Source organism: Lacerta agilis, chromosome 2 (assembly GCF_009819535.1).
Source record: "Lacerta agilis isolate rLacAgi1 chromosome 2, rLacAgi1.pri, whole genome shotgun sequence".
Taxonomy (NCBI): Eukaryota; Metazoa; Chordata; class Lepidosauria; order Squamata; family Lacertidae; genus Lacerta; species Lacerta agilis.
The window spans coordinates 108,313,531-108,384,204 of record NC_046313.1 but is presented as its reverse complement, the minus strand read 5'-3'; the positions used below and the strand labels follow the sequence as shown (position 1 = coordinate 108,384,204).

The 70,674-nt window shown below is 47.9% G+C and overlaps 2 protein-coding genes across 3 annotated transcripts in view; one reads left to right on the top strand and one right to left on the bottom strand.

The window, feature by feature from the left end:
* The window catches only part of LOC117042181 (trichohyalin-like), an 18,652-nt gene extending 246 nt beyond the window's left edge, over positions 1-18,406 (top strand). Inside the window, exons 1-10 of one of the 2 annotated variants that reach the window (XM_033141696.1) lie at positions 1-1,106; positions 2,462-2,587; positions 4,334-4,432; positions 6,395-6,508; positions 8,367-8,504; positions 10,017-10,196; positions 11,399-11,575; positions 13,733-13,912; positions 15,753-15,846; positions 18,037-18,406. The exon at positions 1-1,106 is cut by the window's left edge and continues 246 nt beyond it. In XM_033141696.1, the coding sequence (XP_032997587.1) occupies positions 189-1,106; positions 2,462-2,587; positions 4,334-4,432; positions 6,395-6,508; positions 8,367-8,504; positions 10,017-10,196; positions 11,399-11,575; positions 13,733-13,912; positions 15,753-15,846; positions 18,037-18,086 (2,076 nt within the window). In that variant the 5' untranslated portion in view covers positions 1-188 and the 3' untranslated portion in view covers positions 18,087-18,406. Of the gene's footprint in view, positions 1,107-2,461; positions 2,588-4,333; positions 4,433-6,394; positions 6,509-8,366; positions 8,505-10,016; positions 10,197-11,398; positions 11,576-13,732; positions 13,913-15,752; positions 15,847-18,030 lie in introns of both variants that reach the window. The other variant, XM_033141694.1, reaches the window with a different exon arrangement.
* A 3,449-nt stretch (positions 18,407-21,855) lies between these two features.
* On the bottom strand, positions 21,856-70,404 carry SLC44A4 (solute carrier family 44 member 4). The gene is made up of 21 exons (XM_033141693.1): positions 70,164-70,404; positions 54,427-54,475; positions 52,418-52,491; positions 51,229-51,307; positions 49,103-49,202; positions 48,506-48,634; positions 46,037-46,097; positions 43,429-43,534; positions 42,246-42,329; positions 39,599-39,711; positions 36,250-36,372; positions 36,014-36,113; positions 32,959-33,051; positions 31,576-31,678; positions 29,660-29,916; positions 26,832-26,926; positions 25,067-25,170; positions 23,619-23,692; positions 23,357-23,522; positions 22,573-22,657; positions 21,856-22,327 (listed from the first exon to the last, which is right to left on the bottom strand). Exons 1-21 carry the CDS (start codon positions 70,189-70,191, stop codon positions 22,221-22,223), a joined length of 2,130 nt encoding a protein of 709 aa, XP_032997584.1. The 5' UTR covers positions 70,192-70,404; the 3' UTR covers positions 21,856-22,220.
* Positions 70,405-70,674: the final 270 nt, after the last annotated feature.

The following is a 70,674-nucleotide window of genomic DNA, read 5'->3' as shown; positions in this document are numbered from 1 at the left end:
CAGGCCTCGAGGATCCAGAAAAACCAATCCAGAAACACCGCCCATCCTTCGGCTTAGTCTGAGCAGGTTGTTGAATACAGATAAGTTATAGAAGTTCCAGCTCTTGCAGCGATTTACAGCTGCCAAGAACTACATGGAGGCTCAGAAGGGCGCAGGATTTCCTTCCGCCGCCCCTCACCTCTGAACCCATGGAAAGCCTCAACAATTTCTGCCGCCTCTGCGGCGCGGTGCTTCGCGGCAACCACCGGCGATGGCTCTTTAGCCGCAGTGGGGGCAGCTCACGCCCGGACCTGCAAGTGGTGCTGTCCTACGTCCTCAGCCGGGAGCCCCCCCAGCGCGGCGACGGGCGGGGGGAGTTCTTGTGTGGGAAATGCGCCCAGGCCTTGGGCCGGGTGTACCGTTTTGACACGGTCATCGCCCGGGTGCAAGCCCTCTCCATCGACCGCCTCCAGCGCCTGCTCTCGGAGAAGGACCAGCTGGCTCGCACCCTCCGCCACATCCACGCGCAGCGGTTCCCGGATGATGCCGGCGCCACGTTCTCCTACGTGGGCCAAGAGATCTCCGCCAGCATCGCGGATCTGCCCCACGTGCGTTACCAGCGCCTCCTGCAGGACGACATGGCCCTCTCTCAGTACGAGTGCTGGGCCGGCGACGCCGACGGCAGCTGCCCGGGGACGCCGTGCCGGTCGCGGCAGTGCCGCAGCTGCCACGGGCTCCGGGTGGAGGATTCGGATTATGAGTGGGTGTGCCGGACCCCGAGGCGGCTGGGGGTACTGTCTCCCGGCTTCCCCCTCTGCCGGGACAAGTCGCAGAGCATGCCCACGGTCCACCGCGCTGGCTCCCGTGCCTCGCTCCGCTCACAGAGCTTGGGAGACGCTGAGTCTTGCTCGATGCTGTCGTTGGACACACTGCCAGAGCCGGACGTGGCCTGGGAGGCTCTGAGGGCACTGAGGGGCATCGAGAGGAAACGGCTGCGGGTGCCGGCGGGCAGCAAGATCCCGGTGCTGGCCAGGAACAGGCATGTGCCCACTCCTCGGAGGGAGAGCCCCTTGGGAGAGGAGGCCTTTGAAGAGATGGTGGATGAGTTCCTGCCGCTGGAGTTGAAGGTGAGAGGCAGTCAAGTGAGGTCTTCTCTGAGGATCTTTGCTTAAATCATTCCTGCTCAAGGATCCATGCAGCCAAACTACTTTAACGCTGTGGCATATTTGTGAGCTAAGCTGTCAGGGAGCCAGGCCGCAATAAATCAGACTTGAGTACGTGAAGTTAACTCTTTATTAGAAGAAACAAGGCCTGCTCAGGGGAGCCAGGCCTAATGAGCACAGCAATTCTTCTTGGTAGATCTTGGCCCTATGAGGCCAAGATTAAAGATTCCCGCCTTCCCACAGCTGCTGTAAGTTTCCTTCTCTCCTGGGTCCTTCCCAAGCAATCTGAGACTCTGCCATCTTGCCTGTCTGTGCTCCTCCCTCTTCATACCTCTTTGGGTCCTGGGAGACTGTAGGGAGAGGACCTTGTCACAGCAGGAGGGGGAGACCTCCTGGACTCTTCATCAGCCTGACTCATCTCTGCCTCTTGCCCTCCCTCCTCTCCTGATTCCGCTTCTGCTTCTGGACTGCTCTCTGCCACAGCTTCTTCCTGCTCACTAAACCCTGTTGCCTTTGCAGCTTCCAACCCTCCTCTTCCCTGTCTGTTCCCTCTTTTTGCTCTGACTACTCATCATCCATCCACCACCGCTCCCTGGGCTCTAAGCCTTCTTCCCTTGGGGGTTCCCCAACTGCTGCCTCCCACCATTCCTCTGCATCCAGCCGGACCACGGCATAAGCCATGGTTTGTTTAGCCCAAGGGTTGCCTGTGTAGATGTCAGATTTAACCATGGTTTGTTTGATGCCAGGAACCACAACATGCAGCTGCCGTTTGTTATTGGTGTATGAACCTCCTAAACACCCACCAAACTAAAGAGGTAGAACCAGCTTGGGCGGTGGGGGGACGACAACGACAAAACAAACCTTGAGGAAATAAACCATAGTTTGTTTGCTCATTTCTGAGATAACCCAGGAACTGTCGAAGCAAACCATGGTGCCGACTGGGTTCAAATTCCCACCCAGCCATGGCTGACCTTGGGCCAGATGCTTCCTCTCAGCCAAACCTACCTCGCAGGGTTCTTGTGTGGGTAAAATGGAGACGGGAGGAGCAATGCAAGCTGCCTTCAGCTCCTTGGAGGAGCCTAGAAGTTAAGAGGCGGTTTTTGGTGGGAAAATGCGGCAAGACTATCCAACACAAAAGCAGCCTGTCTGCTTGATTCTGGCCCCGAAACCTGTGGTTTAATTCCTCCCCTGCCCCCACGAGACCCTAAGTAGGAGGAGACACCCCTGGGTGAGGACTTGAGGCCTGGCAAGCCCTCTCACCCGCATAGATCTTGCCCCACGGGAATCCTCCCGGTCTAACCCTGTTTTCTTTCCCTAAGTTCCAAGCTCAGCAGATGGTGCATCAGGGTGTGCAAGGGGCGTATGAGAACCTGAAGCAGCGGCTTGAGGCTGCCGAAGAAGAACTCAGGAGCTTTCAGGAGAAGCCGGGAGAGGACATGAAGCCGGTAGAGCCATTTTGCTTTGGGGCCTTCCAGGCTGGGCAGGGGAGGGAAGACTGGCCAGGTTGCCCTTTGCTTCATTCCCGAATTGCAAGCTCTGCATAGGGAGCTCTGGAGCCTTCAGACCATGGCGTCATATAGTTCAGGATTGTCTGCACTGACCGGCAGCTGCTTTTTTTAGACAGCAACCTCTCCCAGCCTGCCTGGAGATGCCGGGGATTGAACCTGGGACCTTGTGCATGCAAAGCAGAATTTCCACCACTGAGCTATGGCACTTGCAACATTCTCTTACCGACTAAGTTGATGTCACCTGCACTGGGCACCTTTGGGTATTATTATTATTATTAATAATAATAATAATAATATTTATATCCCGCCCTCCCTGGCCAGGTTTGAGCTCAGGGCGGCTAACATCAATGTATATAATACATTAAAACATAGAGTCAAACAATCGATTAAGAAGGGAAGAAGGGTGGGATAGAACTGAATAATAATAATAATAATAATAATAATAATAATAATAATAATGAAAACTCTGGTTCAAAACCTCTGCAGCCTCACAGCTACACACATTTGTGAGAAATGCTTGGGCTGTTGGGGGGTGGGGACCTGAGGAAAAATCCATACCAGCTGCCCCACAGGCTACCTCTGGGAGAAGAAAAGGCTACAGAGTAAATCCAAACAAAATAAAATAAAAAAATCCTTCCAGTAGCACGTTAGAGACCAACTAAGTTTGTTCTTGGTATGAGCTTTCATGTGCATGGTATCTGAAGAAGTGTGCAGGCACACGAAAGCTCATACCAAGAACAAACGTAGCTGGTCTCTAAGGTGCTACTGGAAGGAATTTTTTTATTTTGTTTTGACTGTGGCAGACCAACACGGCTACCTACCTGTAACTAGAGTAAATCCAGAGTGCAACCCATAAGACGGTTGGGTGTTGCCTTGTACGCCTCCTTCCGGCAACTCCTGCTGCCAAGCTGGTGCCAAACGTCTTTCTCTGCTTTCCTTTGTACCACATCAGAGAAGTCGAGAGGAGGGTCTTGCCATCTGGGCAGCCAAGGACCTCCAGAGATGTGGCCCAGCCTTGCACCCTGGGGAGGTGACTTGGGTGCTGCAAAAACAACGCACAGTTACATATTACCAGTCTCTGCAGCAGGGACGCGGATGGCGCTGTGGTCTAAACCACTGAGCCTCTTGGGCTTGCCGATCGGAAGGTTGGCGGTTCGAATCCCGTGACAGGGTGAGCTCCCGTTTCTCTGTCCCAGCTCCTGCCGACCTAGCAGTTCGAAAGCACACCAGTGCGAGTAGATAAATAGGTACCGCTGCGGCGGGAAGGTAAGCGGCGTTTCTGTGTGCTCTGGTTTCCGTCACGGTGTACCGTTGCACCAGATGCGGTTTAGTCCTTCTTGCCCCATGACCCGGAGAGCTCTGTGTGGACAAACGCCGGCTTCCTTAGTCTGAAAGTGAGATGAGCGCTGCAACCCCATAGTCTCCTATGACTGAACTTAAAGCTGCTGCCTGAAAAACTGGGCAACTGCTCCCGGTCAGAGTTGACAGTACTGAGCTGAATAGACTCTGTGAAAAGCACTCAGCTCTGACTCAGTGAAAAGCAGGTTGCCACGTCTTGGTTTAGCACTGCCTCTTGATGTTAGGACCTGGTCACTGTTTCCTTTTTGCTCCCTTCCCTGCCCTCTTGGGCCTACCTCAGAATTTTGTCCAAAACTGTTGTTTTGTTTCATTCCCCAATATTAGGAGGCTGAGATTTCGCCGGAGGTGAAGGCCGCCAGTAGTCAAGAGCGGCTGATTCAGCGGCTGGCAAGGTGTCTGCAGAGCAAGGAAAGGGCCTTACAGGTGAGGAGAGAGAGGGGGGGGACAACACCTTGGCATCCCATGCTGTGATAGAGTGGCCCATCCTAATCTCTCAAGCGGGTGAAAATGACGAATCGGAGGTGCAGGCTTCCCATGGAGGCATCCGGTCAGCCACAGTGAGAACATGAAGCTGGCTGGGCCTGATCCTGCAGGACTCTTCTTATGTAGAATGGGGAACCTGACTGGGGCTGCTGTTTTTTGTCACAACCCCTAATACCTTTTCCTGCATGGGTCTCCTCAAGCCCTCTATTGGTGGTTCTCTGATAGCTTTCTCTGGGTGGCGCTGTGGTCTAAACCACTGAGCCTCTTGGGCTTGCCAATTGGAAGGTTGGCGGTTCGAATCCCCTCGACGGAGTGAGCTCCCGTTGCTCTGTCCCAGCTCCTGCCCAACCTTGCAGTTCGAAAGCACACCAGTGCAAGTAGATAAATAGGTACCGCTCTGGCGGGGAGGTAAACTGCGTTTCTGTTATGGTGTCCCGTTGCGCCAGAAGCGGTTTAGTCATGCTGGCCACATGAACCAGAAAGCTGTCCGTGGACAAACGCCGGCTCCCTCAACCTTGAAAGCAAGATGAGCGCCACACCCCATAGTCACCTTTGACTGGACTTAATCATCCAGGGGTCCTTTACCTTTTTTACTGATACCTTTCTTTGGGTGCCGCAGTCCAGAGACATTCAAAGGACAGCAGTGCAAGGACAGGGCTTTAGAGGGGATTAGTCCTGTATTTGTGGAACATTCCATTTTTATGGCACAAGGCCTTTCGGCACTGATGTTGTGCTGTTTCAGTGGCCTCCCCCCCCCCTTTTTAACCAAAGTTGTTGTTCTTGGGCTGTGGGAGAGAGGTGGGGTTTTTTGGCATGAACTTTTGAAGTAGCAGTGAGGAACTTCAGCGGCCCTCCATTCTTCTCTGAGTGGCCCTCAGGACTCTCCTCAAACCAGTGCTCCTCCCCAGCCCTCAATTGCATCTCCCTTGAGTGATTTTTCTTCTTCTTGCTGGAATGTCTCATTGACTTTTTATAAGGACTCTTGCATGCTTAAGTTGAGAATAGAGAGGGACTGAGTCTTGGAACAGCTTCAAAAGCTAGATTTCTGTCTGTTTTGAGGACCAAAGTTTCCCCGATTCAAATTCTCCCCCTGCTTGCTGAGCTTCCTTGAGCCAGTGGTGTGCTCCAGCATAATTTTGTATGCTGCTTTGAGCTCCCTGGAATAAGGAAACTTAAAGCTTACTGTGAAATGATCTATAATGAATTGAAAAACATGTTTAAAATAACATTTGTAAAAACAGCAACCTTCCTTTTGGGAATTATAGGGACAGAACTACCCAAACTGTACAGAAATTTATTCATGTATGTGACTACAGTGGCAATAATGTTACTTGCCCAAAAATGGAAAGGAGAAGAAGTCCCAGCAAAAGAAGAATGGATACGAAAACTTAAGGAATATGCAGAAATGGCGAACCGGAAGAATAAGAAATCAAGATAACAAACTTTTTATAAAAAGAATGGAAATGGTTTATTGAATATTTACAAACAAACTGTAAACAGATAAGCACTTGGGCAGGATTATTGTAATAACCTGCAGTTTTACAAGAGTATATATTTAATGTAGATGAACAAATGAGCAAATTAAGTTAATTTGGATAAGCAGAAAATATTTAAAATAAATTTAAGGAACCGCAGAAAGAGGGGGGAAGGAAGTTGAGCTTTGAAATAATTAAAATGATTGAAAAATCAGAGAAATGTATAAACCTGAAAAGCATAAATAAAATAAAAAAGCAGCATAGAAGTTAAAACGATTGCAAAATTATTGAAATGTATGAAATTGAAGATTATGAATAAAATAATTTTAAGAAGGGAAGGGGTAGGACGTAGGAGAGGATTTCAGCTCCTCAACATAAAGCTCTCTCCCTCTCTCCCTCTCTCTCTCATCCTCTTTCTCTCCCCCAGGACTGTCTTATCCTCTTTCAGTCTCTTGGCTCTCCAGAGGTCAAGCCCACCATGCTGGAAGCCCTGATAAAGCAAATGGCCCATCGCCTGAAGGAGAGAGACCAGGCCTTAGAGGTAACGGGAGGGTATGGAGCCAGAAATACCCTGATCACTGAGGCTCACGATCCACACATCCAATTTCCGCTTTAACAGCCATGGAGAATCCTGGGAACTTTAGTTTTAAGGGTGCTGGGGATTGGAGGTCGATGCGGTCAGCATCATTAACCAGCTACACCTCCCAGGATTCTTTGGGGGAAAGCAGTGGCTGTTAAAAGTGGCGTGAGAGTGTTTTAAATGCACATGCGACCCATGAAAGCTTGTGCCGTAATAAATTTGTTAGGCCGCATCCCCACCATCTATTCAAAGGGCATGTAACGCACTTGGCTAACCTCAAAGAATCTTGGGAACTGTAGTTCCCCCCTCACAGAGCTACAATTCCCAGCGCCCTAAACAAACTACAGTTCATCCCAGGATTCTTTGGGGAGAAGTCATGTGCATTAAATTTCTGTTTTAATCTGCTTTAAATGTATGGATCAGTCTGACACGGTTTTTGCTGCTTTGGAACTTGGGAATCAAAACTCCTCGCTGATCTACTGCCAGTCCTCCGGGGATCTACCAATATTGCTGCTGTTGTTGTTTATTGAGTTTATATACCGCCCTATACCAAGAGGTATATCTTAAAAAGCATCTTAAAAAGCAAAGACATCACCTTGCCGACAAAGGTCCGTATAATTAAAGCTATGGTTTTCCCAGTAGTAATGTATGGAAGTGAGAGCTGGACCATCAAGAAGGCTGATCGCCGAAGAATTGATGCTTTTGAATTATGGTGCTGGAGGAGACTCTTGAGAGTCCCATGGACTGCAAGAAGATCAAACCTATCCATTCTTAAAGAAATCAGCCCTCAGTGCTCACTGGAAGGGCAGATCCTGAAGTTGAGGCTCCAGTACTTTGGCCACCTCATGAGAAGAGAAGACTCCCTAGAAAAGACCCTGATGTTGGGAAAGATGGAGGGCACAAGGAGAAGGGGACGACAGAGGATGAGATGGTTGGACAGTGTTCTCGAAGCAACTAGCATGAGTTTGGCCAAACTGCGGGAGGCAGTGAAGGATAGGCGTGCCTGGCGTGCTCTGGTCCATGGGGTCACGAAGAGTCGGACACGACTGAACGACTGAACAACAACAACATACCAAGAGGTCACAGAAAAGATCACCACATATATAATCAGAATAAAAATAACAAACCAATAACACCCCCCGAAAAGAGCCACATTTTGAAAGGGTGTTGTTGTTCAGTCGTTCAGTCGTGTCCGACTCTTCGTGACCCCATGGACCAGAGCGCGCCAGGCACACCTATCCTTCACTGCCTCCCGCAGTTTGGCCAAACTCATGTTAGTAGCTTCGAGAACACTGTCCAACCATCTCATCCTCTGTCGTCCCCTTCTCCTTGTGCCCTCCATCTTTCCCAACATCAGGGTCTTTTCCAGGGAGTCTTCTCTTCTCATGAGGTGGCCAAAGTACTGGAGCCTCAACTTCAGGATCTGTCCTTCTAGTGAGCACTCAGGGCCGATTTCCTTGAGAATGGATAGGTTTGATATTCTTGCAGTCCATGGGACTCTCAAGAGTCTCCTCCAGCACCATAATTCAAAAGCATCAATTCTTCGGCGATCAGCCTTCTTTATGGTCCAACTCTCACTTCCATACATTAGTACTGGTATAGGATGTCAAACAGATCAACTGAGGGCCTGGTTAAAAAGGAACGTTTTTGCCTGGCGCCTGAAAGTGTGTAATGAAGGCGCCAGGCGAACTTTCCTGGGGAGAACATTCCACAGACGGGGAATAGGTCCTGATCTGTCATCTTCCCATCCCGTATGTAAGGCAGAGTAAGGCAGCTCCTGGGGAACCTTCATTTTGTCTCCTTCTCTTTGCCCTGACAGAAGACCTTGTCCGGTCACTTCCTGGCGTTGGAGTCTGTGCACCATGAGGTGAGGCACCTACAAGAGGTGCTGAAGGACAAAGACGCCGACCTGGCAAGACTTGGCACTGCCCTCCGCACAGGAGAGGAGACCTTGCATGTATGAACGCAGAGGGGGTGTACTGTGACCGAGGGAGGAGGGGCCTGAAACTATGGACAATATGGTGGGAGGTTATTTGCACTGCAACACAGTGGGAAAATTGATTTGAGTCCTGGCCTCTCCTGTGGGCAAGGCGGGTGATTTTAAATATATATCTATATGCATAGATGCGGGACGCAGGTGGCGCTGTGGGTTAAACCACTGAGCCTAGGGCTTGCCGATCAGAAGGTTGGCGGTTCGAATCCCCGCGACGGGGTGAGCTCCCGTTGTTTGTTCCCTGCTCCTGCCAACCTAGCAATTCAAAAGCACATCAAAGTGCAAGTAGATCAATCGGTACCACTCCAGCGGGAAGGTAAACGGCGTTTCCGTGCGCTGCTCTGGTTCGCCAGAAGCGGCTTTGTCATGCTGGCCACATGACTCGGAAGCTGTACACCGGCTCCCTCAGCCAGTAAAGCAAGATGAGCGCCGCAACTCCAGAGTTGTCCACGACTGGACCTAATGGTCAGGGGTCCCTTTAACTTTACCTTTACCTATATGCATAGATATGTATATTTCTATTTTTTAAAAAAATTGGGGCTATGTTTCTTTCCAAATGTAATTCTGGATAAACCCTGATTGGGACTTCTGGATTTCAACAAACAGCCAAGAACTAAGTTTCTAGTCTTCTTGGCTACAAAGGCATGTTGACCTGACATGCCAGATAAATGTAGGGTGGGCCTTTGCTTCGTACTTTAATAATAATAATAATAATAATAATAATAATAATAATAATTATTATTATTATTTGTACCCCACCCATCTGGCTGGATTTCCCCAGCCACTCTGGGCGGCTTCCAACAAAAATCAGATACAAAAATGTCACACATTAAAAACTTCCCTGAAAAGGGCTGCCTTCAGGTTTTTTCTGAATGTCAGGTAGTTGCTTATCTCTTTGACCTCTGATGGGAGGGCGTTCCACAGGGCGGGTGCCACTACCGAGAAGGCCCTCTGCCTGGTTCCCTGTAACTTGGCTTCTCGCAGTGAGGGAACCGCCAGAAGGCCCTCGGTGCTGGACCTCAGTGTCCGGGCTGAACGATGGGGGTGGAGACGCTCCTTCAGGTATACAGGACCTTTAAGAAGGATGTGGGGAGCAGCGCGGCATCATGGGAAATGTAGCCCTTTTCACCAACTTGTGTTCTCACTTTGTCTTGTTTGCTTTTCACATCTTTCCTTCTAGTATGTATTTTTTTTTTAAAGAAGAAAATTACGTGGCATTTGCAAACATTTTTTTAAAAAAACAGTCCATTGTTTGCTGGGGGTAATTAATCTGGATTCTTCCAGGGTTAGACAGACAATCCCGGATACGAAAAGTTTGCTGGGTTTAGCAGTCAGGATTCTGTGGTTGCTAAGAGGCACCGATGACACGGTTGCTCTGTGAGGACAAAGGAGGATCCGTGAAAATAAGATCGCTTTCTCCTGTTCTGGGGATTTGTCTTGTCTAACCTTTGCAATTGCCCCCCCCTCTTCCTCCAGGCGTTGCGCGAGGTGCTACATCAGAAGGATCGGGAAATCCAGCGGCTGGAATCTCTCTCCGCCTCGACCCGCGGATCCTGGCAGCAGCGGGACCAAACTTTGCTCCTGGCCCTGAAGGAGAAGGAAGCCTTAATCAAAGCCCTCCAGGAAGCGCTCGCCAGCAGCACCAAGGATGTGGAGGTTAGCTACTGCTAGGTTTCTAGTCCTCATGGCGTCAGGCGGCCAAAAGGGCTGAGCCACACCCAGAAAGATCATGCTCGCTCTCCTATGTCAGACATTCTCATGGCACAGTTAGCTCTAGTGAAATGCATAGGAGATGATGTGGTCTCCTCCTTGGCAATGCTAGAATACCACAGGATTTTTGAAATTTAACATGTGCAATCTCCCTGATACCATCGTAAGCGCCAGCCATCATGAACGCAATGGAACACAGGTCTGGAGGGGCCCCAAGACCTTTCTCTCAATGGTCAACTGAAATTTGTTGTTGTTGTTGTTGTTGTTCAGTCGTTCAGTCGTGTCCGACTCTTCGTGACCCCATGGACCACAGCACGCCAGGCACGCCTATCCTTCACTGCCTCTCGCAGTTTGGCCAAACTCATGCTAGTCGCTTCGAGAACACTGTCCAACCATCTCATCCTCTGTCGTCCCCTTCTCCTTGTGCCCTCCATCTTTCCCAACATCAGGGTCTTTTCTAGGGAGTCTTCTCTTCTCATGAGGTGGCCAAAGTACTGGAGCCTCAACTTCAGGATCTGTCCTTCTAGTGAGCACTCAGGGCTGATTTCTTTGAGAATGGATAGGTTTGATCTTCTTGCAGTCCACTGAAATTTACCCTCCCGTAATTGAGGTCCATGGCTCTATTCCTGCAAAAACAACAACAACGAATATTTCCCCTCTTCTATGTGGCAGCCCTTCCGATATCTGAGAGATTCCTCATACGGTGCTTCTTTTCCGTGCTATTTCCTTACTTTTATTCAGATGATTTATATACCACTTAATTGCAAGAGCCTCTCAAGTGGCGTCAGCCATCTTCATTGCCTCAGGAACATTTGCAGAGGCATGGAAATATCGATGATTGGGTTTTCAGGTTTCTTTCTTGGGGAAAGCAGACAAAGAGATACATGGGCAGGCGCACCATTTTTTAGAGTACACGTTTAAAGCACATGACTTCTCCCAAAGAATCCTGGGAATGGCAGCTTCCTCGTCACAGAGCTGCAATTCCCAGTACCCTTAACAAGCTAGTTTTCCCAGGATGCTTTGGGTGGGGGGTGTCATGTGGTTAAAACACACATTGGATGTGCTTTAACGCATGGTGTGGATCTGTCCCCTGCCACTCCCTTTCCGCCTCTCTCCTGCAAGACCTCTCGTGTCTTTCTCCACCCAAGGCGCTCGCCAATTCCCTCGGCAGCTCCGACTTCGCCCCAGGGCTGCTCCAGAGGATCCAGGAGAAGGAAGACTTGCTGGCCCGGTCTTTGGCTGAGCAGGAGGAGATCAGAGCCCAGTGGCAGAGGCGCCTGGAAGCTGTGGAAGATGCAGCTTCTGCCACGGAACAGGAGCTGCAGGTAGCTATGAGAAGGAGCACACAGGGCACTCTGTGATAAATAGGTACCACTCTGGCGGGAAGGTAAACGGCGTTTCCGTGCGCTGCTCTGGTTCGCCAGAAGCAGCTTTGTCATGCTGGCCACATGACCCAGAAGCTGTATGCCGGCTCCCTCGGCCAATAAAGCGAGATGAGCGCCGTCCCTGGCCCCCGAGCTCACACCTCGGGGACTGGATATAGCAAATCTTGACATCGCCTTGGGGCTGCCACCCCCAACAAGCGAATTTCTTCTCCGAAGTAGCTCATTCATTTCTTCCCATCTTTCCATCCATCCTCTCAGCTCTTTGACAAGATTTCCTTCCAAAGTGTCAAAAGTTTTGTTAGCCTCCTCTGTGGGCAGTTGGTTCCATTTCAGACCCCCACACAAGACTTTAACTTTTCTGTAAATTAGTTCCACCTTCAATGCAGTGAGCCTTTGTTCATCTGTTAGTCCAGAGTTCAATACCAGTTCAAGGACAAAACCCAGCATACTGGCAGAGGAGGAGGAAGTGGGTGTCATATTTCTTCTCCTGTCTCTTTGTTCGTCGCCATTTTCCTGAGCTGGAGCGCAAACACCGCAACTTTAAATAGAGATATTTTCCGCTAGTTAGCTTCCCAAGGAAAAAGTTTGCCAGTCTCATGTGTCAATTTTAAATACTTTATAACCAGTTCTTTGGCAGCAATCCCTGATATTGGTTAGTTCTTAGGCTCGAAGGGAGGGAGGCAGGCTGCCATTCTCCTTCCCCCCGGATCGTTCCAAAAACACGATTTCTGCCGAGATTATTTACTCACGACCACCGGGTTCCTTTAGCTCCGTTCTTCACAGGTAGAACTTGGACGCTCACCGCGGGCTTTGCCGCCGCATTTGCATCCCGGTTGGGGCATATCCCCGTAAGCCCGGCTCCGTTGTCCCTTCACCCCCACTCCCCCTTTACAGGGGGGTAGGGGAAGGGTTCGGAGCCTCCACGGGCACAGCCGGGGAGCCCAGGGTGCGGGACGCTCTTCCCGCACCCCAACCGGAGCCGCGCGCTGCGGTAGCGCGGCTCCTAACCCCCGGGATGGATCGGGCGCCTCGCAGCCGAAGCAGCCCCGACCACCCGCTATGGCGTCGCCAGCCGGAAGAATTAAGGTATTTACAAGAAGAAAAGGAATGTTACAAAGAACCGGAGAAGCTGAGAGAGGGAGAGTTGGATACCTCGGAGCTCGTGGCAAGGAGAGTGTTGGACTGTGCCTGGATTTGTGGACGTTGGGAGAGGGAAGTTGCATGGAAGTTCAGTGCTGATGCCATCAGGAGAAGAAGAATGGACAGAGGGGGTGTGGGGTGAAGCACTAAGTAAAAGCTAAAGCAATCTGTTATGGTATTTTGAAATCGGAGGGTGAACACTGTCAACAATAGTTTGTTTTATTATTTGGTTGAATATGAAAAGAGATATTTCAAGTTTCTATGTTATTAGCAGCAGTTCAAAGGATAGAAGAGATAGATCTGATGAGGATGATTTGTGAGGATTTATGAGGATGTAGTATAAATGAAGTCATTTTAAGTGGTTTAAGTTTATAGATTAAGATGATTAAGACTAAGATGAAGATTAAGATGAATGCGTTACTTTATATATATAGTTAAGTTTAATTTTTTTTTTTTTTAAAAATGAAGAGGTTATGAAGTAGATTATGGATATAAACTCGAAGGTGAAAAGGCAGGGGAAGTCAACTGTCAAGATTGGAAAAAGAAATTTTTTTTTTGCAGATGTTCAATTAAGAAGAAAAATCATGGCAATCTTTGTATGTGTAATTGTATTTGTTGTGTTTGTGTATAAATGTAGGTGTGGTGAAGGTTGTATGTTGTTATAAGTAAAAATGTCAATAAATTCTTATAAAAAAAAAAAAAAAAAAATAAAGCGAGATGAGCGCCACAACCCCAGAGTCGTCCGCGACTGGACTTAATGGTCAGGGGTCCCTTTACCTTTACGTTTACCCCTTTCCTGTCTACTCTCTTGCACGTGACTCAGGTTCATTAGCAGGCCTTAGGGTTGTAGCCAGCCAACCAACAAAGCAGATCCCACAAGCCTGAAGTTTGTCCTGCACCAGCCAGGTGACAATAACGGAAAGGCCGGGATTCTCAGCCTTCTCCATCTCGTTGCAGGAGCAGCTGCGCCGGCATTCGCAGGACGCCCGAGAACGGGCGCAGGAAGCGGAAAAGCTGCGCAGGCGCCTGGCGCAAGCAGAGGCAGAGCTCACCCAGGGAGCTGCAGCTCTGGAGGAGCATCGCGAAGAAGTTGCACGGCTACAGGGGATGGAGGCAGTGAAGGAGCAGGTCCTGGAGGTGAGCAGTTTTGGTTTTGTTTTCAAAAAAGGGCCTCTTGGGAGAAGACGAGACTAGGATGCTCCAGACATGGAAAAGCAGGTCAAGAGCCAGAGTGCACCTGCCAGACTTTCCCTTAGAACCTCAAAATCCTGTGACTACAATTTTGTGTGTGCAGGAAATGTACATGCACCCTCTCTGCCTGCTGTGCTGTATTATTACATGATCCAGAGGACCTCGCTCTGCTTCTTTCTGTTGCATTTCCCCCACTAAATGGAGCTGGCAAGTGGAGCCTTCCTTCTCCGCCCCCCCCAACTTTAAAAATAGGAGCCAAATTAAATATTTCATCAGCAAGGTTTGTGAAAGGCTCTTCCCCGCAGGCTTGGTCTCCCTTTGTTTTACCGCCCTTTTAATTGTTATCGTTCCAGCTTCAGCGGCAGGAAGAAAATGGCAAAGCTTAAAAGCAAAAAAGAAATCTGAGTAAATACAACAATAAGAATCTCTTTTCTTATTGCTCAGCTCATCCTAACATTTACTGCCTGTCCTCAAAGCTGGATTTCTTCTTCTGCTGTGATATCTAGCAAGCTGTTTCGCCACATGGAATTTGCCTGGTTTAATTCCATCTAGTGGCTGACATAGGGATTACACTTTTTGACATCAGGGATGCGGGCGGCGCTGTGGTCAAAACCAGGCATGTCCAACAGGTAGATCGTGATCTACCGGTAGATCACCGGACATCTGCGGTAGATCACTGGTAGATCATTGGCTCCCCCCAAAGAAGCGGGACAACTGTGGCTTCCCTAAAAAAAAAAAAAAAAAAAAAAACCCTCAACATTTTACCTCATCCCTGAAAAAACTCAACAACTGTGACCTGAACCCCCCAAAAGGGGGTAGATCACTGCCAGTTTTTAACTCTGTGAGTAGATCCCAGTCTCTCGGAAGTTGGCCACCCTTAAACCACTGAGCCTCTTGGGCTTGCCGATCGGAAGGTTGGCGGTTCGAATCCCGCGCTATGGGTGAGCTCCCGTTGCTCTGTTCCCAGCTCCTGCCAACCTAGCAGTTCGAAAGCACATCAGAGTGCAGGTAGATAAATAGGTACCACTGTGGCGGGAAGGTAATGACGTTTCCATGCGCTCTGGTTTCTGTCACGGTGTCCCGTTGCACCAGAAGCGGTTTATTCATGCTGGCCACATGACCCGGAGAGCTGTCTGCGGACAAACGCTGGCTCCCTCAAAAGCGAGATGAGCGCTGCAACCCCATAGTTCCCTTTGACTGGACTTAACCGTCCAGGGTTCCTTTACTTTTACCTTACATTTTTTTTGATGGAGGAAGTTGAGCTACAGGGAGTGGCAGTGTGGCACCCATGGTTGCAAAGGTGTCCTTAAGGTCTTCACCTGGTGCCCATAATACCACACAGAGGAGAGAGAGAGAGGAGGAGAGAGGAGAGAGAGAGAGAGAGACCTTGCAAACGAGGCAGTGAGGGATGGTCACCTTCTTCCTTGAAAACTACATAGAGCTGAAGGAGGAAGTTGGAAGAGGTGACGCTCTTTCCCACTTCCTCTTTCCACTCTCTGTGCTTTTCAGAGCTTAGATTAATTCTTCTGGACCCGACATTTACCCAAATCCCTTGGCTCAGAGAAAAGTGTGTGTGTGTGTGTGTGTGTGTGTGTGTGTGTTGACACGCACACACTTTGTCTTGTCTGAAGGTGGGGGTTGCTGATCTGGAGAAGGGAAAGAGACATGAGCAGAGTGGGTGGCACCCATGGGTCACACTCCCCCCAAACCCCAACACGCCCATGGCCTTGGTGATTATGCGGCTGACAGCTGCTTCTGACATCATGATCTCTTTCATCCCCGGCAGGAAGCTTTGCGGGAGGCAGAGGAGAAGGACCGGGTCCTGCAGAAGTTGCAGGAGCTCTGGCTGAAGAGGACGAAGCAGGTGCCAGGGAGAGAAAGTACGTGGCTGGGAGGGGTGCAGAGGGTCGGGATGGGAAGGTGCTGCTCTTTCATAGCAGAGCTCGAGGCCAGCTCAAGATGTTTTGCTGCTTGACATGCACAAGCTGATCTCCCCCCCCCCCAAAAAAAAAGAATTTAATGTGTAGAAACCAACTGAAACTCCACCGGACTCTTATTTGAACACAGGCAATCGCTTTATACCAAGTCAGACAATCTAACTTGGTATTGTCTAAAGCAATGACAAACCTAGACAGCATCTTAAAAAGCAAAGACATCACCTTGCCGACAAAGGTCCGTATAGTTAAAGCTATGGTTTCCCCAGTAGTAATGTACGGAAGTGAGAGCTGGACCATAAAGAAGGCTGATCACCGAAGAATTGATGCTTTTGAATTATGGTGCTGGAGGAGACTCTTGAGAGTCCCATGGACTGCAAGAAGATCAAACCTATCCATTCTCAAAGAAATCGGCCCTGATTGCTCACTAGAAGGACAGATCCTGAAGTTGAGGCTCCAGTACTTTGGCCACCTCATGAGAAGAGAAGACTCCCTAGAAAAGACCCTGAAGTTGGGAAAGATGGAGGGCACAAGGAGAAGGGGACGACAGAGGATGAGATGGTTGGACAGTGTTCTCGAAGCTACTAACATGAGTTTGGCCAAACAGCGGGAGGCAGTGAAGGATAGGCGTGCCTGGCGTGCTCTGGTCCATGGGGTCACGAAGAGTCGGACACGACTAAATAACAACAACATTGTCTACACTGCTGAATTCCCTCAAAGCTGTACTTGTGGATTCCACAGATTGAAGCTGTGACTTTCTGTGTGCAAAGTGGCTCCTCTACTGTAGAGCTCGGGCCCTTTCCCAAAACCAGAGCAGTAGAGACAGGAGGGAGGGGAAAAAAGCACCCAGCTGCACCCCCAGTGGAGCAGGTTCAAAAGAAGCGAGAGGGGACAGGCATTCTGCTGCATCAACCTGGTGCAGCCCCGTTCCAGATGTTTTTGACCACGACTCCCATCAGCCATGGCAGGCACAGCTGTGCTGCCATCTGCTTCAGCATCTTCCAACCATGCTGGCAGGAACTGATCGGGAGCCCGAAGCATCTGCAAGCGTGCTTTATTCAGAGAAGCTTTGTTACGCTGCTTGCAAGGCAATAATACCAGGATGTTGTGGTCTAAACCACTGAGCCTCTTGGGCTTGCCGATCAGGAGGTCAGTGGTTTGAATCCCCGTGACGGAGTGAGCTCCCGTTGCTCCATCCCAGCTCCTGCCAACCTAGCAGTTAGAAAGCACACCAGTGCAAGTAGATAAACAGGTACCTCTGTAGCTGAGATTCCTGCAATGCAGGGGGCTGGACTAGATGACTCTTGGGTTCCCTTCCCCCACTACGATTCTGTTCACAAGTAAGGTCTCATGCTCCTAGATAAGCGGGTGCAGGATCGCAGCTTTCATCGCCATCTTTTTTTAAAAGGTGCCACAGAACTCTTAGTCAGCTGCCGAGATCGGTAACAGACTAAAATATTTCCAGAGGTTGCGGCTGTTGCTGTTGCTGTCGCTGAATTAACAGCGATCTCTCAAGATGTGTCTGCTTCTCATAAGACGAGAACTTGGGTACATCCAATGAGGATGAAAGTTGGGAAATTCAGAGGAAAAGACAAAAGGAAGGACTTTTCCAAATGGTGTGTAGATAAACTGTGTGTTATTCTCTGGCCGCCAACTTAAAGGGACTCCTGGCCATTAGGTCCAGTCATGTCCGACTCTGGGGTTGCGGTGCTCATCTCGCGTTAATGGCCGAGGGAGCCGGCATACAGCTTCTGGGTCATGTGGCCGGTGTGACTAAGCCGCTTCTGGTGAACCAGAGCAGCGCACGGAAATGCCGTTTACCTTCCCACCAAAGCGGTACCTATTTATCTACTTGCACTTTGACGTGCTTTCGAACTGCTAGGTGGGCAGGAGCAGGGACCGAGCAACGGGAGCTCACCCCGTCGCGGGGATTCGAACCGCCGACCTTCTGATCGGCAAGCCCTAGGCTCTGTGGTTTAACCCACAGCGCCACCCGCAACGGCCACCAACTTGGATGGCGTTAAGAGAGGCTCTACCAGTAATGCTTCTGAACACTAGTGGCTGGGAATTTGAGGTGGGGAGAGTGCTCTTTTGCAGAAAAACAGCTCTGACAGTTTTGCTTCCTCCCATTTCCAGGCCAGACTCTCCTGCCTCCTGCCTGCTCTCCGAGCCTTGCCCCTGACTGACCTGAATTGCTCCAGAAATTGAAGAGATGCTGGGACAAAATGAAATTATACTTGATCAGCGGAAGCACTGGACAGAGAGACATATAAAACTGCGGGGGCTGGGGAGTTGCCAGTTGTTGTTTTTTTTAAGAAAGGGGTATTGCATGGTGAGCTTCTGTTCATTCCTGGGGAAGAGGAGCTAATGTACGGGAATTTGATTGCGATTGCATTTTTAATCTGGGTGTGAGGTTAATGGAAATAGTAGGGGGTGCTGGAGTGCAAGCTTCGTGCAACAGGAGCTGTTTCTTAGGAATGCACTGCTGCCTGAAATAACAATACAAAAGTGATCTAACACCGTGTGAAGTCTTTTCGTTCTGATGCTGGCAGGGGTGAGTGCTTCTAAATGCCAGTTGCAGGAAACTGCAGGAAAGCAGAGCTAGGCTCTAATCCTGCTTGCATGCTTCGCAGAACAGGAGGCTGGTTTGTAGGCTTGTCCACATTTGAGCGTTATTTAGCTGTTTATCCACTTTCCAGCCCATTCATATTAAACTGGAGCACTCCACACCAGCACCTATTTGAATTTCTGTATGGGGAGGAGCTTTAATAAGTAATAAAATAAATAATAATAATAATAATAATAATAATAATAATAATAATAATAATCCCCTGCCCATCTGGCTGGTTTCCCCAGCCACTCTGGGCCGCTCCCAACAGAATATTAAAAACATGATAACACATCAAACATTAAAAACTTCCCTAAACAGGGCTGCCTTCAGACGTCTTCTAAAGTCAGATAGTTGTTTATTTCCTTGACATCTGATGGGAGGGCATTCCACAGGGCCGGCGCCACCACCGAAAAGCCCCTCTGTCTGGTTCCCTGTAACTTGGATTCTTGCAGTGAGGGAACCGCCAGAAGGCCCTCAGAGCTGGACCTCGGTGTCCGGGCTGAATGATGGGGATGGAAACACTCCTTCAGGTATACTGGACTGAAGCCTGGAGAAGTGAAGGTTAAGGGGTGATATGACAGCCATGTTCAAATATATAAAAGGATGTCATATAGAGGAGGGTGAAAGGTTGTTTTCTGCTGCTCCAGAGAAGCGGACACGGAGCAATGGGTTCAAACTACAAGAAAGAAGATTCCACCTAAACATTAGGAAGAACTTCCTGACAGTGAGAGCTGTTCGGCAGTGGAATTTGCTGCCAAGGAGTGTGGTGGAGTCTCCTTCTTTGGAGGTCTTTAAGCGGAGGCTTGGCAGCCATCTGTCAGGAATGCTTTGATGGTGTTTCCTGCTTGGCAGGGGGTTGGACTGGATGGCCCTTGTGGTCTCTTCCAACTCTAGGATTCTATGATTCTATGAAGCCATTTAGGGCTTTAAAGGTCAGCACCAACACTTTGACGACCTGGGAGCCAATGTAGGTATTTAGTCTTTCCTGCTCATCCTGGTAGGCTTTCCCTTTTGCATTTATCCCCACCTTCTAATTTGTTGATTCTATGGTTGACATGCGTGCCAACTGCTGTGTGAACACCTAGTTTTTCACACACAGAGAATCCCTGCTCAAGAAGTGTGCAAACACATACTGTCAGGCAAGTGTAGATTTGCTTGTGTGGTTTCCTGGTTTTGTGCAAATCTGAAGAAACATCCTCCTTTCAGGAGCACACTAGAAATAGTTAACACGCACAGCCGGGAAAGAACAATGCATTTGAGTTCATATGCATGGAAACGAAAGCAGCAGAAAGCGGCAATTGATCCTTCCACCCCAAAACAGTATTGCCATGCCAAATGGCTCAGCTTCCCCCAAGATATAGGATTATCACTGTTATCAGGTAAACCAGACTTTACAGGGGGGATTTGAAGGGCTCATGTTATGTGGACTATGCATATTAAATGGGGGAACACGCAGCAAACTCTGGTGTTGACAAGCCCTCAGTGGGCCACTGGCCTGCTCCAACATCTTCATCTTAGATGGGCAGGGGTTTCTTCTGTAGTGCAGTAAGGGGGAATGGTAAGAGAAAGCAGCTAGAGTAGATAAGGGGAATGATCCAACACCAGCAAGGAGGGGGGGGCGCTGTTTTCTGCACCTGCTGAAATTCCAGACACACATGCATCTCATGCAGAACCTGACACCTGCCCCCACATGCACGAGAACCTCAGATTTGTTCCCGAGGCTGCATCTACAGCAGAGCAAAGTATCTGTCGCTGTATCACTGGCAATCTCACCCCTCTTCTCGTGGCACATGCAGTTCCACAGAAACAGCAAAAATGAGCCACCTCCAACTAAATAGTTGTGCTAGTACAAGTCCCATTGCCACAACGGGGCTTTCTCCCCTCCCCCAAATTGGCTTGGGGGTATGTGGGAGAACCCAGAGAACAGCAAACAGGGGCAGGGGGCAGGAGGAAAAAGGAGATTATTCCACCTGGCAAGCAGAAACACTTTCGCTGGTGGAACAATTGTAATTCCACCCCATGAAATACCCTCGCAAGCAAACTCTCCAGCTGGGTGCGTGGAATAAATTCACTGTCAAGGATGCCCTCCAACCTCCTGAAAAGGGAACTGGGCTGGAAAAAAAACCCACAGCAACTTCAGAAGCCACCTTGCCAATTAAGCAGCATCGTAGGCCATACCCATGGAAGACAATCTAACTTGGCTACGAGTGATCGCCAAAGAAGAAGAAGAATATAAGCAAGTATAATCCTTCGTTTACATGAATAAGAGAGACAATGCGGCTTACTTAAAATCAGCTTTAATAAATTTGTATCCTTTCTATAAAATATTTTTGTACATTAAGAAAAAAGGTATATACAGTACATTTTTTGCAGTATGAAGAATAATAATAAAAAACCGCCAACCAAATAGAACTCGCAAGGCTGCCGGGACAGACCACGCTCCGTAGTGCGTGTGCATCGTGATGTCATAATGCACGCGTGTTATGGAGCGGCACCCTGTCCCCACTTGGGCCTAGTCGTGTCCAACCCATTTGGTCCACCCATTTGGGGTTGTATCTAACAAAGATGTCCTGTTCATCCCAAAGGGCGCTGACTTGCCCCACACAATGGGGAAGCACATCACGCGATGCCACATGATGTGTTCTGCCCAGCGTGCAAGCGCCCGTGTGCCAGGCTGGGCGGGCATCCCGCCCCACTTCTACGATGCCAGTGCTTGCCCACACGTGATTCTCTGTGCCAGTGCCAACTTGCCCCTTTCAGGCCGCTGGTGTTTTGCTGCCCATCCTGCATTCCAACCCTGCAGACATCTCCACGAGAAGCCATCCCACGAGAAGCCAACCCAGCGAAAAGGACATTTGGCCGGTATTTGCGATGTTCCTCCAGCAGATTATCTTGCTGGATTTCTAGGCCATGGCGAAACAAGTGTCCTTTGCTTTAGGGTTCAGGTGCTGTTCTTTCCCGGGCTATGCAACTTCTCAGTAAACAGCAAACAGCATCTTGCAGGTCTGTGTGCCATGCTCTGGGTTAAATCGGGTGGTGAGGAAGCAGCCGGGAGAGCCTCTTTTGAAAACCTACCGCACAGAGAGGCAGTCAGCTTTAGCTGCCTACCATGTGGAAAGCTCAGTGTTAGCCTGTTCCCCTAGCTTTTGCAGTGAGGAGTAGACGACTTAGTGAGATGGCTGGAGGCTACACTTGATCTTCTCCCCAGTGGCGTACGGAGCCCTTTTGCTCTGTAGCGCACATTCGTCGTAATGTGCCTCCCCAATGCGTGGGGCAAGTCAGCGCCCTGACACTGAGCTTTCCACACATCATAGGCAACTAAAGCTGACTCTCCCGGCTGCTTCCTGATCACCCGATTTGGACCAGATGGGTGGACCAGAGGGAAGGGCAACATGTTAAAATGGCTGCCTTCATTTAAAAGGTGGGCTCTAAAATAAGACAGCTAGTAAAGGAGGAGGAGGAGGAGGAGGAGGTCTTCTCAATATGGCACCATTTAAGAAATCAATATGGCCGACACGGAGCAAGACAACATGAGGCAAGAGTGGCAAGGCCCAAAAGGCTGAAATGTGTTCCAAAATGCACTGGAAAGCAAAGCAAAGCAGGGGAAGGGATATGTTAAGGTGCTCTTGAGACAGGCCTGGGGCCTAAAAGCCAGGAAGCGATATACTGTAGGCAGAGATGATATGGACCAGTAACACCAAATTTTCTTCTACTTGGCCTTGCCAATCTTGTTCTTCTTGTTGAGGATATTCATGAGAGACTTGGACATGTAATACGGCTTCCTCTCGGAGCCGTCATTCCGCTCCAGGTCTTCCACTGCAGGGGAAAAAGGAAAGTATTGCCTCAGGTCCCATCAGATTGGCAAACGAATGGTTAATCTGTGGAGAGGGGAGCCCCTCCAGGCATTGCTGAACTACAACTCCCATTATACCTGGCCATAGACCATGCCGGCTGGGGCTTATGGGAGAAGGAGTCCAGCAACACCTGAAGAGCCCCAGGTTAGTCACCCAGGTTTGCAGTAGAGTATAATTAGGGCAAGATGGGCAAGGAGAATTACTCACAGAAACAGAGGAACAGAGTGTCGACACACATATTGTAGACGCTGAAGAAACCTTGGGCTATGAAGTAGGATCCTACCACAACAGTCTGAAGCAGAGAGAGAGAAGGGGGGGGGGAAACATGGCATGAGGTGAGAGGGGCAAGACTTCCACCATTGGATCACAACTCCCATCAGCCTCATCCAAGATGGCCACGGTAGATGTGGATGATGGGAGTCGTAGTACAAATCTGCTCGGGGACACTGGGTTGCCAAAGGCTAGTTCACAATATTTTCACCCGCCATATTTTTAAAGCTCCCAGTTTGTTGGGGACAACTCATTCTTTCTTCAACGGTTTCTGCTATTATTTTGTGAAGCGACACAAGAAGCTACTAAGTTGACTCACTCGTAGCCCTTCAGAATTTGCTGAGCTACAACTCCCATTACTTTTGGCCATTGGCCATGCTGGACGTCAGCAACACCCAGAAGGCCACAGGTTAGCCTCTCCTCAGGCCATTTGTCCAACAAAGCATTTCCTGAGCTGAGGATCCTCCTTGAGACGAGCAAGATTCTTCACCCCCCAGCAATTGCTTGCAGTTTTCTGTCAGCAACTTTGTTTTGTTTTGTTTTGTTTTTTGGAGGGGGTCTGTACCACTTTTTAGCTAAACTAACGCAAATCTGTGCATCTTAGCCGCCATATTGGATTGGAATTGTGTGGAATTGCCTTAAAATGGGCCAGGAGAAAGAGAGAGAGAGAGATTGAGAGAGAAAAGGTGAAGGCCCAAGAAATGGGCACAGTTACACATACCAGGATGGGCAGCCAATAGTAGTTGAGGACGGGGGATTTGAACTCGGGTTTATCGATGGGAATTCGCCCAGTGAAGAAGAAGAAGGACAGAATGCCAACTCCGCCAACTACCAAGAGCTTCCCCAAAAACAGCAGCAGGTCAGTGACTTTATCCAGGACCACAACTCTGCAGGGGTAGAAAGGGGAGGTTCGAACCAAGAATGTCCATCTTCATCCCTGCCTGCCCTTGGCCCCTGCTGATCCCACCCTCTCGCCCCATTACCTGGCAGCATTACGCATCAGTAGCATGAAGGCATTTTTGGCCGACACACAGAAATTCTTTCCATAAATGGCAATCTGAGGAGGGGAAGGGTTTGAAAGAAACCAAGGAAAGAAGGTCAATCTTTTGCAAGGATGTAGGACTATGCCCTTCCCCTCCCTCAACAACACCACACACACCGCCCCCAAGTTTTTATTGGGATTAAGATGGCCATATAGAACCACACACCCCAGCCTATAAGTTTATGGGGTTCCACAATCCACACTCCACCAATGATTCCCAATCTTTTTTTTTTTGCTAGAGGAAAGAGCCTGGGGGTTGCAACTCCACCGTTCAGGGATCAGAAACACAACTCTCATAAAACATCGCAACATACTGTATGTTTCAGTGGGTTTTAATTGTAAGTCGGTTTGGGAGCTGATCTTGCCTGAGAAGTGGTTTGGAAATAAATAATCAATGTTAACCGCGGAGGCTTTGAAAACTCAACCGCACTTTCCAAACCACGGTTTCTTAGGTGACCTGGTTTGTTTTAATCACAGTGTATATATTACACTAATGCCGTTCATGTTGTGCGGATGCCTGATTATCGTCTTCCAAAGCAACTACTGTGTTCCGAACTTAAAAATGGAAAGCGTAATGCTGGTGGAGGAGGGAGAGAGGTTGTTTTCTGCTGCTCCAGAGAAGCAGACACGGAGCAATGGATTCAAACTACAAGAAAGAAGATTCCACCTAAACATTAGGAAGAACTTCCTGACAGTAAGAGCTGTTCGACAGTGGAATTTGCTGCCAAGGGGTGTGGTGGAGTCTCCTTCTTTGGAGGTCTTTAAGCGGAGGCTTGACAGCCATCTGTCAGGAATGCTTTGATGGTGTTTCCTGCTTGGCAGGGGGTTGGACTGGATGGCCCTTGTGGTCTCTTCCAACTCTATGATTCTATGGTGCTCAACAAAAGTGGCTTAAAGACTCTCTCAAGGCAAAGCTTTAAAAATGTAGTATAAAAACTGTCACTGGCAATGCCCATCAACTTTGGAGCCCCCCCCCCCAATATTTTATTGGGGGGACCCAAGAACCCTCAGCCTCGATGAGTTGGCTCCTATGCAAGCCGGAGTTTTGAGGGGGGCACTGTTTGCCGTGTTTGGGCAGGGGTCCTGCAAACAGAAAAAGAGGCCAAAGGCCTATCTTACCCAGAATCCTGTTCTCACAGTGGTCAACTGGATGACTCTTGGTAAGCCGCCCACAAGCAGGACCTGAGTGCTGTGGGAGCGGGCGCAGCAGGGCTTTGAGCCCCGGTTTCCCACCCCCAGACGCATCACAGTGGCTCTTCAGCCTCCACCCAGGATAAACATCCACTTCCCTCGCCTCCTATTCCCCTGTGGGCGTCCCCATCTGTTTCCCTCACAACCGCCACCGTTAAGACGCCCTGATCTTCTAGGCGGCCCACCTGCAAGGCTTACCATGATGTAGGCGTTTCTGTTGAGGAACTTGACGAATTTCTCCAGGCACCAAAAGCAACATTTCATGCAGCAAAGCAGGCACTTGGCAGCCCCGTTGCTGGAATCTACAAACGCCACAGGAGAATTAGGTAGCCGGGGCTTCAAAAGGACACGCTCCCATTGGCTGCTCCCAGTTTAGTGGGGTAGGAGAGCTGTAAATAACACCAATGCATTTCACATCTGGCAACCTTTGCTTTCAGACAGTACATAGGTAGAAGAGTCTAAAGAGCCCGGGACTCAAATTTTCACGGCCCTCTAGCAGCTATGGTGGCTCATGTACCAGAAGTCATGTATTAATTCCGGAAGTGCATATTCTCAACCTAACTAAAACTCCTAAGTTGAATATTACGGTATTTGAAATTTGTTTGTTTTTTGCATTCTTGTACTCCTGTATTAAAATTACAGTTACGCCTTAAGGATGCCTCATAAAGGGGGGGGAATGAATGTTTTGTTTTTAATTATTTATTATTATTTTGTGGTCATGGTTTTTCTTGGGGGGGTCATACTGGTGTATATTTTGCTCTAGTAGGCTTTGTCTACTAGTCCCATCACCTACTGGCAAATAGAAGGGGAAGAAATGGAGGCAGTGAGAGATTTCACTTTCTTGGGTTCCATGATCACTGCAGATGGTGACAGCAGTCACGAAATCAGAAGACGCCTGCTTCTTGGGAGAAAAGCAATGACAAACCTAGAGAGCATCTTAAAAAGCAAAGACGTCACCTTGCCGACAAAGGTCCGTATAGTTAAAGCTATGGTTTTCCCAGTAGTAATGTACGGAAGTGAGAGCTGGACCATCAAGAAGGCTGATCGCCGAAAGAATTGATGCTTTTGAATTATGGTGCTGGAGGAGACTCTTGAGAGTCCCATGGACTGCAGGAAGATCAAACCTATCCATTCTGAAGCAAATCAGCCCTGAGTGCTCACTGGAAGGACAGATCCTGAAGTTGAGGCTCCAGTACTTTGGCCACCTCATGAGAAGAGAAGACTCCCTAGAAAAGACCCTGATGTTGGGAAAGATGGAGGGCACAAGGAGAAGGGGACGACAGAGGATGAGATGGTTGGACAGTGTTCTCGAAGCGACTAGCATGAGTTTGGCCAAACTGCGAGAGGCAGTGAAGGATAGGCGTGCCTGGCGTGCTCTGGTCCATGGGGTCACGAAGAGTCGGACACGACTGAACGACTGAACAACAACAACAAGGCTTCGTTTGGTCAAAATCAAGTATACAACTCCAGAGTTAACGCTAAATACATGATTTATGACAAATGAGCCATCCTAGCCACTAGAGGGCCGTGAAAATGTGTCCCGGGCTTTTTATATTTGTCTGTCCACGTACTGTCTGAAACCCAAAGGGGCGCATTGGTTGCCGAATGTGGTTTCCCCCACCCCCGCTCTCCTACCCCACTAGTTAACAAAGCAGCAACTGTAATTTGAATTCCCTGAATAGTCTCAAAATCTTCAAAGATTCCTGCATTGCAGGGGGTTGGACTAGATGACCGTTGAGGTCCCTCCCAACTCTACAATTCGATGATTCTATGAAGCTGCCACACTCTGCCTAACGTTAGGGCCAGCAACATAACAGACCAGCTCTGAAACCCTTTCAGATTGTGAAAGACTTTAGTGCTAGCCTACTTCCAGGGACACTGGGCATCCCGACTCCAGTTATCCTGACCGTGACTGGTATTTATTCCTGCCCTGCCCTTCTTGCCTGGTTTATTCATCACTTGCCTTTTAACTTGTGGTCCATATATTCCAGCACAATGCGGATCAGTTGGACGATAGTGAGGACGAGGGAACCAAAAGCAAGAGATCCTATATGGTATCTGCGGAGAGAGAGAGAGGAGAGCTCCTGTAAGGTGGAGCTGCCTTTCGAAACGTTCTGGGTCAAGATGGGGAAACTCAGACTTTGACACCATTCCTAATTAAGGCTGAGGTTGCTGGTCTTACCCAAGGTTTATGTTTTCATGTACATTGGTGCCTTGGTTTTCAAACGCCTTTGTACTCAAACATCTTGGAACCCAAACACTGCAAACCCAGAAGTAAGTACTCTGGTTTGCAAACTTTTTTTTGGAAGCCGAACGTGCTCCATTTTGGGTGTTACACTTCCGTTTTGAGTGTTACGCTGAGATCTGTCTGTTTTTGCTATTTATTTTGATTGATTGTGTGACATCTTTGTTTTTGTGGCTCTTTTTTGTTTTGTTTTTGTGACTGTGTGGAACCCAGTTCAGCTACTGATTGATTGATTGTGTGACTGCAGTACATTGTTTATTGCTTTCATTTTATGAATCAATGGTCTTGTTAGATAGTAAAATTCATGTTAAATGGCTGTTTTAGGGGTTGTCTGGAACGGATTAATCCGTTTTGCATTACTTTCTATGGCAAAGCGTGCCTTGGTTTTTGGAACGCTTTGGTTTTGGAATGGATTAAGTTTGAGAACCAATGTACCACTGTATTGCATCTCCCCAAACAAAGAATGCCAGCTACTCTAAATAGAGGAGGGATGGGCAAATCTTTTCAGCTAGTCCAAGGGGTCGCATTCTCTTCCGGGGGCCACATTCCAGCAGTGGGCAGGGCCAGAGGAAAAAGAGGGCGGGGCAATGAATATAAACGTTCCCTTTGTCTGGTAGGCTAGTTTCAAACACTCACTCACTCCTCTCTATGCAGGCAAGCTTTATATAGAGTTCGAGGACACATTCCAATCCAGGCGAAAGCACTCAAGGAGGGTGTGCAGCAGATAGGCCAGTGAGGGTATGGCCTAGAGCAGGGGTGGCCAACTTCCAAGAGACTGCGATCTACTCACAGAGTTAAAAACTGGCAGTGATCTACCCCCTTTTTGTTCAGCTTTTTTTTTTTTTTTAGGAAGGAAAACCTTGTTTTGGGGGGTTCACGTAAAAGTTGTTGAGCTTCTTTAGGGAAGAGGAAAGCAACATTGAGCTTTTTTTTAGGAAGGAAAGCCCTATTTTTGGTGGTTCAGGTCATTTTAGGGGTGCAGGGCAAAAATATTGAGCTGTTTTTAGGGGAGCCAAAGTTTTTTAGCTTCTTTGGGGGGAGCCACTGATCTACCGGTGATCTACCACAGACGTCCAGTGATCTACCGGTAGATCACGATCTACCTGTTGGACATGCCTGGCCTAGAGCAAATCCCATAGGCCAGGCAGAGAGGCCTGGAGGGCCTGTGGTTCTCCAGCCCAGTTAGCAGGGTGAGAGGTCAAGTGTCTGCACTGAGTAGCAGCAGATCCTGAGAATGTCAGACAGGGTATCTCCCAGCCATTCCTTGAGATACTGGGGAAGCCACCCAGAGTGGCCAGGGCACTGCAGTCAGATGGGCGGCACTCTGCCGAGATGGCAAAACTGACTGGAAAACTCAGAAACCAACTCAGAAACTTTATAAAAGAATGGGGAAAATTTATAAGTTACAGACTATTGTAAGCAGATGGAAACATTAGCAGATGGAAACATTAGTCTCCACCCCCCATCATTCAGCCCGGACACTGAGATCCAGCGCTGAGGGCCTTCTGCCGGTTCCCTCACTGCGAGAAGCAAAGCTACAGGGAACCAGGCAGAGGGCCTTCTCGGTAGTGGCGCCCGCTCTGTGGAACGCCCTCCATCAGGGGTCAGAGAAATAAACAACTACCTGTCATTTAGAAAATACCTGAAGGCAGCCCTGTTTAGGGAAGCTTTTAATGTGTGATATTTTAATGTATTTGATTTTTGTTGGAAGCCACTTTGTTGGAAGTGGCTGGGGAAATCCAGCCAGATGGGCGGGGTACGAATTATTATTATTATTATTATTATTATTATTATTATTATTATTATTAGCAGGATTTTGATCTCACTTGTAGTATAATATGCTTTGATATAAAAATTACAGTATGAAAGAATATGCAATATTAAATGTTTATAATGGGACCCCATGGAGGGGATGGGGGGGAAGTCCTGAGATTTGGAGGGATCTCTTTGTATGGATATACTTTTTGATTCTCTGTTTATAACTTTGTATTTGTAAAAATGAATTTAAACAATATTATTATTATTATTATTATTATTATTATTATTATTATTATTCCTCTAGACCGCCAAGAGACCTGCGGCTAAATGCCCATATACAAATTTAATTAATAACAGTAGTAATAATGAACAAATAAACGAACAAATAAATGCAGTTTCTGATGACCACCCCTATGTAAATGAGCAATAGCCGGATGGTGTTCCCTCGTCCTCCAGTTGGCAGGAAACACTACAGCCATGTGTGAGCCTACCAATAGTAGAAGGGCCATAGCTCAACGGTAGAGTTTCTGCTTCGTAGGCAGAAGGTCTCAGGTTCAATTCCCCAGCATCTCCCGGTAGGGCCGGGAGAGACTTCTTGCCAGAAACCCTGGAGAGCTGCTGCCACTCGGTGTAGACAACACTGAGTTAGATGGACTAAATGCTTTGACTCTGTCGAAGACAGCTTCCTATGTTCTATTCCCAAGGGAGACGCTGGGACAGCTTCACCCTTGCCCAATGCACGAGCCGTCCCTGCCCGCCGCATGGGAATCCCCACACAAGATGCGCACCGTAACGTCCGGACGAAGGCGCTGCACACGGCGCAGGTTGGGATATCCTGGGGCTTGTTGAAGGCCCAGTAGTACGAGGCAAAGGCCCCCGCCAGGACACACTGCCCCAGGGCGATGACGAAGTTAATGCACCAGAGGAGGCCCACAAAGTTGTAGATCTGGAGGTTGAAGAGGTTGCGCTGGAAGAGCCCTTCGTCGTTGTATTTGAAGAAGATGCAATCCACCAGGCAGGGCCAGTAGGTGGAGGCGTTGAATGTCTGGGGGAAGAAAGCAGGAAACGTGCTCCAATGTCAGGGGCATGGAAATGGCCGGTCTCGAAAAGGAGAGCCAAGCAGGGCAACACAATTTACTCCCCAGCAAAACAGAATCCATTTTGAACACTGGCAGGAATATAAAAGTCAGGATGGTATAGGAGCAGGGAGACCTGGGTTCAGATCTCTGAGGAGCCAGTCCTTTTCTGACTCGCCTCACTTTAATAACTTACCTCACACTTTCCGCCTTCCTTACCTCTCTCCTCTTTTCCTTCCCCCCAACTTACTCCACTACAGTGATACCTCAGGTTAAGAATTAATTCGTTCCGGAGTTCCGTTCTTAACCTGAAAATGTTCTTAACCTGAGGTACCACTTTAGCTAATGGGGCCTCCAGTTGCGGCCGCCGTGCGATTTCTGTTCTCATCCTGAAGCAAAGTTCTTAACCCAAGGTACTATTTCTGGGTTAGCGGAGTCTGTAAGCTGAAGCGTCTGTAACCTGAGGTACCACTGTATTCTCTACTGAAATTACCCCACAGCCTATTGTACAAGTAAAATACCACCACAAAATTAATAGGAAGTACAGAACAACTGCCCCCAGCATTGAAGATACACTTTTAAATACAGTGCTGAGGAGCACGATTGGATTTATTTACTCTGGCATTTGGAGGAACTTGAGGTATGAGTGTACAATCCACATGTGTGTATGTTGCACAATTTCAACCTTATGCAGCTGAAGGCTAGCCAGTTGAAACTGCACATGTTAATGTGGGCTCTGGGATGCTCTCCTCAAATCTCACAGGCTTCCAGAGCTCCCATGTTGAGAGGGCCTCAGCCCACCTCGCAGCAAGGCAGAGCCCAATCCAGCGGACCTGGCGCAAAAAGAGCTTTTAAGCCCTCTCAGGGCTTCGATTCTGGGGTGCTCACACAAGATCTTGCAGGGCTGTCTGAGTTCCCAAAAGATCTTACGTGAGGATCCCTAAGTATCCAGAGCCAGTGTGGATTGCCCCCTCAAGCTAGACAGAGAACTTATAAGAAGATATTGTTGCACCATGTCACTTGGGTTCTGGGTTCCATTTTCTGTTGCCTATGAAGCCAAAATGGCCACAACTATCCTCATTAAAACCATAAGTCAGGATGAGACACCAAAGCAGCCCAGAATTGGAGGGCTAGTCAGGGGCAGGGGTGGATATATCTGCTAATTTTGATCCTCTCAGTATCTCTGTTTTCCAATCTTACATTCAGTTCGCCACATTCTGTAGCTGTTTATGGTTTGTTTGTTTTAATCTTTTAAAAACCTCATGAAAATTCGTCAGCATTTTAATGCAAATTTCTCCTAATAAACTCACTTTTGTATTCAGTTTTGGCTAATGTAATTTTGCAAGCAATTTTTCCTAATCTAATGCACTTTTTGCATATTACTTTCCATGATAACTTCATTTTTTATGCACACCTTCCCCTAACATACACATTTTTGTAAACATTGCTTGGTTGGCAAACTTCGGGAAAGTGCAAATTTCCAAGGAATGATGTGTTTCGCTCCACACATTGTTTCAGAAAGTGGAAATGACTTTAAATGTGTGCCAAATCAAATTGATCCCCCATGCCCTCTAGTCAGAGAGGTAGATCTGGGAAACAAAGATCCTTCAGCTACGTTTGTGACTCACCATTGGGCTGCAGCTGTCATTCCCAGAGATCCCTATGCAGTCTGGGGAACTATCATTTTTGGGAACAATGCGATAGAGGGGCGCTCCAGAGGTGGCGAGATATCTGAAGGTGGGGAGTAGTCAAGGGAAGAAGACATAAAAGGAATAATGGGGGCCTCCCCAAGCCCCAACACCACCCTCACTTTTTGCCATCTTCTGTGCGGAAATGTTTAAGACCTTGTGGGACATGGAACACAGAAATTTCCCTACTGGGAACAAAAACTGAAGAGGGAGAAGCAGTGAAGAGCTGAACTTGAATATTCACGGACATTTCTAAAGCTTGCCAACATGTCAAGCTTCGCCATGCCAAGAATTTTGTGATTCAAAATTGGAAGCTGGCGTTCTTACCTGAGGATGGGAGGGTTTCAGGATGTTGTTGCCTTGGTTTTACTAGGTGCTAGGACAGGCTTCCTCAAACTAGGCCCTCTAGATGTTTTTGGCCTACAACTCCCATGATCCGTAGCTAGCAGGACCAGTGGTCAGGGATTGATGGGAATTGCAGTCTCAAAACATCTGGAGGGCCGAGTTTGAGGAAGCCTGTGTTAGGATATAAAATCTGTCACCAGGAGCTGCTACGTTCCGCCATTATACACTAGGTATCAAACGCCAAGTAGTATTACACATCTGCTATGACTTCCTGCCAAATGCCAGCCAAGTATTGAAATACAAATCTGTTCTCTTCATTCATGTACTCGCCCTATGGCTGTGTACACACTATAGCTTTTAAGTACACTCAAAGCACATTCTTTCCCTCAAAGGATTCTGGGCCTTGTAGTTTACCCCTCACAGAGTTACAGCTCCCAGCAACCCTTAACAAACTACAGTGGCCAGAATTCTTTTGACGGGAGTAAACGTGCTTCGAATGTGCTTTGAAAGGTATTGTCTGTAGGCAGCTTATTTCTAGCTTCCCTTCCTCCCAATAATGGCATAAGCTTGGTAGCAATTCAACAGGAACCACAAAGGTAAAACCATTAAAAACAAAATGTCGCAGTGCACTGCTTATATTCAGGGTTCAAGCCTCACCATTTCATTTTGTGCTATCTTTGCCCCAATAGCCGGTCAACTTTCCATGGCTGCAGAGCATACTCAGCCCCCCACCAACCAACACCCCACTTTTTATGGCACAGCTCCCAAAGATGTGTGTTTGGGGGTGCCGTGCAAGTTTGCGAGGGGCCCCCCCAAAGCGCTTTTCCCAGGGGGAAATAGCATTGCAAAATCACGCAAGATCACAGCAACCAAAATGGAAGCTGTTCTCTCACAATTAAAAACAAAACGAGATGTCTGGGTTTTTCCCGGGGCACTTGGAGGTTGCGAAGTAACAAGTCTTCTCTTAATAAAGGATACAGAGCTGTAATACCCCAATAGGCCACGCATATAATCAGCAAGACGAAGGTCACCAACGGGTACAAGAGAGAACTCATCATGTATCCAATGGCTCTACAGGAGAGAACAAGAGAGACCCCTGTAAACCCAGGTTCTCAGCTTCGATCAAACTCATCTGTAGTACAATTCTCCAGAGACACTTCAAACCAGTTAGAACCCATAATACAGCCTTTGGACCTTCTCTGCTTGTACGATTTTGCAATGTTTCCAATCTACTCTTCCCCATCTTCTTTTTATGAGTCCAAGCAAACACGGGTCTTCCCTTTAATTAGATAGCTGCACGCAGTAGAATTAAATAAAGCCTCACTGGCAGACAGTTCAAGAAATGACCACATTAAATGTGCTTCAATGCACTTTAGCACTATGCAATTATCTCCAGTGCACTTCAAATGCTTTTTTAAAACCCCAGAGAGACCCTGACTGTCGAGGAGCTTTTCGTGAACGACGTGCAAAGGGGGAAAAAAGCAGAGCTTCACAATACATTTATCTGACTGGTCAAGCCATTGGGCCATTATGTCAGGAATTCAACGGTCCCATGGGACACATCGGATTGACTGCTTGTGGGCGAACTCTCAGAACTCTGCCAGGCTCTAACACTGTCACTATATACAACTCCACACACGCAAATAACTATACGGATGTTGACTCTGCCTTGTGCAACGTTTTTCTCCCAATCCTCAGAGAGGGGCAATCAAAGCATGTCATCCACGCTTTCATCACTGGCAGAATAGAGAAGCCCCTTGGTGGCTTGTTCCGGCTGTGTGCCCATAGAGGATATACCTGGATTAGTATACAGATGAGAGGGAAGTGTGCTTTAGGATTCATAATGCCAGGATTCATAGAATCATAGAATCATAGAGTTGGAAGAGACCACAAGGGCCATCCAGTCCAACCCCCTGCCAAGCAGGAAACACCATCAAAGCATTCCTGACAGATGGCTGTCAAGCCTCTGCTTAAAGACCTCCAAAGAAGGAGACTCCACCACACTCCTTGGCAGCAAATTCCACTGTCCAACAGCTCTCACTGTCAGGAAGTTCTTCCTAATGTTTAGGTGGAATCTTCTTTCTTGTAGTTTGAATCCATTGCTCAGTGTCCACTTCTCTGGAGCAGCAGAAAAAAACCTTTCTCCCTCCTCTACATGACATCCTTTTATATATTTGAACATGGCTATCATATCACCCCTTAACCTTCTATTCTCCAGGCTAAACATACCCAGAATTACTTCAACCCTCCCCAGGGGGGCGACAGAGCAATAAAAGGACTGTGATGACTACAGTAGCCCCCCTGGGCCCAAACAGTGAGACATGGTTGTGTGTATTCTTTCCCCAGTATGGCACATGGGCAAACAATTTAGATTTTATCATGCTAACACGTGAACCGCTGAAATTTATGGCTGAATCTGAAGAGACCACTAAGTCTCTTCTCACAGAACTGTCACAGTTGCGTCGAATCACAATACAGGACCGTCTTGCACTGGACTTTGTACTGTCCACGAACGGAGGAGTCTGTGCACTCATAGGGACTGAATGCTGTACCCACGTGTCAGACCAAACTCTGAATATTACCGGACATTTGAACAATATTAATTCTCTCATAATACCCCTGACTACCTTGCAACACGAAGGACTTTCTGACTGGGACCTCTGGGGTTGGTTGCCGAAAGGGAATTGGCTCAGGGACATTGCAAAGGGTATACTTTTAATTTTCATCACCCTGACCATGTGCCTCAATACTATGTGTTGTTGTATCCATTGTGCCCCTTCCTTACTAAACTCCGTGCCTAGAAAATCACCACCAGCACTGCAAGCCCCAATTATCCAAGCTGGGCATCCAGAAATTATTCAGATGTACCACCTTGGAAATGCGGAGTACATAAGAATCGATGTGGGGCAAAAATGAATTCTGGATAGAATTCATTCCAGCCCCAGAGAGGGGACCGCGCTAAATGCACTGGGGGGGGGGCAACCTTGTAAGTTATATGAGATATTACTATGAAGGAATCCTGTACATCATGAACTGTACAGGTGAAACTCGAAAAATTAGAATATCGTGGGAAAGTCCATTTATGTAAGCAATTGTTTTCATTAGCTACTAGCGTTTAATATATGAGATGGACTCATGACATGCAAAGCGAGATATGTCAAGCCTTTATTTGTTATAATCGTGATGATTATGGCGTACAACTGATGAAAACCCCAAAGCTGAAATTGTTAATTTGGGGTTCTCATCAGCTGTACGCCATAATCATCACAATTATAACAAATAAAGGCTTGACATATCTCCCTTTGCATGTCATGAGTCTATCTCACATATTAGTTTCACCTTTTAAGTTGAATTACTGAAAGAAACGAACCTTTCCACGATATTCTAATTTTTCGAGTTTCACCTGTACTTTATTCCTGAAAAAAGCCACAATTGCAAAAAGGCAACTCCACAAGGCTCCTGATACACTACACTGACATACCTCACACATTCAGTGTAAGAAATGACACGAGGCAAGGTAAATGACAATTGATTCACAGTTTATGCATTAGATGCAAACAATGAGAGGAAATGTGCATGAGGAGGTGAGACTGCAAGGGGCCACAAACATTCCAGCAGAAATCCATAGATGTCCTGAGTCAAGTAGCTGTTACATTCTTTTTAGCAAAGCTGTTCCTGTTGGGGGGGAAAGAGCTGACAGATTAGCCAGCAATTATGCATATGCCCAACTCCAGAAGACCCCCATGGCTTGGGGCAGATCTGATCTACAAGAACTGTCTGTATTTAATAACAGTGTCAGCTCCAGCCAATGAATGTTATCTAACAGCGCCATCTAGAGTATGTAACACTGGAACTGCAGCCATATGAAATGTTGACAACTGTAGGAAGGTGTGAAGCAGGGCTGGCGAGAGGTGTGGCCCAGGGAGAGGGGCGTGTGGCTTGGGGAGAGGGTCCCAAGGGCCGGACAGAGGTCTGCATTTGGCCCCTGGGACCTTAGGATCCGCACACACTGGCCTTACGGAGACTCCCTTACCTGCTGGCTTCCTTGATGAGAGTGATGGCAATCATGATCTGCTTTCGGAGAAACACGAGGGTGAGGAGCATGATGCCTTCCACCACGCAGAGGATGATCACTGGAGGCGAGAGAAGGAGATTCACACCTGGGCCACTCTCATAACCAAGCTCTGGGAACTCTGGGTTTTTTACACCAGGGTCGCCCATCTTCTAACACCCGTTTTCCTGCCCGCTCCCCTCCGCCCAGTAACTTACAGGCGGCCAGCCACGTCTCCTTGACGCTGCGGTAGGCGCCCACGTTGGTGGTGAAACCGACTTTCTTGATGGTGGCTCCTTCCTGGTTGAGTTTCTGGTACTCCGTATAGCAGTGGTAGATCCCTGGAAAGCAAAGAGGCAGAGATCGATAGACGCTCCCCCACCCCCATCCTGAAAACATGAATAGTTTTCAGGAGAAGGGCTGTAGGTCAGGTGAGGAGCATCTATTTGGCATGAAGATCCCCAGGTTTAGTCCCCAGCATTAATATGCAAGATTTTATGTATGTGTATAATAAAAGGGTTTTAAAAAAGAAGAGGGGACCTGCTCTGAATTGTCCTGACAGTGCTCTCTCTATATGGAAGTAGGTCCGGGGGGGCAGCATCTGTTTTGCATGCACAATGTCCCATCTTCGATTCCAAAGTGTATCTCCAGGCAGGACTGGCAAATATCCTCTCCCTGAAGCCCTGGGGAGCTGCTGCCAGTCAGTGTAGACAATACTGAGCTGGGTGGGCTAGTGAAATTCAGATATTCAGCAGGCACCCTGTGTTCCTAGTCCTTTCATGCAGGGTTATCGTTTGCTGGCAGAGTAGAATCATAGAATCATAGAGTTGGAAGAGACCACAAGGGCCATCCAGTCCAACCCCCTGCCAAGCAGGAAACACCATCAAAGCATTCCTGACAGGCTTGGCAACACCAGAATTTGCTGCATGTTTCCCCATTTAATATGCATAGTCCACATTACAGGGGGGATTTGAAGGGCTAATGTTAAGTCTGGTTTACCTGATAACAGTGATAATCCTATATCTTGGGGGAAGCTGGGCCCATTTGGCATGGCAATACTGTTTTGGGGTGGGTGGATCAATTGCCGCTTTCTGCTGCTTTCGTTTCCATGCATATGAACTCAAATGCATTGTTCTTTTCCGGCTGTGCGTGTTAACTATTTCTAGTGTGCTCCTGAAAGGAGGATGTTTCTTCAGATTTGCAGAAAACCAGGAAACCACACAAGCAAATCTATACTTGCCTGACAGTATGTGTTTGCACACTTCTTGAGCAGGGATTTTGTGTGTGTGAAAAACAAGGCGTTCACACAGCAGTTGGCACGCATGTCAACCATAGAATCAACAAATTAGAAGGTGGGGATAAATGCAGAAGGGAAAGCCTACCAGGATGAGCAGGAAAGACTAAATACCTACATTGGCTCCCAGTACGTCAAAGTGTTGGTGCTGACCTTTAAAGCCCTAAATGGCTTCATAGAATCATAGAATCCTAGAGTTGGAAGAGACCACAAGGGCCATCCAGTCCAACCCCCTGCCAAGCAGGAAACACCATCAAAGCATTCCTGACAGATGGCTGTCAAGCCTCCGCTTAAAGACCTCCAAAGAAGGAGACTCCACCACACTCCTTGGCAGCAAATTCCACTGCCGAACAGCTCTCACTGTCAGGAAGTTCTTCCTAATGTTTAGGTGGAATTTTCTTTCCTGTAGTTTGAATCCATTGCCATTGCCCCGTGTCCGCTTCTCTGGAGCAGCAGAAAACAACCTTTCTCCCTCCTCTATATGACATCCTTTTATATATTTGAACATGGCTATCAGATCACCCCTTAACCTTCTCTTCTCCAGGCTAAACATACCCAGCTCCCTAAGCCGTTCCTCATAAGGCATCGTTTCCAGGCCTTTGACCATTTTGGTTGCCCTCCTCTGGACACGTTCCAGCTTGTCAGTATCCTTCTTGAACTGTGGTGCCCAGAACTGGACACAGTATTCCAGGTGAGGTCTGACCAGAGCAGAATATAGTGGTACTATTACCTCCCTTGATCTAGACGCTATACTCCTATTGATGCAGCCCAGAATTGCATTGGCTTTTTTAGCTGCTGCATCACACTGTTGACTCATGTCAAGTTTATGGTCTACCAAGACTCCTAGATCCTTTTCACACGTACTGCTCTCAAGCCAGGAGTATCTGGGGTTCAGTCTCCAGCATTAATGTACAAAATAAAATATATCTATTTATAATATAAGGCTTTTTTTTTTAAAGGAGAACGGCCCCTGTTGTTAACTGTCGTGGCAATGCTCTTTACGCACAGAGCCAGCCTGTTTGAGCTGTTGTTGGCATCCATCTGTCTCGGGAGACAACAGAAGCATGTGCCTTTCGGCTGCTGGAGGTTACAGCGCCTGTGAGGCTGTAGAGACCGATACAGTCGTATCTTGGATCCCGAACGCCTTGCGAGTTGAATGTTTTGGCTCCCAAATGCCGCAAACCTGGAAGTGAGTGTTCCTGTTTGCAAACGTTCTTTGGATCCCGAACGTCCGACGTGGTTTACACGGCTTCCGATTGGCTGCAGGAACTTCCTGCAGCCAATCAGAAGCCATGCCTTGGTTTCTGAATGTTTTCAAAGTCGAGCAGACTTCCAGAATGGATTCTGTTCGACTTCCGAGGTACCGCTGTATATAAGAGAGAGATGAGATTTTTGTCGTTGCTCAAACTGAGGGCTTTAATTCGCCGTGAGAATTTGGACTTCCCACCTTCCAGGAAAAAGATTTCTCTCAAGCAGAAGGTCTCGGCTTCTGATGCTCCCCAACTCATCCCTTGCCCTCCCTTTGTGTGGAGGAGATCGGAAACAGACAAATTAATGTGGGACAAAGAAAGATCCACACAACACACATGACAGGAAGGCTGGCAACATCAACCCTGCCATGTGGGAATAATAATAATAATTATTATTATTATTAATACCCCACCCATCTGACTAGGTTGCCCCAGCCACTCTGAATGGCTGCCAACACATATAAAAACATAATAAAACATATCATTATGTTATATTGTAATAAATAATAATTATAATAATTATAATAAATTAAATCCCATGCAGATGACCGCAGGGCCTGGTGACAGAGAGTCAGGTCAAATATCCATAGCAGTGGCCAATGACCCCCGGGAGGGCAGCAGAGAGAAGAAACGGCCTGATGCTTCTGCGACAGCACAACCGGACGCCTTCATCTGCCCCAGCTACAACAAAACATGTCTCTCCCATATCGGTCTCTACAGCCACAGCAGCCTCTGCAATCTTCCCACGGTTTGACTTCACTCCCAAAGGCGCACTCCTCCATGGTCTCCCGAGACAGATGGATGTCAACAACACTTAAAGCATAATCATTTAAATTGTGTGGCACCCCCCCCCCCAAAGAATCCTGGGAGCTGTAGTTTGTTAAGGACGCTGGGGAACTATTGCTCTGTGAGGGGAAAACTGCACCTCCCAGGATTCCTTGGGGAAAGTCAGGGAGATGTAGGCCTGTGGCCTTCTTCACTTTGTCTCCTCCACTTTGGCCCCTTCCCCACCACGTTACTCACCGTAGGCCGCGGTGACCAGCACCCCAACAATGATGGCCCACACCAGAGTCTTAGCAATGCAACGTAGCAGCATCAAGAATATCAGGCTTAGGACCAAGGCAATCAGCAGTGCTCTGGGGGGAAGGAAGACAAGGTAAGAGAGAGTCAGATCACAGAGGTTTTTCAGGTCTGCTGAAAAATGCACTCACCCAGCCAACCCGAAATCTAACCACCAACTTCCAGCAGCCACACACCCTCCTCCGAATACGCCATTCCAGCCTGCCTCCCACCCAGTTTCCAGCATTCTGTGCCGTGCCATTCCACTTGTCCAGCACCACTGAGTGCAGCCAATCATCGACGGGCTTTTAAAGGGGAGGCGGGCAGGGGCGTAGCAAGGGGGCGGGGGGGGGCCCAGCAGCACCCTGCTGAGGGTGACACTTCGGGCGGTGGCCCCGCCCCCTGGGCTTTTTTATTAAAATTATTATTATTATTATTATTATTATTATTATTATTATTATTATTATTATTATTTTTAAAGGCTATTTTCGACACTGCCGGTGTAGAGCTGCAGGGGCGGCCAGCCAGGAGGGTTGTCACCCCCCCCCCTCGCTGGCCGCCCCTGCGGCTCCACCCCGGCAGCGCCGGAAATAGTCCCCGCCTTCCAGCGGCGGAGCTCGGCATGGAGGCAAGGGGCGGGCCAGCGAGGAGGGGTGCCACCCCCTCCTCGCTGGCCCGCCCCTTGCCTCCATGCCGAGCGCCACCGCTGGCTGCCTTGCAGAGCCGGGGCATGGGGAGGGGTAGGAGCAGCCGCGGTATGAAGGGGTGCCCCCGCCGGGTGGCAGCTTCGGGAGTACCCCGAAGCCGCCGCCCGGCACCCCGGGGGCGGGGCGTCGCGTACGTCATGACGCACGCCCCCGCCCCCCGATGCCCCACCCCCAGGGGTGCCTCTTGGCTTCCCGCCCCCGGCAGCCAAGGGGCTAGAAATGCCCCTGGAGGCGGGCTTTCCCTGTAGGCCTTTTGTATTCCTGCCAACCTTCAGGATCCCCCAAGCTTGCTAATAGTTTCTCCTGTGTAAGCCATTGTGCTCGCAGTCTGGGCACTGGCAATAGAGGGGAACGACATGTCTTGCCACTTGCGCCAGACACTGCCGTATTGCCAGAGACAGGACATCAAGAGGTTTTTCTGCTCCCAGTGTAGCAAGAATGAAAATCAGCAACAGGTACAAGATCCATCCCCCTACCCCCCAAAAAATAGAGTACTGAAAGTGAAAACTTCACAATTCTGCAGGTTTTCCTCAAGAGATAAATTGATTCAATGGAGCGGTATTAGTCAACAGTATTTCAATAGAACTGCATTTTATGTGTTCTGTTGCAATCCATTTGTGTAATCAGCTCTGGGTAGCGATTCAGCACGCTAGCAAGGATATGCTAGGAGTCAAGTCTAACAAGAACAATCTCCTTTATTGCAGTAGGAACTTGACTGGCTGGAGGGAAAGGGAGAGCTCCTTTTATACTCTCAGGAACAGGAGCTGAGGAAAGGATACATTTAGATTTTGGTGGGACCCAATCAGAGTAAGGATCCAAATTGTGTCAACAAGTTAACCAATAGCAACTGTCATCCCACCCGTTTGAATCACCCTGGAGCGGGAAAGGTAGTTACAGAGCTAGCAGTGAAACTCATGTATGCATATTAAACCAATACATAACAGTTCCATTAAAACATTTTTATACTGCTGTTCATAAAAGATACCAGAGCAGTTTACAACAATTATAGGTAAAGCCGCACAATAAAAGTCATACAAAAATGTTAACATCAGAAATGGGCTAATTATTGTGGACATGTGTCCTCTTAACTGCCTGCATAATAAGCCTGATGGGATAGAAATGGTTTTAGCAGGTGTTTAAAAGCTGAACAGAAGGCTCCTCCTGTTCCAGCTGTTTTCCTCTCGTATACCATTATGCTAAATGTTTAGTGATCTATAAAAGTTTTAAATAAGTAAAGTGACACCACCAATTCCTGGAGGGAAGGCAGAACCAGATACATTTCCCACAGCAGAAGTATGTGAATGCACTCAAGCCTTGGCCCCCAGAATAAAATATTTGAGGGGGCTGCCCCCCAAAGTTGATGGGCATTCCCATTCCCATGGTGTGTGTGCACTACTTCATGTGATCAATTACATGGGGCGGGGCTTATCTGGGCCCCCACAATATTTTATTCAAGTTGGTACCCCTGTTCAACTGAGATTTCAACTCTGCCTCAAGCTTCACAGTGCATCCATAAGGCCTAGAAACTTGATTAGTTTTCAAACAAAATTTCAGAACACTAGAATGCTGTTTTCTGAGCCAAAAGCCACACTGCACACTTGCACAGCGAAGTAAAAAGTATACAACATTTGGCTCCGACCATAACCATAAACCATTGGTCTTCAACGTTGGGTTGCCCAGTCATTGTAGGACTACAGCTCCCATCATCCCTGACCCTCAGCTAAGCTGGCTGGGGATGATGGGAGTTGGAGTCCAATAACACCTGGGGACTCCCAGTTGAAGGTCGTTGCCATATACACCTTCAGCCTCCAGAGCCACCCTCAGGCTTTATGAAGTAATGCACAAATCATGGCTGCCCTCTCCGTCACAAAGCTACTCCCTTCTCAACTTGTTCAGCCACTCACATCAAGATCCAGTACCACGACCGCGTGAAATCCTCAAAGATCTGCAGTCCAAGGTTCTTGGCGCCGATAGACTGTAGTAGCTGTCTGCAGAGACAAGGGACCAAAATGGTAGCTATGAGAGGGGGGACGGGACCCAGGAGGACTAATGCCAAAAATAGAAGAGGAGGAGCCAGAAAACAAACTTTGAGGGCAAAGGCAGTCTTGGCACTAAGAGGGTGAAAAAGGGACTGTCTAGGGCATTTGTAAAATTAGGACGCAGTGCTATACGTTTCCGAGCACAATTCAAAGTGTTGTTGCTGACCTTTAAAGCCCTAAACCGCCTCAGCCCAGTATACCTGAAGGAGCGTCTCCACCCCCATCGTTCAGCCCGGACACTGAGGTCCAGCTCCGAGGGCCTTCTGGCGGTTCCCTCACTGCGAGAAGTGAGGTTACAGGGAACCAGGCAGAGGGCCTTCTCGGTGGTGGCACCCACCCTGTGGAATGCCCTCCCACCAGATGTCAAGGAAATAAACAACCACCTGACTTTTAGAAGACATCTGAAGGCAGCCCTGTTTAGGAAAGTTTTTAATGTTTGATGTTTTATCGTGTTTTTAATATTCTGTTGGGAGCCGCCCAGAGTGGCTGGGGAAACCCAGCCAGAAAGGTAGGGTATAAATAAAATAAATTATTATTATTATTATTATTATTATTATTATTATTATTATTATAATATCAGGCTCCCAGAAGAGGCCACCATCTTGGACAGCTTCCAAAGAGGATTGGACAAATTCGAGAAAGATTTGGCTAGCCATGGCTACTAGGTACGATGGCTAGGCAGCTTTTGAAAACCAGTTGCTGGAAAACATGGGAGGTGAAAGGGCTCTTGGGCTCTCTGGTTTCCCATAGGCCTCTGGTTGGCCTCTGTGAGAACAGGGTGATGGACTAGACGCCGGCAGACTGTTATCCCTCTGTGTTCATCTGACCCACTGCTGTCAGCTCTGACTGGCAGAGGCTTCCCTGGGTCTCAAGCTGAGAGAGGTATTCCACATTCTCCCGCTGCCTCATGCTATGTTTAACTGGAAATGCCAGTGATTGTAGGACGTTCTGTGGCATGTGCCGCAGAGCCCCTTCAAAATCACTGCACCCCGATACCCAGTCTAACCAGGAATTCACTGAAGTTCGCCCAGGGAGTCAAAGGACTTACTCTGTGCCATTCTTGATAGTGTCCAGAGTTTTGTTTTTATCCATCCCGCTCACATTGAAGGATTCAGCTTGAGAGGAGTCAAAAGTAGGGAAGCAACGGTTCATTACTGTAAAAAAAAAGAAATAGACGTAGATTAGCGTCAATTCTTGAAGACACGGGACATCGGCAGAGCAGGCCTAGCACCAGCAAGATCCTTGGGGCCAATTACACAACATATTGGAGGGTGCTGTTCATGAGATTTTGATGCTGTGCCTAAAACACTGCCCCATTGTGAGCACTGGAGGGCAGGCAACACTGGCCTCTGTCCCTCTTTCCTTCCTTCCCTCCTCCGATGCCCTCTCACGTTTCTGCCTCCCAAAGGCTTTGCACGGCTATTTGTTGCAGCAGCCCTGGCTACAAGCTCCCCCAGGTGAATGGTGCCTCTGGGGCTGGCCAGGGGGTGCTGGTTGCCAGGAGCTGAAGTGGCCATGTTGTAAGCAAACAAGCAGGCAAGGGAATGGACAGAGCAGTGGGAGGCCGGGCAGGCAGGCAGGTGCTGCGCTGGCCTTTCCTGTGCTTGCTGTGTGCAAGGCCTGCCTGGGAGCCGAGTGCCCGATGCTGAAGGGGAGCCTTTCTGCCATGCAGGTGTTGTGATATTATTACAAGCCGAGCTGCGAACGCTGCAGCAGCGAGGCCAGCATGACTGTGTCTGTTTTTATCCTGTGGGAAAGCCACTAGTTCTGTTTTCCCACGCACGTGATGTTTTTTACTGTACTGTTGTATTTTACTTTCAGTTCTGGCTCGAGAGATGCTGGACGCTATTATGGACAGCTCTGAAATCATGAGCTGGCAAGCAGAGACATACTCTGCATTTAATCTGCAATAAAGTAGTTTTAGCCTTCACGGCTAGTGTGTGTTGTTCTTCAAGCTGGGGAACAATCACATATTACTAATGTGCCCACTGCTGCCTCCCAAGGTAAAAGTGCTGGCTTCATGTTCACCTTTGGCCAGTCTCTGTTGGGCCACTAAAGCTGGGGGGTATCCTCTTCCCAGGCCCCTGTGGGGCAGTGTGAGGAGGCACCTCTCTTTGGGGCAGGGGGGCAGCTCAGAGACCAGGGGCGGTTGAAAATATCAGCACAGAACACAAATTATGTGCCGAATCCAAATGTTATAAAATACAATCATGAACAGTGGTCAAGGCATTGTTTAACAGTATTAAAAAATCCCGAAATATTAATGAAAGCGTGGGGTGAGAGACACAAAAAGCTTTGGGAAGAAATCAATCCGACATCCATTCTATTCACAGAGCACATGGGAGCACTGAGTTATTACCTCACACTCTATTTCATCTTTTTTTAAAAAAAATCCTCATAGCAACCCTGCAAGGTAGGAAAGTTAGCTTGAGAGGGAGTGACTGGTTCAAGGCCTCTTAAGTGAACCTGGGCCTCAGTCAGTCCACTTCTAACCATGATACCACACCACACTGGCTCTCTGGTACGAATTCTTGGCTGAATAAATTGTAAAATCACGGTAGCAAATTCAAACGCACATGAAATTCGCATACACAGCCCATGCATACATATTTCAAACATCCACTGCAATATTTTCATTGAACCGAGAAGTCCTCACTCCCAAAGTCCTCCCCGGAACATAAACAGCTGCTTTATACAGAGTTAGACCACCGGTCCATTTGACCCTACGAGGTTCTAGTCACCCATGTGGTCTAAGAACGCTTCACACTTTTCATAGAATCATAGAATCATAGAGTTGGAAGAGACCACAAGGGCCATCCAGTCCAACCCCTTGCCAAGCAGGAAACACCATCAAAGCATTCCTGACAGATGGCTGTCAAGCCTCCGCTTAAAGACCTCCAAAGAAGGAGACTCCACCACACTCCTTGGTAGCAAATTCCACTGCCGAACAGCTCTCACTGTCAGGAAGTTCTTCCTAATGTTTAGGTGGAATCTTCTTTCTTGTAGTTTGAATCCATTGCCCCGTGTCTGCTTCTCTGGAGCAGCAGAAGACAACCTTTCACCCTCCTCCATATGACATCCTTTGATATATTTGAACATGGCTATCATATCACCCCTTAACCTTCTCTTCTCCAGGCTAAACATACCCAGCTCCCTAAGCCGTTCCTCATAAGGCATCGTTTCCAGGCCTTTGACCATTTTAGTTGCCCTCCTCTGGACACGTTCCAGCTTGTCAGTATCCTTCTTGAAATGTGGTGCCCAGAACTGGACACAGTATTCCAGGTGTGGTCTGACCAGAGCAGAATATAGTGGTACTATTACCTCCCTTGATCTAGACGCTATACTCCTATTGATGCAGCCCAGAATTGCATTGGCTTTTTTAGCTGCTGCATCACACTGTTGACTCATGTCAAGTTTTGCCCCATTAAATTAAAATTCCTCATGATGCCTCAGGGTACAGAGGCGGTCCATGCCCCACTGAAAGTTGTACAGTAGGGAAATTTTTTCTGGCATTGCTTTTCCTTTTGGCAGTGCTGAAGCAACGGAAGACATGACACCCAGCAGAATTCTCTCCTGTGCCGCTCATCAAGGTAGATGAAACCTCAGTCAAAGGACTGGGAGCTTGTGAGGAGACTGAACCCAGATTGTGTGCTCACCTGGCTCAGACGGGACAGTGAATTCTGGACAAAGCTGGAGGTTGAGAATTTCTGACACACTCTGTGAATTAAACGGAAAGTTAAAACTTGCTTTCTGGTGCAGTTTCATTCATTCAAGATATTCCTACCCCCCCCCCCACCACCACCACCTAAAAATCTTTCCGCCAACGTGGCTCTTCCCAGCAATTTAGTGCAAATTTCTCCCAATTAACCCATTTATTTTATGCAACGTTGACACTTTTGGCAAGCAGCTCCCCTTACTATGATGCAATCTTGCATGCTATTCTCACCAGTACCTTCGTTTTTATGCACCGTTTATCCCTCATTTTTTTGTAAACCTTGTTTGGCTGGAAGACTGCTTTGCAAAATTCAGGCGGGTGCAATTTTCGAACGCTATAGCTGTGTTTCGCTTGTGCATTGTTTTGGAAAGCGAGAATGCGACAGATCCAGCTTTAAATGTGTGCTGAATCAAATATCTCCTCCAATCCATCCCTATCCAGAAGGAGGGCAGGAAACCAAGGCAAACACTCCCAATAAGAGATAGCAGTGGCCACTAACTTGGATCTAACCTAAGAAATCTCTATGTGGGACAAGAAGCTACAGTTAGAACTGGATATGGAATAACTGATTGGTTCAAAATTGGGAAAGGAGTACAGCAAGGCTGTATATTGTCTCCCTGCTCATTTAACTTATATGCAGAATTCATCATGCGAAAGGCTGGGCTGGATGAATCCCAAACCGGAATTAAGATTGCCGGAAAAAATATCAACAACCTCAGATATGCTGATGACACAACCTTGATGGCAGAAAGTGAGCCGGACATGACTGAACAACTGAACAACAACAATCAGTCTCTCCATGGCTACTAGCCACAATGTCTATTTTCCACTTCCGGTGTGGGAGGCAGTATACCTCGGAATATGCTTGTGAAACATGGACCACTTATAAACGCCATCTCCAACTCCCCGAAAGATTCCATCAACGGTGCCTCCGAAAAAATTTACACATCACCTGGGAAGTCAGGCGAACTAATGCCAGTTGTAAGGTTTTCAGTGGCTGCTCATGAGTAACCAGGCTGACTCCGAGACGTCTAAAACTAGGTTTCTTTATTGTGCAATATATACAGTGCAGCTCCAAAAAAAGACGTCCAGCTCATCCTTCGGCAGAGTCCGGGAATGGCCCCTTCCGGCTCTTTGCCCAGCATAAAAGGCGCGGGGTGCGGAACCCCCGCCTACCCCCTCTGCGTCTTTCCCCCCTGCGCAAATGGGGAGACGGAAGAGGTGCCTCCCCTCCAGCCTCTGCTTGGTGCTCGGGCTCTCTTTCCCTGCCAGAGCCCTGACTCCTACTTCCCGCTCCCATCTCTCCCTCCCCACTAGAGGGATCACTGCCTTCCTGAATGGAGGAAGATGAATTGCTCAGCAGTTGAGGGGGGGGCTCACGATACCGATAAAGCCCTGACAACTCCTTGCCTTCTGGCAAGGGCAGCCCCCTGACACCGGTGTACTGGAAGAAGCAAAGATCATCAACTTCGTTGGAATGGTCATATTGTGCAGATGCCTAATTATCATCTTCTAAAGTAACTGTTGTTGTTGTTGTTCAGTCGTGTCCGACTCTTCATGACCCCATGGACCAGAGCACGCCAGGCACGCCTAGCCTTCACTGCCTCTCGCAGTTTGGCCAAACTCCTGTTAGTAGCTTCGAGAACACTGTCCAACCATCTCATCCTCTGTCGTCCCCTTCTCCTTGTGCCCTCCATCTTTCCCAACATCAGGGTCTTTTCCAGGGAGTCTTCTCTTCTAATGAGGTGGCCAAAGTACTGGAGCCTCAACTTCAGGATCTGTCCTTCTAGTGAGCACTCAGGGCTGATTTCTTTAAGAATGGATAGGTTTGATCTTCTTGCAGTCCATGGGACTCTCAAGAGTCTCCCTCAAGGCAAATCTTTAAAAATGTAGTATAAGCACAGACAACTGGGAAACACTGGCCTGCGAGCGCTCCAGTTGGAGAACAGCCTTTGCCAAATGTTTCATGGGCTTTGAAGTCACTCAAACTCAGGATGAAAAGGAGAAAGGCGCTAAGAGGAAGGCACGCTTGGCAAACCCTCACCGTGATCAACTCCCACCCGGAAACCTATGTCCCCACTGTGGAAGGATGTGTGGATCCAGAATTGGCCTCCACGGTCACTTACAGACTCACTGTTAAAACCGTGTTTATGGAAGACAATCTTACTCGGCTGCGAGTGATCGCCAAAGAAGAAGAGCTCTGATTATACTTCTGCTGGGAATTGCAAGGAGGAGAGGGCTGTTGTGTTAATGTTCTGCTTGTGGGCTTCCCATCAAGGCATCTGACTGGCCCCTGATGGGCACAGGCCTGATCCAGCCAGGATCTCTTCTTATGGCCTGTACACTTGCGGAATGGAGAAATGGGTGGGGGAGAAGAACCAACCTGCCATAACGAAAGTTGCCAACTTACCAGGTTGGTTGTCTTCAGGTCAACTGATGGCTGGCACAGGGTCTGGTTCCATATGTCCTCGGGCTTATCCTTTCGGATAATCTGCGGAGGCACCGCCCAGAATTTGTCAGGGCAGGATGGGACGCAGATCTGGAGAGAGGGAAAGGAAGGCAAGCGCATGGAACAAACGCTGGTGGGGTTTGCAAAGATTATCAATTGCTTTGATCTGACAGAATTTCCAACTGTCACGTCTGGAGTCTGGGAGAAGTCAAGGCCCCCAACTTCTCACTTTTCTTGGTTTTGCCTTCTCTCGCAGTTAGGGTTGCCAACTTTTTACAATGGCCCTACCCCTGTGCCATAATCATCATCAGCACAGCGCACAAGGGAAGGGTTGTGGCTCAGTGGGAAAGAGCGCATTCCGCGTGCAGAAGCCCTGGGTTCAATCCCCCGGCGGCACTAGGTAGTGTCTGGAAAGAAGGCTGATGTAATGCAATTTGAAAATGGGCAGTGGGCAGATAAAGTTGAAGGGAACGGAAACAAAATGGGCATGAGAAAGTGCTTCCTGCTACAGCCAGCTCCATCTCAGGAACCCCTCCGGAGCCTGCCCACTCTTCTTACCTGTGGTGTCGGGCATTGCAACCCGCTCATTGCAGCCGATATGAGGTTGAAACTTGTGGCGCATTTCATAATGTTTAGGTAGAAAACGAAAGGTTTGTCCCTGCAAAACACAAAGAGAGAGAGTGAAACAAACCCAGATTCATTAAATAATTAGAGGACGCGGGTGGCGCTGTGGGTTAAACCACAGAGCCTAGGGCTTGCTGATCAGAAGGTGGGCGGTTCGAATCCCCGCGATGGGGTGAGCTCCTGTTGCTCGGTCCCTGCTCCTGCCCACCTAGCAGTTCAAAAGCACATCAAAGTGCAAGTAAATAAATAGGTACTGCTCCAGCGGGAAGCTAAACGGCGTTTCCGTGCACTGCTCTGATTCGCCAGAAGCGGCTTTGGGGTGCTGGCCACATGACCTGGAAGCTGTACGCTGGCTCCCTCGGCCAGTAACGCAAGATGAGCGCCGCAACCCCAGAGTCGGACACGACTGGACCTAATGGTCAGGGGTCCCTTTACCTTGTTAGGGAGGAGAGGGGAGGCCATATCTTAGTCAGGGGCAGAGTCAACAATTCAGGGGCCAATGGCTAAGAGAAGCTTTCTTCCCAGGGCATGGACAAAAATGGGGCTAAATGCACCATAGAGTGGTTTAGCAATCATAGAACTGTAGAGTTGGAAGGGAACACGAGGGTCATCTAGCCCGACCCCCTGCAATGCAGGAATCTCTTGGCTATGGCAAGCGAAACTTATGGAACATTCAGAACTGGCAAAACTAACAGAAAAACTACATGAAAAGGACGACAAAGACAATGGGAACTATTTATAACATATACGAAGAGGCAACATTAAGAAATGGACTCATTGGCTGGGTTTGAGTAAACAATCACAACTGTATACAACAAAAGTTAAGAGTATATGTATTGGGGAAATTTTGGGGAAACAGTAAACAGGGTGAACAATATGGAAATAAAGCAAAATGGGAGTACTGTATGAGGGAAGTCCAGGGGAGGAGGGTAGAAATATGAAAAATTGTTAAAGATATATTGTCAGAAGAAGTATACATGGAAAAATCAATAAAAAAAATTTTTTTTTTTAAAAAAGAAAGAAATCTTTTGGCCAATGTGTGTCTTGAACCCATGACCTTGAGATGAAGAGTCTCGTGCTCTCCCAACTGAGCTGCCCCAGTGCCAGGGAGCTCTGAGAACTGCAACACTGCGAGGGGAACAACTCTCAACACCTTTGACAGACTACAGTTTACAGGATTCTCTAGGGGGAGCCATGATTGTTTAAACTGGTATCACGGTGCTTTTAACATATGGTGCAGATGCAGCCAATACTGAAAGTTGGATAATGTGCAACCACCCCGATACCATCAAAGAGCACAAATCATCACAATTTAGGGATGGAAGGAAATATCCGTTTTGATTCTTGAATTTTCCCATTCTGTCTCAAATTCCATTATCCATACTTCTGCAGCGATGTGCAAATTTCTTTCTTTCTTCTTTTTTAAAAAGTGTGAATTTCTCCTAACAAACGCATTTTTGAGACATGGTTTTGACTAGCATGAGATTCCCCTAATATAATGCATTTCTATATGATATTTAAGAGACATATCATTACGCATCAGTTTCTTGGGGAACCGCATGGCAAAGTTTGGATAAGGGAGAATTCTGAAGGGCGGCTGTGCTTTGGGGTTCTCGTACTGTTTCGGAAAGTGAACGTTTCATAGATTCACCTTCAAATTTCTCCTCTCACCCCACCCCCACCCCCACCCCCATCACGAACACACAGTAAAAAGGATTTCTGGAGGGGAGGCGGGTGCGAGTCATGTAAAGAAAGAGACCGGGAAAAGGACACTGCAAATGCGTAAAATGGGGGAGGGGGAAAGGGGGAAGCAGCGGCTTCGTTGGAAGACTCGACTGTCAACAAAAGTGGAAACACGAATGTTAGAAGGAAGCAAAAACTAAAAAAACAGCAAGATAAGTCGATGAGGAAAAGGAGGAGGAAGAAAATGGCTCTGCCAGGCCAAGGTATGTTTCTGGCCATGGATTCTAGCCTTGTGCGCTTACTAAACATGCTCCCCATGACAATGCACCCCCTTCGCCATTGGTTCCCCCTTCTTTCCCGTGGGTCTCTGTACCTACCGGTTTTCGCCAATCCCGCAATATGCTCCAGTTGAATTCCTGGGATAAATAGCCTGCCGGGGGTCACCATACAGCCAGGCTGGGATTGAGAGGATACAAAGAATAATGGAAGTGAGGAAAGGCACTCACATTTTTACAGAGGCGCTGTGAGATGTGGTTGGTTAGGGGTGGACTCAAAGGCGGGACAATGACCAGGGCTATTTTTATAGAAAAAGAGGTGCTGGAACTCACCATGAACATCTCCCTTGTTCTCTTATAATGGCAATAGTGCCCCCCACCTGAGAGGTGCCAGAACTGAGTTCTGGTGATTTCCAGCTGAAAAAAGCGCCTTGGGACATCCTATTCCATACCCTCCAACATTTCTCCGATGAAAATAGGGACACCCTAAGGAAAAGTGGGACATTCCGGGATCAAATCAGAAACCAGGACAGCTTCCGTCCCTGGAAAAATGGGACACTTGGAGGGTCTGTGTCAAGAATCAATATTCTTTCAGGTCTCAGGGCATTAGTAAAATACACAGCAAGTTTCTAGCCCATAACACTGCAGTTTTTTGTTTTTATGCTGAAGACTTCTTACTATTACGGTGTCTGTAAATGGTCAAACGCGTCTTAGCACAAAGGGCAGCACTTTGCAACTTATTTACTTCCGCTGGCACTGAACAGAGATTGTGCCCAAAACCAAGCATGCAAATGAAAACAACCTGAGTGTTTGATTAAGTTCTGCAAGACGGTTTATGATTCTTAGGTTGTGTATGTGAGACAATCATAACAATAATTCACAAAGGAAACAGTTGGGAATAAATAAATTAAAAAGCTGGTATCAGGGTGAAGGAAGTCAAAACCTTATGTTATTTATATTTATGTGCTGTAAATGTTTAAGTTTCGTTGGTTGTAACTTTTATTGTCATTATCTATTTTTTTTATAAAAAAAATATTGCTGAATATTTGTTTTGTTTTGTTTTTCTGTTTTGTTGTTGTTGTTCTGATGTATCAATAAAATCTATAACAAAAAATTAAAAAGAAGAAAGAAAGAAAGAAAACAACCTGAGTGAATTTGGTTTGCCTTTCATGTACTGAAGCTGGCAGAGCTTCCAGACAAACTGTGTCCGCTTGGCGAAACAACAGCTCCCAACTTGATTCCACCTTCCTTGCCCTCATCTCCAAGCCCTGTTGCTTTTAGCATTACTTACCCAGAATCCCCACCAAGATGTAGCCAGCAATGAAAACCGCGAAGATAACGCAGCAGATAACGTCAGTACAGCTCCTGGAACAGAAGGACAGCGGGAAGACAGATCACGGACATGTATGAATAAATAGCAGAAATGGGGATAGAGGAGTCCACTCGGACCCCAAAAACACTCACCCTAGGCTCAGCCTTCAGCAACCTAGCACCCTCCAGGTGTTCTGGACTACAACTCCTATCAGCCCCAGCCAGCTTGATGGGAGTTGTAGTCTAGGACATCTGGAGGACGCCTGGGTGATGAAGGAAGCTGCCTGAACTAGAATCCTAGAGTTGGAAGAGACCACAAGGGCCATCCAGTCCAACCCCCTGCCAAGCAGGAAACACCATCAAAGCATTCCTGACAGATGGCTGTCAAGCCTCTGCTTAAAGACCTCCAAAGAAGGAGACTCCACCACACTCCTTGGCAGCAAATTCCAACTAGACAGCTTAAATTCCTCTGAAGGCCCAACCCTGGAAGAAACAATTAAAAAGAGGGAATTAAAAAGAGGCGCCAGGCCTCTGACAGGATGCGGGAGGAAGAAGAAGAAGAAGAGTTTGGATTTGATATCCTGCTTTATCACTACCCGAAGGAGTCTCAAAGCGGCTAACAATCTCCTTTCCCTTCCTCCCCCACAACAAAACAAAATAAAAAATTCCTTCCAGTAGCACCTTATAGACCAACTAAGTTTGTTCTAGGTATGAGCTTTCGTGTGCTGCATGTGGAGGAGCGGAGACACGAACCCGGTTCACCAGATTATGAGTCCACCGCTCTCAACCACTACACCACACTGGCTCTTTGGGAAAGTGCCGGGAGGGCTCTCAGACCCCGTCAGAGCATCGCACCTCCCTCCCTAAGCCAGACAGAAGCCTCCTGTGCTTTGGGAAGGAGGAGCCAGGGGAACATTTAAGGGACTAGTCTAGTCCCCCTATTCCACTGACCGCACACCACTGGGCCAGAGGGCAAATTTTCTTCACATAAATGAGCCATCACCAGGGATACTGGAGAATATAGGAGATGGGGAGCCCAAATTGCCAATGTTCCCATATCCGGAATGCGAATCAATCCACAGAATGCGATCAGCATTTGATCTCCTTTATTTTATCTTCATTTATTTATGGCATTTATATCTTGCCTTTCCCTCCAAGGAGCTCAATGCGGCACACAGTCATACCTTGGTTCTCGAACGGAATCTGTTCTGGAAGTCCGTTTGACTTCCGAAAACATTCAAAAACCAAGGCACGGCTTCCGATTGGCTGCAGGAGCCACGCCGGATGTTTGACTTCCAAAAACCATTTGGAAACCGGAACGCTCATTACCCGGTTTGCGGCGTTCGAGTCGCAAGGCGTTCGACAACCAAGGTACGACTGCACACGGTTCTCACCTTCCTTATTTAATCCCACAGGGTTCGAATCCCCACACAGCCATGAAGCTCACTGGGTGACCTTGTCCCAGTCAGAACCTCTCAGCCTAATCTACCTCACAGGGTTGTTGTGAGGAAAAAATGAGGAAGGGGAGAACCACGAACGAGCCCTTCGGAGGAAAAGGCGGGATATAAACGCAATCAAATAAACGGATGGGGAAATTTTCAGTTTTATTCACACTTTCCCCTAATTTATGCGTTTTGTTTATAAAAGCATTGATTGGAGAACAGCACCATAACATTCGGGTAAGTGAGATCTGTGAAAAATGGCTGCGTTTCAGTTCCAGTATTGTTTCAGAAAGGGTCAGTTGGATAGACCTAGCTGCTAATGGAAAATGAATTAATAATAATAATAATAATAATAATAATAATAATAATAATGTGAAGGTAACTGTCATCTGGCAACATCTGAAGGGCTACAGGTTGGCTGCAGTTGGAACCTAAGTATACCCATTCTCTTCTTAGGCTGCCTTGCCTCCCAGCCTCTTTCAAAGACACCACACAAGTAGTCTAGATTGCAGCCAGCTCACCTATCCATGCGCAAAGAGTTTCTTACCTGTTTCTGATGGGGCCGCGGAAAGTCGGGTCATGTTTCAACTTCTCCCCTGGTGAGAGAGAGAGATGTGGGAGGGTAAATCGAGGACAGGAGGAAATGTCTACTATGTCACAAGAAGAAATTTGGAGATAATAATAATAATAATAATAATAATAATAATAATAATAATTATTATTATTATTATTATTATTATTATTATTATTATTATTTGTACCCCGCCCATCTGGCTGGATTTCCCCAGCCACTCTGGGCGGCTTCCAAAAAAAAAAATCAAATACATTAAAATATCACACATTAAAAGCTTCCCTAAATAGGGCTGCCTTCAGATGTCCTTTAAATATCTGGTAGTTGTCTATGTCTTTGACATCTGAAGGGAGGGAGTTCCACAGGACGGGTGCCACTACCGAGAAGGCCCTCTGCCTGGTTCCCTGTAGCTTTGCTTCTCGCAGTGAGGGAACCGCCAGAAGGCCCTCGGCGCTGGATCTCAGTGTCCGGGCTGAATGATGGGGGTGGAGACGTTCCTTCTATGGAATCACAGAATTGTAGAGCTGGGACTCCCAGGGTTCATCTAGTCCATCCCCCTGCAATGCAGGAATCTTTTTCCCCAACGTGGGACTCGAACCCACATCCCTGAGATCAAGAGCCTCATGCTCTACCAACGGAGCCATCCATGGGTTTATAGGTTTTACTGTTCGGACCCAGAGCCACCACAGAGCCTTTGGAGCAACTTTCTTTCCCCTCACCGTATCAGTTATAGAAAAGCATTTCTCAAAAGGTAGGAATCCCAATCAGCTGTGCTTTATTAACTGATTGCCTGTAGCAAGGTACATTGGTACCCGGGGGCAAAAAAAAATTTTGTCACCCCCCCCAGAGGAGTTGGAAGGTCAGGTGGTACCCAGTGCGGAAAATTTCTTGTCACCCCCCCATTGATTCCCCCCCCTGCAAAAATGGTTTTACTTTATTTCATATTTTCTTACAAAGGAATAATAACAAGTAATAATAATAATAATAATAATAATAAACTTTTATTTATATCCCGCCCTCCCCGGCCAAAGTCGGACTCAGGGTGGCTAACATTAGATATATAACATTGGTATAAAATCAAACAATAATTAAATTACCTCCTAAAAACATCTCAAAATCCAATTAAAGTCTAATTAGATGGCTTTCCACAGGGTTAGGGTTACGAACAGTAAGTGTTCCACTGAACTGAAATTTCAGCCTTCACGACATAGGAAAACAGCCAAGTGAACAGCTATTTTGGTGGAGGAGGGTCAAGATATTAACCGATATGCATGAAATTTCATATATAGCTATATATAATCCCTAGTATAGTAAGATAAGACCTTTGGAGCAGGCATTTGAAAAAGAAGTTTTTTTTATGAACCGCCCTAGTAGGGCAGTAATTGTTCCTTGATCATTTGTCACCCCCTCCATTATGGGACATGGGGCGGCCCGACCCCTTGCTACGCCCCTGAGCAGGCAACCTGGTTGCATGTAAACTGGAAAACTGGCTACCTCCTTCAAGGAGAAACTAGCCAAGTTGCCGCAAGCAGCTGCTTCCAAAAGGTGGATGTTTTTTATTCAAGCCCAAGGGGCTGCCACTGCTTGGCTATTGCCCTGCCATAAGCCTCCTGGCCTGTTATGAGGTGCAATAGGATGAAACAAAGACTGGTTGGTAAGCAACCACAGCCTTCTCTGAATGTCCAGAGTCGCTTGTGGTTGTACAACCCAGGCAACTCGAGAAGCGTCTTCTCCAGATTATATACTTGCCTTATTTCCCCCCCAGTGTCAAATTGCCATGCAAACAAGGCCCGGTGGAAGGATTGCTTCCTTTCCCCTCACTGGGAACGTGATCTTTTTTTATTAATGCCTCCGGCCTTAGGGGAGGAGCATCTCCCATCCTTGCATGTTCATTCGGCTGCTGGACAAAGCTGGTACCTCCCTGAGCCGATACTCAGGCCCCTTCTGGTCCGTTTTCCTTTTTGTAATCCTAAAAAAACGGGGCTAGCCAACATGGCATCCTCCAGATGATGTTGGGACTGCCCACTCCCAACAGCTGCAGCCAAGATAGCCGGGTCCCTGAGGAGTTGTAGTCCATCGTTATCGAAAGTGCATCCTGTTGGCTACATGTGCTCTAATTTCTTTAAGACATCCTTTCAGTCCATAAGACGGGACTTCCCTAAGCCATCTTTTGTCATCGGCCTAGTCTTTGTGTAGGAATCTTTTGTTGTTGTTCAGTCGTGTCTGACTCTTTGTGACCCCATGGACCAGAGCACGCCAGGCACCCCAATCTTTCACTGCCTCCCGCAGTTTGGCCAAAATCATGCCGGTCGCTTCAAGAACACTGTCCAACCATCTCATCCTCTGTCGTCCCCTTCTCCTTGTGCCCTCCATCTTTCCCAACATCAGGGTCTTTTCCAGGGAGTCTTCTCTTCTCATGAGGTGGCCAAAGTACTGGAGCCTCAACTTCAGGATCTGCCCTTCCAGTGAACACTCAGGGCTGATTTCTTTAAGGATGGATAAGTTTGATGTTTTTCCAGTCCATGGGACTCTCAAGAGTCTCCTCCAGCACCACAATTCAAAAGCATGAATTCTTCGGCGATCAGCCTTCTAGTGCTGGTGTATTTATTTATTTCTTCTTTTTTATGTATTCTGTGTTCGCATTTTATATTTTTGTGTTGTGAACTGCCCTGGGATCTTTGGATGAAGGGTGGTATACGAATGAATATCATCCGAGAAAGACCCAGGACCTGGAATTGTCTGGTTTCCTAAGTAGATTGAGCAGAATTTGGGGGCATGCCCATCACTTGGAGGAGTTCAATGGCAGTGCGGATAGCGAAGCTATTAGACTCAATTACCAAGAGATAAGCGAGGGAGAGCTGTAAAACTCAAACCAGGAAATAGCCACTGTAACCCGAACCACAGAGGGCATCAGGTGCAAAAAAAGACTATAATAGCAGCCGCTGATGTGGAATACAAAACATCACTGAAAACAATATTCTTCCCCGGAATGACATCACCTCCAGGTATTGGCTGAGCACCAGGGGTCTTTTGCATAATATAGCACCCACACCTGGGCATTTCCATTTTGGCGCTGTGCCAAACTTGGAAGCCGATACCCATGAGCAAACGTTCAATGCCCCGGTCGCATCTTGCCATCCATGAATCACCTGCTGCCAGTAGTGTCCCCTTAACCTCTCTGCAGCAGCGTATGAAAAGGACGACTCCTTGGGGTGGGCTCTCAATAGTCATATTCATTTATTTTAACTGGTTCGCTAATACACTTTTCAGGGCGCATAGCCCTCCCCAAGACGGATCGCAACACATAAAAACATCACCAATAAATACAACAAGCTCCAACATCAAAACCATCAGCTAAGGAAACGTTGAAAGGTGGGATGCTGCCTTATACCGAGTCAGACCATTGCTCAGTATTGCCTGCACTGGCCGGCAGCAGCTCTCCAGGGTTTCAGGCGCCGAGGTTTTCTCCAGCCATAGCTGGAGACGCCAGGGATCAAAACAGGGGCCTTCCCACATGCAACAATAAAATAAAATAAACGCATGCCATGGAAAGCCTTCTGTGAGATTCTCAGTTCAGCCTTCTCAGTTATATGCCTGGTATGAGGTTCTCCTATTAAGAGCTTCACAGCTACACTCTGGATGAAGGGACATTTCTAGGCAGCCTTTGGGTAGGTTCCCATTAGTAATAAATGTTGTGTATTGATTCAAGGGTTATCATATCTGTATTACTATTGTCTGTATTCACATTAGGGGAAAGTAACTGCCTTCCTGTTCCAGAAGGAACAGCTACTATTGGTTCATTCAAGTCGCTGCATTTGGATCCTCAGTCTTATTGGTTCCAACCAAAAGGCAGCTTTGTGATTGATTGAGATTGTTCCCTCCAAAATGTATCCTTTCCAGCCAGTCTTCTGTCCCTATAAATGTAGCTTCCCTCTCCTCAGTCTCCAGTCTTGTTTGCTTGAATAAAGAGCATTACATGAAGAAGCTGTCTCCTGCCCACTATGTCAGAGCTGAAATCACTTGCTGAAATCATTATCCCCACGCTACTACACAATCCCTTTCCCCTTGACCTGCGATTGCCCTGCCCAACTCCAGCACACTGCATTTACCATACGGAGGAGGAAGAAGAAGAAGAGTTTGGATTTGATATCCCACTTTTCACTACCCGAAGGAGTCTCAAAGTGGCTAACATTCTCCTTTCCCTTCCTCCCCCAAAACAAACACTCTGTGAGGTGAGGGGGGCTGAGAGACTTCAGAGAAGTGTGACTAGCCCTAGGTCACCCAGCAGATGCATCTGGAGGAGTGGAGACGCGAACCCAGTTCCCCAGATAACGAGTCTACCGCTCTTAACCACTACACCACACACTGGAATAAATCATAGTAATTACAAAGCGGCAAGAGGAATGCTATGGGTGGTCATTAGTTTGCTGTTGACTGCAAGTACATAAAATGAATGGGTACAGCAGGGCAATGAGCGTTCTAGCCTTTCCCTAGAGAGGAAGGATTTCCCTGTGTAGGTGTCTCAGCATGGGAAACGTGACATTCAGATTTCTAGTCCGACAAGTTTGGCTCTGCAATTCAAGAGCCAATACCTGGTCTGGTGGATAGATGAAGCCCGACTCAGCTAAGGACTCAATGCTAGGTTTGTACATTGTAAAGTTCCTCAACTGCTTAACTTAGAAGACTTACCCCCAAATCCAACCATTCTGGACAACAACCATACGAGAAATATGTAAAATAACCAAGCAAGTGCTAGAAACCACCCCAGAATTGGTCTTACTAAACATCTTCCAAGACAATAATGCCCACTTACAACACAAAGAACTCATAATCCATCTACTCTCAGCAGCCAGAAACATCATAACCAGACACTGGAAAGACCTGTCAGGAGTAAACATGGACCAATGGTACCAAGTAGTATGGGAAACAGCCCTACTAGAAAAACTAACCAGTAACCTGAAACTAGCACGGGGACAAACACAAGAAGACACCTTCACCCCGATATGGTTCCCCTTCATCACACACACAGCCCAACAAGACAATGACAAAAATCTACCAACAGCATACAAATCAATATGGCTAACCTGATCCAAAACACCCACCCACCCCACTCACACAGGAAACCAAAGATCACCACAGTCAACCACAAATGAACAATCACACCCTACACCAGTCCCAACCTCTCTCACCGCCAAAGAAGCACAAGCAAACAACAGAGAACCTACACAAACAACGCTGATACCAAACCCTACATATATTAAGTAAAATAGAAACATCGTCACCCCACCCCACCCATCCCCCCACCCCACCCACCTCTTTCCCCCTTCTCTCCCTAATGTCTCAACAACCAAAACTGATTTGTAAAAATGTTACATGGAAAAAATACAAGAGAGACATTGCACACACTTTTGTAAACCAAGAAAATCTTTAATAAAAAAACAAAAACAAAAGTAAACTTAAAAAAAACTTAATGACTTAAAAAAAAGGAGTGTCCAGATTCGTGAAGGACTGAACGCATTCATTCAAGAAAAGTGGGGAGATATAATAAAATGGCGGAAGAAAGCTCAACAGCAGGGATCATTCAGTGTGCAGGTACATTCATTGCTCAGTTCTCGAACGCCTTGTGACTCAAACGTTTTGGCTTCCGAACGCCGGTTTGCAAACGTTTTTTTTGGAAGCTGAACATCTGACACGGCTTTCGATTGAGTTCAGGAAGCACCTGCGGGCAATTGGAAGCTGTGCCTTGGTTTTCGAATGTTTTCGGAAGTCGAAACCTTGGTTCGCTGTCAGGCCCATTGTCCAAACCTGCTTTGAGAATACCTTTGAAAAACATCATTTTGTTCTGAAGCCTCAGCTACGTCTAGTCACCATTTGAATTTTCCATAATACGGGTAAGGTAAAGGTAAAGGTATCCCTGACCATTAGGTCCAGTCGCAGACAACTCTGGGGTTGCGGCGCTCATCTCGCTCTATAGGCCGAGGAAGCCAGCTTTTGTCCGCAGACAGCTTCCGGGTCATGTGGCCAGCATGACTAAGCTGCTTCTGGCGAACCAGAACAGCACACGGAAACGGCGTTTACCTTTCCGCCAGAGCGGTACTAATTTATCTACTTGCACTTTGATGTGCTTTCGAACTGCTAGGTTGGCAGGAGCAGGGATTCGAACCGCCGACTTTCCGATCGGCAAGCCCTAGGCTCTGTGGTTTAACCCACAGCACCACCCACGTCCCTGTAATACGGGTAGGGATGCCATAATTTGAAGAGCAAAAAGAGAGGACACATTCTCCAACTTCTACTTTTAACTATGGATCACTATGACGACTCTCATTTTACATACCCATGAAAAAGAGGGTATATCCTGGAAAAAGCGGACATGGGGCAACCCTAAATTAGCTCCTGGGCACAGATGATAAATCAAGATGGCAGCTACACTCAGCTTCCTGCTGCCGGGGTCCTGTGCTGGGAGGGCCCCTGATCTTCAAACCTACATCTGTCCCTGAACAGTTTTAAATGGCTGCCTTGAGGGATGCTCAAGTGTTTTATGGTTTGGGAGTGCGTCCCTAAGGTCCGAAGGCCATTCACAGTAATGAAGCCTCACCCTGAACATTCCTGAAGAGTAAGGGATCAAGAAACTTCCTTTCCTCTTAGGGCAGAATTGCTCTGGGCTTGTCCTCAGGACATTGGTGGCATGAGGAGCAGCATACATTCAGATGGTTAGGATCCGCATAACCCATTTTATGACAAGAGATACAGCTTTCAGTAAAGCCTCTCTCAAGCCATAACGCCATCAACTTTCATGGAATTATGTAACCCAATAGTGAGTGTAAAAGTCGACTGGGGTCTGGGACCTGTTTTTAGATCTCTGGGCAATTGGCAGTCCATCACGAAGGGGTTCTGCTTCCTAGACATTTAACAAAAGCAACAAGAAAAAGACACCATTTACTCTCAACTCACAGCTGCATCCACCAAACAAGGTTCACTTAAGAGTAGACCTACTTAAATTAATGGGCCCAAGTTGGTCATATCCATTAATACAGTGGTGACTGGTAAGTGAAAAGGCAGCGGAGCCAACAGGAGACCCTCCAAGTGTCTCTATTTCCCAGTTTCTGATTTGATCCCGGAACATCCCGCTTCTCCTTTGTTGTTTAGTAGTTTAGTCGTGTCCGACTCTTCGTGACCCCATGGACCAGAGCACGCCAGGCACTCCTGTCTTCCACTGCCTCCCGCAGTTTGGCCAAACTCATCCCAGTCGCTTCAAGAACACTGTCCAACCATCTCATCCTCTGTCGTCCCCTTCTCCTTGTGCCCTCCATCTTCCCCCAACATCAGGGTCTTTTCCAGGGAATCTTCTCCTCTCATGAGGTGGCCAAAGTACTGGAGCCTCAACTTCAGGATCTGCCCTTCCAGTGAGCACTCAGGGCTGATTTCTTTAAGAATTGATAGGTTTGAGTATTAACCCTCACAAAAGATGGCCAAGCTGCCCAGGTAATGCAATCAGTGAATATTATCAGGTATCCTGGCAAACAGGATTTCAGCTGTAGACTGCCTCCTTCTGTGGTGTATGTATGTTTTTTGAGGGGGGGTGGTTTAGGGCTACAGGGTAGGCAATTTCAAAAGTCTATATAAGGGCTTACGCACCATTTTTCGGGGTTCTCCTCCGTCCCTCCTGCATGGGGTGAATGGGGGCCCTGTTGCAACACTTCCTTTAATAAAGATCAGGCTTACTAGCCGCTTTGCTTCTCAATTTATTCTGGTTGGCCTATGTTATTTCTCCTACCAATAGGGAACCCACTTAAGGACTCTATATGGGCTCTGGAATACCCCATAAGGGAAAGGGAGCAGTTTTTCTTATAACCTTGTTATTGTTAAAACAAAATAAAATTTAAAAAATTCCTTCCAGTAACACCTTAGAGACCAACTACGTTTGTTCTTGGTATGAGCTATCTGAAGAAGTGTGCATGCACATGAAAGCTCATACCAAGAACAAACTTAGTTGGTCTCTAAAGTGCTACTGGAAGGAATTTTTTATTTTGTTTTGTTTTTACTATGGCAGACCAATACGGCTACCTATCTGTACTTGTTATTGTTATTATGGAATACAACGTCCCTATTGTCATTGGATAAATGTTGGAGGGTATGCAACAGTGGCTGGAGCCAGAGCCATTGCCAAGTCAGAGTCAACTCCTTATTTCGCCTCCACTGTCCCCTTGCAGAACTCAGCAGGGAGGACAATGGAAGGCTAGAAAAGCATTAAAGAAATAAGTGTGACGACACCAAGTGGAAATGGTGTAGTACACCTTTAAAAAGGTTTGGGTTTCCTCATACCAAACCACTCTGGCCATGCATCTGAGTGGCTTTGTTTCCCCATAAGAACCACAAAAGCAACCATCCAATTCCTTCCTGCTTCCTTCTGTATTTATTTAAGTACAGCATTTGCTTAGGGTGTCTCCAAAGTTTCACGTATTTTGCAGGAGTGAGCCAAGCGCATACAGGAGGTTTAAGTTAGTGCATTTAAAGTACTGTATCCCCCTAGTGAAATGGGTGGCACTGTGGGTTAAACCCACAGAGTCTAGGGCTTGCTGATCAGAAGGTCGGCAGTTCGAATCCCCGCAACGGGTTGATCTCCCATTGCTCGGTCTCAGCTCCTGCCCACCTAGCAGTTCGAAAGCATGTCAAAAGTGCAAGTAGATAAATAGGTACTGCTCCAGCGGGAAGGTAAATGGGCGGCGTTTCCATGCACTGCTCTGGTTCGCCAGAAGTGGCTTTGTCATGCTGGCCACATGACCCGGAAGCTGTACGCCGGCTCCCTTGGCCAGTAATGCAAGATGAGCGCCACAACCCCAGAGCCGGACACAACCCCAGAGCCCTTTACCTTTATCCCCCTAGTGAAACAAATCCCAAAAACGTGCAAAAAGTAGACTTTTTGCAGTTTGGAACATGGCAGGGAACATGGCACTGTGAAGCGTGGAACAGGTGAATGAGTAACGAGGAGATGCATGAATGCTCCTTGCCATATAACCGACCTGTGAACAAACTAGAACGAATGCTCAGCAAAGGCTGTGCATCATCGAGGCACCGCTTAAGCTTTGTGCAAGCAAATCAGGATTAATGCTAAATAAATGAATTGTCAGCAGGAGGAGGAGAACTGAAGCTCCCCGTTCATTGATGGCGATGTGGCAGGTGCAAATCGCCATGTTACCCCAGTGTGTTTTGTGTCTGGGTTGCAATTAAGGTGAAGTCACTCTATTTTTCATGGGCAATATTTCATTCTGAGGCATTCTGTTCCCAGAGGCGCACAGATTCACAGCTATTAAACTTAATTCTAAATAACATGGGGCATAATAAAGAAGGAGGTACCCCTGAGCCCGTGCAGAGTCTCTACCTCATCTCACTGAGAGATCACAGCTGGTCATCACATTTCAGGTTTTCAAAATGGTGTGGGGGGAGAGAGGGAGAAATTTCTCCCAAGATAAGTACTCAGGTGTCACCTGGTGAAGTTGTTTGTCAGTAGATTTGAGGAGGACATACAGTAAAATAAGGGTGGTTTTCCCCCCCCCCACACACACACAGAGCACAAATTCCTATGGAACTCACTGCCACAAGCTGTGGCAATGACTACCGCCTTTAGGCAACTTAACCTAGGCATAGGCAACCTCAGCCCTCCAGATGTTTTGGGACTACAACTCCCATGATCCCTAGCTAACAGGACCAGTGGTCAGGGATGATGGGAATTGTAGTCCCAAAAATATGGAGGGCCGAGGTTGCCTATGCCTGACTTAACCCCTATCAATAAAGCTCCAGAGAGAAGCTGGATAAACTACCATCCACAGAAACAGTGGAACTCCCTGCCTTTTGACATCTGGTGGGCATCTTCACTGTATGCTTTTCGGTACCTGCTGAAAACAACTTAGCCCATATAGGATTATTTGTCATTTTTATTCACTGTTTTTTTAAATATTAAATTTGTATACTGTCCTCCACCTGAAGATCTCAGTGTGGTTCGCAACAGAAAAATTCAACGTGAGAATCCAAAATACATAATGAAACAAAAAACAGACCATGTTGACATGTTTTCAATCTCCTTTTTGTTCATTGCTGGTTTTAATTGCCCTTCAAATGTTTTTAAATGGCTCGTTTTTTCTACTGCTTTTCATTGATGAGGTCAATATTTCTTGTAAACTAACCGGAAGTATTTGTTACGATCCGGCATGTATATACATGTAGTTAAGTAAAACAAAAATCAAAGCTAGCTTATCTCCTGCTTCCATTTAAAGAGAGTTTTGTTCCCTGCAGAAGGAAACTGCCCTTTCTATAATAACCTTGACTGACTTTACAGTCTGCCAGGGTAAAACTGCTTCACTTCCTTGTCTCGGTCTGGACTGAGGTGAGCAAATATCCGCCTTATTCAACTTTTAGATCTTGTTCAGCTACACACCCTCTTGGATAAACACTCCAGCCTTTTGCCTTAGGACCACTGCCTGCCCCAACACCCCCTACAAGATCCAGGATATACCACCCCCCACCCCCCGAGAGCCAACCCCCTGCAATGTAGGAACCCACAGCCCTGAGATTAAGAGTCTCATGCTCTGCCGAATGAAAGTTTTAAAGACGTCTAAAGCTACAGAAATCAGCTCTGAGTGCTCGCTAGAAGGACAGATCCTGAAGTTGAGGCTCCAGTACTTTGGCCACCTCATGAGAAGAGAAGACTCCCTGGAAAAGACCCTGATGTTGGGAAAGATGGAGGGCACAAGGAGAAGGGGACGACAGAGGATGAGATGGTTGGACAGTGTTCTCGAAGCGACTGGCATGAGTTTGGCCAAACTGCGGGAGGCAGTGGAGGATAGGGGTGCCTGGCGTGCTCTGCTCCATGGGGCCACAAAGAGTCGGACACGACTGAACGACTGAACAACAAAAACAATGCTACTTTAAGGACACAGGTGGCACTGTGGTCTAAACCACAGAGCCTAGGGCTTGCCGATCAGAAGGTCGGCGGTTCAAATCCCTGCGACGGGGTGAGCTCCCGTTGCTCGGTCCCAGCTCCTGCCAACCTAGCGGTTCAAAAGCACGTCAACTGCAGGTAAATAGGTACCGCTCCGGCGGGAAGGTAAACGGCGTTTCCGTGCGCTGCTCTGGTTTGCCATGCCGGCCACATGACCTGGAAGCTGTCTGTGGACAAACAACCGGCTCCCTCAGCCTATAGAGCAAGATGAGCGCGCAGCCTCAGAGTCGTCTGCGACTGGACCTAACGGTCAGGGGTACCTTTACCTTTAAAGTTATTTACAGCAGGGGTCAGCAACCTTTTCCGGCCATGGGCCGGTCCACCGTCCCTCAGACCATGTGGTGGGCCGGAGGAAAGAAAGGGAAGGCACATAAGGAGGGAAGGATGCTAGCATTCTGCCCCATGCCTGCCCCCCCCCAATGACTCTTGCCCTATTCCCTGAACTCTGCTCCCAAGACGCCGACGATTGAAAAGTTTGGAAGCTAAATAAATGATTCGTTCAAAATGACTCTCCTGTTTATTGTTTGCTTGCTTACATTCAGAGTGAGCTGCCCACTCTCTCACTTCCTGGTTTCCTCCTTCCAAGTGACAACGGAAAGACCTTCCAAACAGAGCCTGCCTGCATTTCTCCACCAAAATATTAGAAACTATTTGGGGGGGTGTTTGCCAAGGTGCGCCCAAAATCATTATTCATAGGAATGGCTATGCTGCCCTCACCTCACACTATAAATTCCAAGGATGGTTTCTAGCAAGGGAAGCTATGATAGAGGCATTTGTGGAATCCAGTTTTAGGTAGGAGCCTGAAGTGGATAACTTCAACTTGCAATATTGTGTGAGCGTTTTACAGCCAGTAACCACGCAACTGGTGTTAAACATTTAACCATTATGCCTTGAAACAACTTATTACGTAGACTGTTGATTTTCTGGAGTAGCTGTTTATTTGCTAACTTTATATACGCAGCCTGACACTCTACTCTCTTTTCATTAACAGAAGGCGACTCAGCAAGAGATATAAATGTTAAAATAATTAACATTGTTGTAATTGAGTACAGCAGGCTGGACTCAAGTCCGTTGTCATGCTGTTAGCAAGACAATGGGGATTACCGAGTCTTGGGTATGAACCTTCCCCAAAAGAAATGGTATCAAGATGAAGAAGGCATGATGTTGGGAACTTAATATTGCAAAAAAATATAATTTTTAAAAAAATGGATATTTCAGATATCACAGACAGGTGCAGCTAGTGTGGTTTGTTGGTTAGAGTGCTGAACTAGGACCTGGGAGGTGAGGTAAGGTAAAGGTAAAGGGACCCCTGACCATCAGGTCCAGTCGTGTCCAACTCTGGGGTTGCGCCACTCATCTCGCTCTATAGGCCGAGGGAGCTGGCGTTTGTCCGCAGACAGCTTCCAGGTCATGGGGCCAGCATGACAAAGCCGCTTCTGGCGGACCAGAGCAGCGCACAGAAACGCCGTTTACCTTCCCGCTGGAGTGGTCCCTATTTATCTACTTGCACTTTGACGTGCTTTCGAACTGCTAGGTGGGCAGGAGCAGGGACCAAGCGACGGTACCTCACCCCGTGGCAGGGATTCGAACCGCCGACCTTCTGATCAGCAAGCCCTGACTGTGGTTTAACCTACAGCGCCACCTGGGTCCCCAGGACCTGGGAGGCTGGGGTTCAAATCAGTCATGAACCTCACTGGGCGACTGTGGGCCACTCACCATCTCTCAGCCTTAACCACTTTGCAGGGTCATTGTGAAAACAGAATAGGGAGGTGGGAATCACTTTCAGCCCCTTGGATGAAAGGCAGGAAATAACGATAAATTACAGGTTGCCAAGTGGTTTTGGTTTTTTTAAATGGATTTCTCCCAAGAATGGCAAGCCTGGGGAAACCACAGCCGGCCTTTCGATGACAATAATGTCATGCGGTCAACTGTGAAAAACTTTGCAAACAGGAGGAGCAGCCACCTGGAAGCACCCAAAGATTTTCAGAAGGGGAATGATCCCCGGCAAAGCAGCCTGTTGCAGCAGGACAAACAAAGGGTCTTGTGGCACCTTAAAGGTCAACCAGTTTTGTTGTGGCATCAGCTTTCATGTCCGCCTGATGCATGAAGGAAAATCCTCAATGTTGTATATGGCCACGGCTCTAACTGAAAGTGTTACTATGGGCCCGGTCAGCACCACACATTTAAAGCAGTATCAAACCACTGTCACGCCTCTCCGCAAAACAATCCTGGAAGCTATAGTTTGTTAAGTGTGCCGAGAGTTGTTGGGAGGCCCAGATTGCTCTCCCAGAGTTTCCTGGGAAGAGAGATTTGGCTGTTAAACCACTTGGGGGAAACTGCAGTTTTGTGAGGGGAGTAAAGGTAAAGGTAAAGGGACCCCTGACCATCAGGTCCAGTCGTGTCCGACTCTGGGGTTGCACGCTCATCTCACTCTATAGGCCGAGGGAGCCGGCGTTTGTCTGCAGACAGCTTCCGGGTCATGTGGCCAGCATGACAAAGCTGCTTCTGGCGAACCAGCAGCGCACGGAAATGCCGTTCACCTTCCCGCTGGAGCGGTCCCTATTTATCTACTTGCACTTTGACATGCTTTCGAACTGCTAGGTGGGCAGGAGCTGGGACCGAGCAATGGGAGCTCACCCCGTGGCAGGGATTCGAACTGCTGATCTTCTGATCAGCAAGCCCTAGACTCTGTGGTTTAACCCACAGCGCCACCTGGGTCCTTGTGAGGGCAGTAGGGGTCCCCTAACAACTCTCAGCAGCCTGAATAAGTGGAAGCCCCAAATAAGGCTGTTTTAAAAGTGGGGTGGTGCTGCTCCAAATGTTCAATGCAGACGGGGCCTTTCATTTCCCTCTGACCTCACAGTTTACGGCTGTTTGCAAACATGTGCCTATACTCCTACCAATGACGGTTTAAACTCAACACATCTGATGAACCAAACTCTATCCATATTTCTCCCTTGCAAACAGCAGAGGGCGCATTTCCCTTCTTATACAGGACCGAGTAAATTGTGACGGTCCCTTAACTATCTCCATCATGGTTGTGAAAGTTTGTGCAGCGGGTAAGAGAGGGAGCTACAAATTGGGAAGAGCCCACCCTGCAGTTAAAATCTTCTTACCTCTTGCTCTACGGAGTCAAGGCCTTTGGCAAGTCTCTGGGTCTCAGAGAAACACCTAGACGGCATTCTGTTGAGTGTTCCAAAGCGCTATAAAAATGCTACTTATTTTTTCCAGCTGCTTTGTTCTTGAGAGCCAGACTCCTGGTCAACCTAAGTCCAGAGCTGTCTGTTCTGGCTGGGGGGGGGGAAGGGGGGAGTCACTCTCTGGGGTTTCAAATCCTGGCTATTCGGTTCTTCCAGCTGAAGCTATCAGGGATTGAACCAGAGACCCTTTTGCAGGAAAAGCATGTCTTCTACCAATGCGCCTTCACAACACTGCTAAAGGCTACATTCGTGTTTCCCAGACTTTGGTCTCCAGCTGGTTTTGGACTAAAGTTCCCACCATCCCTGACCGCTGGTCCTGCTAGCTGGGGATGATGGGAGTTGTAGTCCAAAAACCGCTGGAGACCCAAGTTTGGCAAAACTTTACTCCATCACGTAGCCCAAGGTTTCTGAAGAGTGTTTTAATCCATTTTCTTTTTCCACACACCCTCCCACTCCCGTTTAGAAGCAGAACCGAGTTTAAAAGTCCCCTAAGCCGGAGGATGTTTATCTGAACTGAGCACATCACCCCCCTCGCCTGTGCTAAAACGCCCCACAATCATCCCCTTCCCCTTTTGTCAAACGTTTGATTTTTAAGCTCCTCGGGGCAGGGAACTTCTCCCGCGCCACTGACTGCACTATGCAAATAAAATATAACAACCATGCATGCAAAAACGAGATCCGATACTCCCTCTCCAAACATGCAAACACACATTCCTGGACCCTGGAAGCGGCTTGAGCTGATCCAGACCCAAAGAGCCCATAACAAGGAAGTGGGTTTTCCATTTACTCCTCCGGACCAATTAAATGCACAAAATAAAACAAAACGTCCACGTGAACCCGGCTTGTTTCAGTTAACTCCCCACCAAAATTAAAAGGGCACGTGTCATTTGCTGATTTGTGTTCAAACTTCTGAAACCCACCAAAAAGTGTTTCCTACTTTCTCTCCCTCCCCCACCTCAAGTGGTCCAACACATCCGGCGCAAAAAGCCTCTCCCAAAATGCTGTGTTCCCCTTTCAAAGCCACCAAGATCTCAGAGATGGTGGGTGAGGGGTATTTGGGTAGCCAGAGGGGCAGGGGCATGGCAGCTGTCCCCACCCCCACCCCACCCTCTTAATCAAGTAAGTAAATAAAAATACTTAGGGTAGAAACTGCAGAAAGATTTTGACAGATTTTTTCTGAGCACTTGGGGTCAAAAGAAAGTAATTTCAAACAACTGTTGTTGAGACCATTCATTCCGAGTGAGCCAGGCAGAGAGAGGATGACGACAGGTGGGTGTCCTGCCCCTCCCTAACGTAAATCCTGGCTATGCCCAGGTGGAAAAAAAAAAAAAAAACAGAATTTGGCTTTGGATTTCCCCCTCCCCCAACACACTCCACTTTCAATCCAAACTTCCCATCCTCATCTGCCTCCCCCCCCCCCCAATCCCGCGCACCGATTTCTCCAGATTTAAAGGGGGGGTTTCCTTTTTGCCAATCACCATCCCAACACCCCCGAGTCCTGAAGCTTGGGGACTCACCATAGGGGCTGACGGCTTGGCCCCCCATGGCCAAAGGGGGTGACTCAGTCTCCGCAGGCGCCACCTGATCCTAGGACTGGGCAAGGACGGCGGAGAATGCTCCGAAAGGGAGATTCTGATCTGGAACCTGTTGCTTAGCAGTTAGTTGCCTGCCAGCCTTTCTCCTCCCGCTTTGACATCACCGCCGCCCTGCCTGGTGGTGCGAGCGACGCACCTGCTGGCTGCGCTCACCTGCCTCTCAGCCCGGCCACGCCCCCTGCCCCAAGCCACGCCCCCTCCCGCCAGCCGCGCTGCGCCTTAACCCGCCGCGCTCCGGCCAGAGGCTGCTGGACACGGTCATGATCTCCTACTCACCCTCCCCTCCTCTCTCGTTGCCCTTTGGGACCCCCCCCCCCGCAGCAACCCTGACTTTCAGCCTCATTCCACGTGCTCCAAAGTTTTCCCGAAGAGATGAAAAACACATCTCGGAACCTCTACATTGGGGATCCGCCCCCCCCAAAAAAATACCGGG

What these genes read in the sequence shown, in the direction of transcription:
- SLC44A4 (XM_033141693.1), bottom strand. Translation starts at nt 70,191, where the DNA reads ATGGGGGGCCAAGCCGTCAGCCCCTATG. An exon ending in GCTGGTCACCGCGGCCTACG is followed by an intron (nt 36,373 to 39,598) that starts GTGAGTAACGTG and finishes TTTGCTTTCCAG; the next exon opens with GGATCTACCACTGCTATACG. An exon ending in TATGGACCACAAGTTAAAAG is followed by an intron (nt 25,171 to 26,831) that starts GCAAGTGATGAA and finishes TGGCGTTTGTAG; the next exon opens with ATTCCAGCAACGGGGCTGCC.